Below are 60,948 nucleotides of genomic sequence, written 5' to 3' on the forward strand. Positions count from 1 at the left end.
TTATGACCAATGTATAGTTGTTCAAAACTGTTTTATTCCTATCCATATTGTTTTATTTCTTTTAGGCATGCTCATTTTTCATTTCCTAAAAAGTATAAATAGAGCACCAACATATAGATAAAATTTTTGAAGTAAACAATTACTAGTTTTATATATTTTTGGTTTATTAATTATGATTTAGATATCAAACTAGATTTTTATTATTTTTAGAAAAATAGAAAAACACATTTGAAACATGTTGGAGAACCAAATTTATCCAATCTTAATTGTTGGAGGGTGTCCACTATTTGGCTTCATAGTTTAAGGTTGAAAATCAAACTGACGTGCAACTTAGAGGTTGAAGAATGCATTTTAGCCTATATGAACTAATAGATCGGTAACATATGGTGGCTCTTAATTTGTTACAAGCTTTATGATGTAAAATATCTTTTCATAATACAAAAAAATTTTATAAGTGAAAACATCGAGTTTAAGACCACTAAATGATTTGCATTTGAAATCAAAGGAAGTAGCTTATTACATCCTCAAATAAAACATACAACCTCTCAATGCTTTCTATTGTAGCGACATTTGACAAATTGTAAGTGTAATCCAACAAATCGTCAGTGTAATCCGACATATCGCAAGCTACTTACTATCCACCATTTACGAGGTGAAACAAAAATGGAAGTGCTTCCTTCCTTCCTGGATTTGACTTGGCGCCATGTCGAGTAGGCTCTACGGGCATGTTTGGATCCCTCCTCTAAACTTTAGACCTATAAACTTTAGAGCTATAGTTTTCAAATAAGTAGTCCAAAATTAGATCTAAACTTTAACCCATGTCATATGAATCTGTTCGTTTGTCTGAAAAGTCATGGCTGAAAGTACTGTCCGCTGATTTATTGGTAGAAAAAATATGGTTTATAAGAAAAGCGAACATGTTCTAAAGCTTTAGATCTCAAAACTAAGCTAAAGTGCTCTAAAGTTTCTAGAGCTCTAAAATTTAGAGGAGGGGATCTAGAACATCTTCAAGAGACTCTTTACATCTTTTCAGATATAGATTTTGAAAAAAAAACCTCCAGGTACTAATTCATTTTGATGAGCCATGGTTGTACACTATGTCAAAAAAGCACTTCACATATGAGCGTTCAGCTGCATCACAGACGCGTCAGCGCACGACGACAATATGACGTCTGTAATAAGGCTATTACAAACGTACAAAACAATCATCTACAGACACGCATAGCTACATGCAACTGTGATTTAACAGGCACACGTCTGTAGACACGACTGAAAGCCCTAGTTTGGTTTTGGATAATTGATGAAACCCTAATACTAACCTCTATACTAAGTGTGTGTAGACTTAATGAGGTTGGTATATGCCAAGTGATGGAGCAAGAGATGATGATGGTGATGACCACAAGATGATCAAGTGCTCAACTTGGAAAAGAAGAAAGAGAAAAACAAAACTCTATGGAGATCAAGGCAAAGGTATTGCTTAGGGTTTTGGTTTTGGTGATCAAGACACCATAGAGGGTGTGATCACATTTAGGATAAATAGTTGTACTATAAAGAGGGGAATTCTTTGGCTAAGCGGTTATCAAGTGCCACTAGGTGTCATTGTTCTTGTGCATGCATTTAGAACCTAGTGAGCTAACTTAACTCCTTCGAAGAAAATGATTATGAAAATGCTAACACACGTGCACATGTTGGTTTACACATTATGGTGTTGGCACACTTTGAGAAGGAGGTGGAGTTTGAAGGGTAGAGAGAGGATGGGTTCCTCTCTCCCTCCCGCCGAGCTTGCGAGGCGGGATTCGGCGCTTTTTGAGAAATTGAAGTGCATATCTTCTATTGCGCAGGTGGGAAATTTGGAGAAGTCGCGGGAGTGTTTCTCACTCCGGACGCTGGCCCAGAGGCACCGGACGCTGTGTCTATGCGTCCGGTGTGCAGGCAGCCTGGCTCGGTTAGGGTAAGGCACCGGACGCCAGACACCGAACGCATGTTGGAGCGTCCGGTGGTGTGAGTCCGGTGCCCGGAGCGTTTTGTAGAGCGCTCTGAGTTTAAGTCTGGTGAGCACTGGACGGTCCGTGCTTAGCATCCGGTGACCCTTCGAATCTGCAGACCTCCCTGAGTTTAGGACCGGTGTGCACCGGTGCTTGCTTAGCGTCCGGTGCTTTGCAGGTTACCGTTAGACTCTGACGCGTGAGATTCAAAAGGCGACACATGGCCATTTTTGGAGCACCGGACGCAGGGGTTGAGCGTCCGGTGCCTCCTGAGTAGCATCCGGTGACCCCGAGTTTTGCCCAGTGAAAGAGTCAACGACTCTATTTGTTTGAGGGGTCTATAAATACGTGTTGGCCGGCTTAGGGCTCACACTCTTGGCATTCTAACATACTTGACATCCTTGTGAGCCTAAGCAAACACCTCCCACTCATCTCTTTCATAGATTATTCATCTTTGTGAGATTGGAAGTGATTCCAAGTGCATTTGCTTGAGTGATTGCATCTAGTGGCACTTGGGGATTGTTCTAGCTGCGGTTTTCTTATTGCTCTTGGTGGTTGCCGCCACCTAGATGGCTTGGAGCAGCGGAGGAGCATTAGCACGAGTTGGTGATTGTTCGTGGCCATCTCCCATGATTGTGAGGGGTCTTGTACCTTCCCCGGCGGAGAGCCGAAAGGTAACTCTAGTAAAGTGCTCGTGTCATTGAGTTACCTCACTTGTGGGTCGGTTCTTGTGGTGTCCTAGTGAGGACGAGGTTCGTGCTACACCTCTTAGCCACCGAACCACCAAGTGTTGGTCGACACAACGGGGACGTAGCGTGCCGGCAAGCACGTGAACCTTGGGAGAAAATCGTGTATCTCCATTGTGATTGTACTTTGGATTTCTCCCGGTGATTGGACTTCATATTATTGATTGGTTCATCCCCTCTACGCGATAGTATAAAGATCAAACCTTCTCTCTTACTTTCTTGCAAACTAGAGTAGCTTACATACTTGTATAGAAACTTTAGGTAGCTCTCTAGTGTAAGTAGAGACATAGCTCTTGTGTGTCTAGTGATCATATCAACTAGAATTGTTGGATAGGTGGCTTGCAAACACCCCTTTAGAGCTAGAGCAAAAAGCTTCGCTTTGTTATTTACTAACTCTTGCTCTAGTGAATTTGTAGATTTTTTAAATAGGCTATTCACCCCCCTCTAGCCATATTAGGACCTTTCAACGACACTACTATAGACCCATGCAGTGTGAGAGCCTTCTTTTTTGGCCTTTTCTTTTGCAGGTGCCTCCAACTCGTGCCAAGTCACCAAAGTTGACATGGAGAAAGAGCTGCAGCGACACCCCTCATACGCCAGAAGAAGGAAATGGCAGTGCAGTGTGCTGCCCGTTGCATCGTCACATCATTGAGAACTCCAAAGATGTTAGCAGCGAGGCACAATGTTCTCCAAAGAGCTCTTCAAAGACTAGATCAGCTAATACTAAATCCAAGGTCACCAAATCCAGGGAAGACCTAAAGAGCTTCCATTAAGAAAGTGTGACAGCCAAGTGCCGCGAACTTCGCTGTACAAACCTAACTCATGAGGCATTCACCCCATGTCATTTCCATTTTAATTTATACCTCACGTCACCAAAAAGATGGCCTCATGCCTCGACAATAGTGTGTTTGTTGCTGGATTATTTTTGCATTGTCCTTGTAAGAACCTGACTATGAGAGAATACACGTTGTTCCGTCTTGTAAATGTGTTGAAGGTTTTGTATTGGGTAATCGGGTCGGTCCTGTGAGAACCAAGTGGGCAGCCAAATGAGCTGTCTAAGTGACATACTGTTATTGTGTGGTGGCATTCACAGATCCTATGTATTATATCTGAGTTATAATTTATTGTGGGCATTGACAAAGTGATTCTGACTATTGTCACAAAATTTGGTTAGGTCACGTTTCAATCAGGTATCCTTATGAATTGGAAACCGGGCTTTGTTTTTATTTTTTTATCCAAAACTTGAAACAGGAGTATGATTACTTCCAAAAAAGTACATAGGGGCATCACTCGTTCTGCAAACATGACTAATTTGTTGAATTAGCTATACTTTCTAGCACTATTCAGTTCCATGACTACTAGTAAGTCCATCAAAAATCCACCACCATGATAGTTTCTCCCATCTTTCTTATGTTGTGAGCTATTCGTGCAAATGGCTTACCACACATGCACACTACTGATGACATGAGCAGCCATCACATGTGCTCACTTTGGATTTGGGACTACTGATTGCTAGTGTTATATGCCAAAAACGATGGAGTGGTGATGCGTCTGAAATGCTCCATGTAAATTGCACCATGGAGGAAATAGGAAAACCACAACGAAAAAGTGATCTGTCGTGCACTACTGGGAGAAAAACTTTAGTAATTGCAGATATATTTAGTTTACAATAGCTTGATGACAGTAAAAGTGATCTTACTCTAGGTTCCAAGAAAACTAAAGCAAGTCTAAAGGAGCAAGTAAAATGAATGAAGGGAATTGTTACTATCAACTCAGAGACAGCAAGCCACTGTGAGTAAAAGGCTAACAAGTGAGTTAGGCACTTGCCATTATGCCATCATGCATGCTTAGGTGGGAGGTATCAGGTATGGTCATACATCCAACCCCCTAGGTTCAAGTCCTCTCTTAGACTGAATTTAGGTGCCTATTTATTTTCTTAATAAAAAATCACTTAGTTTCTCCTAGGTTGGATCTTGTTTTTTGGTTGTCCAGCCTTTGCCTCCAATTAGGATGTGGTTTGTTGCTTCATTTGGCACGCATACTAAACTCATAGGGATTATATGGGTTTTTTCTGGTAGGGTGTGAAAAAGATAAGAGAAAGATGGCTTGGTTGGCATGAGACAAGGTAATTCTAAAAAAATCTTGGTGTGGCTTTGGTTTCAAAGATTTGAGGCTCTTCAACTAGCCTGCTTATGCAACAAGCCTGAAGACTCATCGCCATCATAAAGAACCTTTGTGCTAGGATTTTAAAGGCCACATATTACCCAAGAGGTCACTTATTCGACAAGGCAAGGGTGGATTCAAGGCATGTTGGGTGGGCTGTAGCCCCCACTCTGGTGGGCCACAAATACAAGGAACAAGTCAGCCTAGAAGCCCCATCGAAGCCTAACTCAAAGTCTACTTTTGTTATTTAGCCCCCCCCCCCTCCCCTAGGCCAATTCTAGATATGCTCCTACGACACAACATTCTGCACCAACCCTATTCCAAAGTTGGCAATTGAAAGCCCTAGTTTGGTTTTGGATAATTGATGAAACCCTAGTACTAACCTCCATAATAAGTGTGTGTAGACTTAATGAGGTTGGTACATGCCAAGTGATGGAGAAAGTGATGATCATGGTGATGATGGTGATGACCACAAGATGATCGAGTGCTCAACTTGGAAAAGAAGAAAGAGAAAAACAAAACTCTATGGAGATCAAGGCGAAGGTATTGCTTAGGGTTTTGGTTTTGGTGATCAAGACACCATAGAGGGTGTGATCACATTTAGGATAGATAGTTGTACTATAAAGAGGGGAATTCTTTGGCTAAGCGGTTATCAAGTGCCACTAGGTGTCATTGTTCATGTGCATGCATTTAGAACCTAGTGAGCTAACTTAACTCCTTCGAAGAAAATGTTTGTGAAAATGCTAACACACGTGCACACTTGTTGGTACACACGTTGTGGTGTTGGTACACTTTGAGAAGGAGGTGGAGTTTGAAGAGTAGAGAGAGGATGGGTTCCTCTCTCCCTCCCACCGAGCTTGCGAGGCGGGATTCGGCGCTTTTCGAGAAAATGAAGTGCATATTTTCCTTTGCGCCGGTGGGAAATTTGGAGAAGTCGCGGGAGTGTTTCTTGTTGAGGAACACTCACCGGACGCTGGCTCAGAGGCACCGGACGCTGTGTCTGAGCGTCCGGTGTGCAGGCTGCCTGGCTCAGCTAGGGTTAGGCACCGGACGCCAGGCACCGGACGCAAGCTGGAGCGTCCGGTGGTCTAAGTCCGGTGTCCGCGCGTTTTGCAAACCTCTCTGGGTGTGAGTCCGGTGAGCACCGGACGCTCAGGGTGCGTCCGGTGGCTTGCGTCCGGTGACCCTACGAGTTTGCCGAGCTCTCTGCGCATGGGTCCGGTGTGCACCGGACGCGTCCGTTGCTAACCTGCTCAGCGTCCGGTGCGCTGCAGGTTACCATTAGACTCTGACACGTGGTTGACGTTGGAGCACCGGACGCTGGTGTTGAGCGTCCGGTGCCCCTTTAAGAGCGTCCGGTGACCCCGTATTTTGCCCAGTGAAAGAGCCAACGGCTCTATTTGCTTGAGGGGTCTATAAATAGTTGTTGGCCGGCTTAGGGCTCACTCTCTTGGTATTCTAACATACTTGACTTCCTTGTGAGCCTAAGCATACACCTCCCATTCATCTTCTTCATAGATTACACATCTTTGTGAGATTGGGAGTGATTCCCAGTGTATTTGCTTGAGTGATTGCATCTAGTGGCGCTTGGGGATCGTTCTAGCTGCGGTTTTCTTGTTACTCTTGGTGGTTGCCGCCACCTAGATGGCTTGGAGCAGCGGAGGAGGATTGGCACGAGTTGGTGATTGTTCGTGGCCATCTCCCGGTGATTGTGAGGGGTCTTGTACCTTCCCCGGCGGAGAGCCAAAAGGTAACTCTAGTGGATTGCTCGTGTCATTGAGTTACCTCACTTGTGGGTAGGTTCTTGTGGTGTCCTAGTGAGGACGAGGTTCGTGCTACACCTCTTAGCCACCGAACCACCAAGTGTTGGTCGACACAACGGGGACGTAGCGTGCCGGCAAGCACGTGAACCTCAGGAGAAAAATTGTGTGTCTCCATTGTCATTGTTCATTGGATTTCTCCCGGTGTTTGGACTTTATATTATTGATTGGTTCATCCCCTCTACGCGGCGGTATAAAGTTCAAACCATCTCTTTTACATTCCCGCAAACTAGAGTAGCTTACTTACTTGTATAGAAACTTTAGGTAGCTTTCTAGTGTAAGTAGTGACATAGCTCTTGTGTGCCTAGTGATTATATCAACTAGAATTGTTGGATAGGTGGCTTGCAAACACCCCATTAGAGCTAGAGCAAAAAAGCTTCGCTTTGTTATTCACTAACCTCTTGCTCTCGTGAGTTTGTAGAATTTTTAAATAGGCTATTCACCCCCCCTCTAGCCATATTAGGACCTTTCAAGTGGTATCGGAGCCGTGGTCACCGTTTGTGAAGGCTTAACAACCTCGGTGCTTAAATTATGGCTCAAATAGTGTTCAATCATGTTGGGAGCAAACCACCGTTCTTTGATGGCACAAGTTCTTTTGACTATTGGAAGAGAAAGATGAAAATGTATCTCGGATCAATAAATGATAGAGTGTGGGAAGTCACCGAAAATGACTTTGTGATTCTTGATCCGGTTAACCCCACCGATAATGAGAGAGCAAACAAGCAATGCAATACTATGGCTCTCAACACAATATACAATGGCATTGATTCAAAAGTATTTGAACAAGTCAAAGATCTTGAGAAGGCAAGTGAAGTGTGGACAAGACTAGAAGAAACATATGAGGGCACTACAACGGTAAAAAGTGCCAAGTTATACATGCTCAAGGACAAGCTTTCAAACTTCAAGATGAAGGATGATGAGTCAATTCCGGAGATGTTCTATAGGCTCCAAGTCATCATCAATGATCTCAAGGGCCTTGGTGAGAAAGTGAAGGATGAGGATTTCATTCACAAGTTCTTAATGTGCTTGCCTAAGAGGTTCAAGACATTGAGAACAATCATCTTTAGAGGTGGATTGACAGGTGTATCTCCCAATGAGGTACTTGGAGATGTCATGACCGAAGATCAATACAATGACAATGATGATGATGAGGTCATGAAGAAGGATGATGATGACAAAAAGAAGAAGAGTGTAGCATTCAAAGCTAGCTCTTCATCCAAGAGCAAGAATAAGGGCAAGGCTAAGAAGGAAGAATCAAGTGATGAGGAGTGCTCCAATGATGATAGTGATGATGAAGCACTAGCACTCTTTGTTCGCAAATTTGGCAAGATGATGAAGAAGAAGGGCTACCATACAAGGAAGAGAAGGGACAACTCCAAGAACAAGGAATATGTGAGGCTATGCTACAAGTGCAAAAGCCCCGATCATATTGTAGCGGATTGTCCATACAATAGTGATCATGATGAGCATGAGAAGAAGAACAAGAAGGAGAAGAAAGAAAAGAAGGAGAAGAAGATGGTCTTCAAGAAGAAGAAGAAGGGTGGATCCTATGTTGTGACATGGGATAGTGATGCTTCTTCGGATGATGATTCTAGTGATGATGACAAGGCATCCAAGAAGAAGGCGCTTGCAAGCATTGCTATCAACAAGCCATCGCTCTTCGATACTCCTTCATGCTTCATGGCCAAGGGCCACAAGGTACAATATGATGAGAGTGAAAGTGAAAGTGAAAATGAACATGATAGTGATAGTGATGATGAAAATGAATTCACTAATGAACAACTCATAGACATGCTAGAACAAGCCGATTCACTTATTCAATCTAAAAACAAGAAGTGCAAAGAATTGGCCAAGAAGTTAAAAGCTCTTGAGCAATCCTTTGATGAGCTCAATGCTAATCATGAGAGGCTAGTGGAAGCCCATGAGAAGCTTGGCAAGGCTCACACCAAGCTTGAAAAAGCTCACTCCTTGTTGTTAGAAGAGAACAAGGAAAAGGTTGTTGTATCATGTGATGTGGGCACAACATGTGACTTAATTAAAGAATCACCCAACCTACCTATTGTTGTTGCCACTAACTCTTCTTGTAGGTCTTCATCCACCACCACTAACCCTACCTCTACTTCTAGTGTTAGTGTCACTTGTGATACCTCACTAAAGGTTGAGAATGAGACTCTCAAGAGAGAGGTGGATGAGCTCACTCACACCCTAGGCAAGGCCTATGGTGGTGAGGCCTGCTTGCTAAAGTGCTTGGGTAGCCAAAGGTTTTCTCTCAACAAAGAGGGATTAGGCTATACCCCCAAGTCAGTACTTAAATAAGCCACCTAAAGGTCCTTATTTGGGCATAAAGGAAATGACCACTGGCATACTTAGATAAAACCATTTCAGATTTGAACACACCTATATCTACAATAGCTATAAGCTATCAAAAACTAATTTTTGAAAACAAAATCTTTTGTTTTAAATACACATATGACAAGTTTAATGTTGAACTTTGCTCCGATACCAGCTGTAACAGAACCGCCCAATTTACAAGAGATCAACTACGAAAAACTCCCGCCAAAGCAGTTGCTTTAACGTAATCGAACTCTCATAAACCCGGTAGTCCGTGAAATCACGAGGGATTTCAAACCAACCATCTTACAAGCCAAGATCGTAGTGATTCAACATAACAAGTCACATGTTACATCCATTTCACAAGTAGTTTGATATACATCGGAGTTCAAGGTAGTTATTACAACTTGAGTTGAAAAGTAGCGGAAGCAAGTAATTTGAAACTAATATTGCCCCTATTTCAAATACATGCCAGTATCCAGGTCAACTCCAACAAAAGCAACATAGATGAGGTAACTAAGAAGGATCATGCCCATGATCTTACTCCTCTAATATGGTAGGAGTCATCCAACTCTTGCAGTAGCCATGATACATCACAACCTGCAACAAGTGGGAATAAACCCTGAGTACGAGAAGGTACTCAGCTAGACTTACCCGTCATAAACCAGAAATAATATGACACCAAGGAGTATGCAAGGCTTTATTGGTGGAGCTAGCTTGACAACACTTTTTGCATAAAAATCTTAAGTTGCAACTAAGTAATCCTTTCAGGTATTTAGCTCAAGTTAATAATCATTAACCTATCATCTAGATTAGCACCTGTACTAAAGCAATCACTTGATTAAGATACAACAATAGTACCCATATTTGATGTGGCATTTCCAACATCATCATCATACCATAACCATCCAAGTGTTCCATAAACATTACTACGATGACGTGGCTCAAGTCAAGTGCTCACTATCCAGGAGCGATGGCGATTCGAATCGATTTCTAACCAGCTGGCGAGTTTATTCCCCACACAAACCACACTCACTGATCAAGTGAGCTACAGATCACCGTATTGCACTATCCAGGACCAATTCGCGGGTTCGACAGGCACCGCCCGTACCCGAGGACCGTTCCGGCGACCGAGGTATCCAAGGTATACCAAGGTTGCGCGCCGCGCCCTCGTCGTTCTCCTCAACCATCACCAATACAGCGCGTACATCGGGCCGATTCCCGGCCCGGATAGTGCTCAGGCTTCGCGGTCGGAACGACTTATCCTTCCAGCTAAGTGTGGGGCATGCGTTCAACATGACAAGAGGGCCGTCAACGATCGGTCCTTAATCGACACAGGCGGGGATAGATAGGCACCCAAGACCTCCATGTCTTGTTACTTCTCTATCATCGTCCCGCCCTGTCTCCAATTATTCATCCTCATCACTTGGTTATTTCCATGATAGCATATATATAGCCAACCTTTTCAGGTATCCACCTATCTCGCTCAGGTGACAGGACATCACCTGGCTTCTACCGATCTAAGCATAGCTAAGCATTTAGATTCGATCCTGAATCTACATAGGGTCATAGGTATATTTGCTGGACAAGGAGTGATATATGCAGCAAGGGTTTCACCCAACTCCTATACTTAATGCAACAATACATATATAACATATATTCTCAATTGCATTCAAAAGTAGTGGGAGACTTATAATGCTCCGGGGCTTGCCTGGGATCAACACTGAGTCAGTTCAGTTAGTTGCTCCGTCTTGGTGACATCTAAGGTCACAACGCTTGCTTAGTCCTTCCACCTTTGGGAGAGGTCCACCAAACACCATCTTTGAGTTTGATTCGACATCATGACCTTCACGTGATTCATCTAGCGCACCTAGATGAGATGCAAGATGCAAGTGCATGAATATAAAGAATAATAACACAACATGCATCACATAAAAGTATGCAAGACATAGGCATCTAAAGTTATTTAGCTAACATCACATGACCAATTATATAGAGCAAACATATCAATAATGACACAAGTTTTACAACGTTACAAGTGTATTACTTAATCACCATTAAAGACATAAATCACAGTTTGCACACAACAAGTAATGCAATCAAGCATTCATGCATTTTCAGCAATTTTGGACATACATGCAACAACTCAGTAAATAAATCATAACTGGAGTTACACAACTCCAAAAACTATGCAATAGGACATTCTGGAAAGAATATAAAATTATCTACAATTCATATTTAATCATCTCAGTATGATTAACAAGTTAACCAAGTCAAACATGCATAACCATAGAATCTGGTCCCGGAATTTCCAGAGAACAAGCATTTCAAAGGATGAACTTCATACTACTGTAACTCATAAACCACTTAGCCAAATGATATGAAACTTTACCACAATATATACTAGTAAATTATCTACATCTTTTCTATATACAAGTTTCACAGCAAACATCATTTATATCATGGAATTAATTGCACAATCAAAACTGCTCATGCTGCCCAAACAGTAGGGGTACAATTACAAACAGAAAACTGGTAGGCAATTCAAAGAAGCATAACTGGAGTTGTAGACCTCCAGCCAACATGATTCTTATATTTTTGGAAAGCTTATAAAGTTACCTACAACTTTCTTATTATCATCTAAATATGAATCTAGAGTTAACAAGGTCAATTAATCCCATAAAGACATCTCTGTCTAAAACATAGACAGAATCTGTCATGCCACATTAAACAGCTATAACTTGAAGTTCATATATCCATAATTTATGATTGTGTACTTTCTAGAAAGCTTACGAAATTGTGAACAACTTTGTTATAAACATCTAGAGCTAAATATACCACTAACAAGGTCTTACATTACAAACAATGCAATTCTGTCTGGGTTTAGACAGAAACTGGAACAGTACTTTAAACCACTATAACTCAACATGTGCTCAACCAAAAATTGTGCTATTTATCTTTTTGGAAAGCTCATGAAAAGTACTAAAACTTATATATTTTTATTAAGGCATGATTCACAACTGAACTGAGCCAAACAATACAAACATGCAGATCCACTCAGAATAGGAGCAAAGCAACACAGGGAATTTGATATTTTTATAACTGTTAATCTGTCATTCCTAAATTCATGTAAATTTTACGAGACATCAAATATTATATGTAAAGCATGCCACAATATTTTCACATTTATTTGAGCATTAATACAGTGGTTATGAAAAAGACAAATATAACAAGCAATTAAAACCAATCTGCACAGATCTATTTTTACCGTTAAAACATCAAACACAAACATGTCATATTATAGATCTACTGCATAGAGAATTTCACAAGGATTCCAAAAAGTCCATATTTGCTATTTTACGACTTTTCTACGAATTTCTATGCATTTACAAAGTTCATCCATGAAATCTGTAAAAACAAAGGAAAAAGGAAAACAGATCTTTCACCGGGGACCCTGGACTTTCCACGAATCACGCAACAGACCACAAACACTATTCATATGAGTCTTGGCTTCGCATCTGGAACCCTGGGTTGTTTCTTATTCCAAACCGAGATCCTTCTTCGTACCACAGAACGCAGAGACATGGGCGAGCTTCGGGATTTGAGAGAGGGGGAGTGGCCGGCGGCAGCAGGGAGGCAGCCAGCGGCCTGGCCTCGGCTAGCCATGGCCATGCCCGGCCCTGGCCTTGGCCGGCTGCAACCAGCAGCAGCAGCAGGAGCTCGAGCTCCGGCTCTGCCATGCCGGTGGCCAGCGCTAGAGGCTGAGAGAGGGCGCGAGGGGGAGCCAGGGGGAGGAGATGGGTGCGTGGACTGCAAAGAAGAGCAAGGGGGAAGCGTCTGGCGTCCACATTGCGAGCAGGGAGGCAGAGGCGCGCGGCAGCAGCACTCAGCAATGGTGGAGCGCGCTCTGGTGCATGGAGGACGCGTCGGCATTTCGTCGAGCACGTGGCGGGCAGCGAAGTGGCCGGCGTGGGAGGCGATTTTGGGCCTTTTCCGGGCTGAATTGGACTTTGGGCCAAAAACGAAGTTTGCTCACCTCGGCCTGCTCTCCAATTTTGATTAAGGTGCCATGGTCATTAGAGTTGCAGATTAGAAGATAATTTGATGCCAACCTTTGAGTGTCAATGAATTGATAATGGTTAGCAAAACTCAAAATTGATGACCGAAACGAAGTCAAACTGGTGTCATCTTTTGGTATGCTCTTGTCCACAAAATATACTCCAACTTTTATTTTGAGACCCAAGCAAGTTGTTCATAAGAATTAGGAGAACGCGGGATGCCAACATGACGAACTGAAATTCCAGACTTAGAAATCCGAAATGCTGGAATTTACAGCAGATTCGAACTTGTGCCTATTATTTAACAGGATTAGAAGATGATTCAGACTTGGGCACTTTAACAAAGTTTGTAGCATAAAAACTATACTACAACTTTTATTAAAGAACCTTGTACTGTTTCTGTCTGGTTAGTAAGATACAAAGCTCCCAACTAGGATACCCGAAACTGAGCACCTTGAGGACTTAGCCAAATTTCTGGGGTTCCAAAACAGCACTGCATTGAATCTTGTGAGCTTAATTTGACTAGGATAGGTACCAAACTAGCTCTTGATCCTTAAATAAAGTTTGTTCTACAGAAGCAATACTACAACTTTCATTTAGGGTCAAACCTCATAACTGCAACAGAGGTCAATCTTTCACTTTGGTCAATGTAGTAACCCGATAAAGCTCCAAATAGGATTTTAGGCCAATTGAAGCATTTTCTTGACATAAGCTCAACATGAACCCTTCACGACTTTTGTTGTATAATTCATCTGGTATCATATGAGCAAGTTTTCAAGGTTTGGTTGGTGACCCATGATTCCATTTCCTTAATAGAGTCATTCCAACAAGGATATAACTTATCATTTCATGTGACTTCTTGATTCCAAACTTCACCAAACATTTCCAGAGACCAACATAGATTGGGACAGATATGAGACACATGGAAAATGTTCCACTAGCATCATCCAAGCATACCTTTTAAAAAGGCATATATGCAAGCAAGGTTGCATCCACCAAGCCCAAGTTGGGGTTTACTTTCATAGATTGACTTTGACCTCTTTATTACCATTGAACTTGTCATGTTTGAGCTCAAACCTAGTACTTAGCAAGTGACAAACACCTGGGGTGTTACAGTGTGCATGCTAAGTTTGTTGGTACACCAATTGTGGGTCCAAAGAAGAAGGCCATTTGGGTACCAAAAAACTTAGTCACTAACCTCCAAGGACCCAAGCAAGTATGGGTACCTAAGAAACATTGATTTGTTTTGTAGGTAAACTATAAAGCCGGAGGAAGGCATTGGGTGCTTGATAGTGGGTGTACACAACACATGACCGGTGATTCAAGAATGTTCAATTCAATCAATTCAAATGATGACAATGGTGTTGATAGTATCACATTTGGTGACAATGGCAAAGGCAAGGTCAAAGGGCTTGGTAAAATTGCTATATCCAATGACTTGAGCATTTCCAATGTGCTACTAGTAGAGAGCTTGAACTTCAACTTACTATCCGTGGCTCAACTTTGTGATCTTGGTTTCAAATGCATATTTGGAGTTGATGATGTAGAGATCATAAGTGTAGATGGCTCAAACTTGATATTCAAAGGCTTTAGATATGAGAATCTATACTTGGTTGATTTCAACGCTAGTGAAGCTCAATTATCAACATGCTTGCTCACTAAATCTAGCATGGGTTGGTTATGGCATAGAAGGCTTGGTCATGTTGGAATGAAACAATTAAACAAGTTAGTCAAGCATGATCTTGTTAGAGGCTTGAAAGATGTCACATTTGAGAAAGACAAGCTTTGTAGTGCATGTCAAGCCGGAAAACAAGTTGGCAACACTCATCCAAAGAAGAGCATCATGAGTACATGCAAGGCATTTGAGTTGTTGCACATGGATTTATTTGGACCAACCACATACACAAGCATTGGTGGAAACAAATATGGATTTGTGATAGTGGATGATTTCACAAGATATACATGGGTATTCTTTCTTAGTGACAAGAGTGATGCTTTTGCAACCTTCAAATCATTTGTCAAAAGAATACACAATGAGTTTGAAACAACCATCAAGAAAGTGAGAAGTGACAATGGAAGTGAATTCAAGAATACAAGAGTTGATGAGCTTTGTGATGAATTTGGCATTATGCATCAATTCTCGGCCAAGTACACTCCACAATCAAATGGTCTTGTTGAGAGGAAGAATAGAACCTTGATTGACATGGCAAGATCAATGTTGAGTGAGTACAATGTGAGTCATTCTTTTTGGGCCGAAGCAATCAACACGGCTTGCTACTATAGCAACCTACTCTATTGTCACCCAATGATGGAGAAGACACCATATGAACTCTTGAATGGAAGAAAGCCCAACATTATATACTTTCGGGTTTTTGGTTGCAAATGCTATATATTGAAGAAAGGCACTAGATTGAGTAAATTTGAAAAGAAATGTGATGAAGGATTCTAGTGTGGAATTTGGCTAATGGTACTCTTGAGGAGGTGCATGATGTTGAGTTTGATGAAACCAATGGCTCTCAAGAGGAAGAAGAGAATCTAGATGATGTGAGAGGCACTCAATTGGCTGATGCAATGAAGAATATGGACATTGGTGATTTAAGGCCTAGAGAGGTGATTGATGTTGAAGATGATAAAGATCAAGTGCTTCCTACCTCTAATGTGCAAGCTAGTGGTTCTCATGATCAAAATCAAGCTAGTACAAGTGGTACACAAGTGCAAGATCAACAAGCTAGTACATCATCTCATGATCAACCAAGTGCAAGCAATCAAGTGCAAATACTCCAACCAACAAATATTGCAAGAGATCATCCATTGGATCATATCATAGGTGACATTCAAAGAGGAGTGCAAACTAGATCAAGATTAGCATCATTTTGTGAGCATTTCTCCTTTGTGTCTCACATTGAGCCAAAGAAGATTGATGAAGCATTGAGAGATGTTGATTGGGTCAATGCTATGCATGAAGAGCTTAACAATTTCAAGAGAAATCAAGTATGGGAATTAGTTGAGAGGCCTAGTGATCATAATGTCATTGGTACTAGATGGGTCTTTCGCAACAAACAAGATCAAGATGGGATAGTTGTAAGGAACAAAGCAAGATTGGTAGCACAAGGCTATACTCAAGTTGAAGGTCTTGACTTTGGTGAAACATATGCCCCGGTTGCAAGATTGGAAGCAATTAGGATCTTGTTGGCCTATGCTTGTGCTCATAACATCAAGCTATACCAAATGGATGTCAAGAGTGCATTTCTCAATGGCTATATCAATGAAGAAGTCTATGTTGAGCAACCTCCCGGTTTTGAAGATGACAAGAAACCCAACCATGTTTACAAGCTTAGAAAGGCATTGTATGGTTTGAAGCAAGCACCAAGAGCATGGTATGAGAGATTGAGAGACTTCTTACTCTCTAAAGGTTTCAAGATGGGTAAGGTTGACACCACTCTCTTCACCAAGAAGATTGGCAAGGACTTGTTTGTGTTGCAAATATATGTTGATGATATCATATTTGGATCAACCAATCAAGAATTTTGTGAAGAGTTTGGCAACATGATGGCTAATGAATTTGAGATGTCAATGATTGGAGAGCTTAGTTACTTCCTTGGTCTTCAAATTAAGCAATTGAAGAATGGCACATTTGTGAGTCAAGGCAAGTACATAAAAGACATGCTCAAGATGTTTGGTATGGATGATGCAAAATCAATTAGCACTCCAATAGGAACAAATGGAAGCCTAGATAGTGACACAAGTGGAAATATGGTGGATCAAAAGTTATATCGGTCTATGATTGGAAGCCTACTCTATGTGACCGCATCAAGACCGGATGTCATGTTTAGTGTATGTATGTGTGCAAGATTCCAAGCCTCACCAAGAGAAAGTCATTTGAAAGCAACAAAGAGAATATTGAGGTACTTGAAGCATACACAAAATGTGGCAGAACCTCCTGAATTAAGTGGCCCACATGCACACATCATTGTCCCAAAGACTTCTGATCGACGTGCACGAGTTCCAAATGACTCAAGAAGTCTGTTGGGTGTCCTCGGGAAACCCGAATCATCCACTTAACTTTCTTTTCAGGAATTCCCTCATCAAGCATCACAGTATTACAACATTCCATAGATAAGATAAATCAGAGTAAAAGCGGAAAGGTTACATAACATAGATGGAAACTTAAGTTCATAGTTTACAAACCATAAGTTTTTGATACATAAAAGCTTCGGAACTTTATATTACATAAACCATAGATCACACAACATGTTTTTACTTGCCCAAGGTCACACATCAGAAACCTCATCGTCACTTTCCTCCACAAGAATAAAGTAACCATGACCATCAAAAGGATTATCAACAGACTCACCTGCAACATGGGTTAAGAAACCCTGAGTACAAAAGTACTCCACAAGACTTAACCGACTATAAAAGAGGTGAACACTCAGGTATGCAGGCTTTAGGAATTCAAGGTAAAGCTTTATCAAGATCAAGTATTTCTTTTGCATAAAAGCTTACTAAGAGTGAAGCCTACTTTCAAGTTTTAACTCAAGATTATCACTTATAGCTAGCCAAGATGATTATCCAACTTTCATAAGCAAAACACCTCTTCCTTATACCAAAGATTCACTTATTACTACGATGATGGGGTGAGGATTGAGGCTCCATATCCGAGGAAACACGGCGATTCGAATCGATTAAACCCAGCTGGGGATTCAGTACCACACGACATATGTAGAACTTAATCTTGCATATGTCAACCTTTTCTATAGATCCTCCCATACAAGAACGGGTCCAGCGTCACCCGAGAGTACAGTACACCACCATCCTACAGCCAATCTAGATGTTTCCCGGTCATCTCAGATCCGTAAGGTGGGTACACGCTGCTCTCGCCATCTTTCCACTCCCAGTACGCGGTTAGCCGTTCTCAAGTATCGGAATAGCTATAGGTAAGGCTTACCAGCGCATGTGGGCTGTACTCAAAGGTCTCAATCACAACAGGCCAATCAACGGTACGGTCCTTAATCGACTCAGTTGGAGACACTACTTTAAGACTCCATTCTTAAAGCAAGTCCACCGACCGGTCTCAAATTGAACATTATTAACTATAAGAGTATTCCACAACAACCCTTCAAACTCTTTCATTTGAAAACTTATCTAATAAGCAGGGCTAAGCATACTAAGCATTTTCATAAAGCAAGTACCAAGGTTAATATGGAAATCATCAAGGTAGATAATGCAGCAAATAGGATTCACTCAACTCCTATTCACCTAATGCATCATATTAACTCAAGTGATATAAATAACTTTATGAAAATACAAGGGTAGGGTTTAATGTCCGGGGCTTGCCTTGATCGGAGGGGACGTTCGGAAACTCAACTACTCTCGAAGGATCCACAAACTCGGAAGAAACCCACTGGGGATCAGATTCTTCCGGAGCGTATTCTATACGTAAAAGTGCATATGCATGATTATGATATATTCAAGATATGATAAAGACAAATTACATGATCTTGGATAGAAACAACAAACTATGATTATCTCGAGTACAATTTACCTTCACGGTATAGAAACAACTAACTTAGCTACCCAAAAACATGGATTATTTCTAAACAAGTTTTATCATCTTTATTAAGCAATAAAATGAATCTATCATATCATAAAAATTATTTATATGAAAATAAACCATAACCAGGGAGCATATCATGCTAAGTAACCATGGTTGTCAAACAATCCAAAATATCACCCAAATCCTAAAGGGATTAATTACTTCTATTTGTTTTATAATTATTTTTAAATAGCTTTATTAAGAGACAGAGCATACTTTATCAAACAGAGCTGAAATTAACCATAAAGCTAAATAACAGTAACACAAGCTCACATATTAAATTTCATGATTTTTGGATATACCTATAATTTACTAAAAATCATGGAATGTTTATTCATTAATAAACAAAGACAATTTAAAGATATATGCAAACTATCATAAAACAAAATTTAACATTTTTCCTCCACTCTTTACATCATCTGGAACCTACACAATTATTTCCATGATTTTTGAATCATTATACAATTTATAGCATAATTTCAAACATATATATTATAAATTGCATAAAAGAAAAAGAAAACAGCACTGCACAGTGGACGGCCCAGAAACTGGGCCGCAGGCCGGCCTGCCTGGACACGGCCCAAGTTGGCCCGCGCGCTGTTCTCCCGCGCGAACTGCGCGTGCTCCTCCTCACGCGGCCACTGACGGGCGGGTCCCGCCCGTCAGAGGCGTCTTCCACCTCTCGCCGGTCGCTCCGATGAGCTCCGGTTCCGCGCCGGTAAGCTCCTGGCTCCCGCGGTGGGGTGGGTTAGCATCTCCGGTCCCTTGCGCATCTACCAAGGTATACAAAGCGCAAGCTACTCTCTCCTACTCCCCTTGCCTGCGTCCATGGCGGACGACACGGCTAACGGTGCGAACACCGGCCACTGCAAACGGATAGAAAGTAAACTAAAGGGCGCACGAGCTTAAGGGGCTCACCAAGACTTCAAAGGAGCAAGGAGAAGCAGTGGAGAGCGTCGGAGTGATGCTGGCCACGGTGGAGCTCGATCACGGCGGCGCTCGGTCGGATTTGGAGAAGAAAGCGAATTTCCGGCGCTGGAGTGAGTTATGCAGCGAGCTTGGGGGTGCGTTGGGTTCGCAAGAAGGTGGCGAACATCGTGGATGGCTCAATTTGATGAGAGGAGGATCGAGCACGGTCAATTTTAAGGAGAAAGTTTCGGGCTCCTTCGGCCGTGATCGGTGAAAAAGATCGGCGTCGTCCACGTTGGTGCTCAAGTGGAGGGAAGAGCGAGCCCCGAGCGCCCACGTCGCCCTGCGACTCTGGCAGCCAAGCAGCTGCGTGCCCTCACGCTCGCAGGCGGCGCTTCACGGGCGGCGGCCGCGGTGGACAGGTCACCGAGGTCCACATCGGCCACTGTTGCCGACTCTATCCTTCCCCCCCTTTTTTTGTCTTTTGTGAAAACCAGCCAAAGTTTGGACTAAAGTCAAAAGTTCACCAAAATAAAAGTTGTACAAAATTTTGTGAGCTACAAAACATCTTTAAAGACCAAAGACAGATTTGAAATGGAAAGGGATGAATTTGAGCCAAACAGTTTGAAATTCAAGTTTAATTCCAAATTTTCGAATTGGGGCAAAACAGAATTTCAGAAATTACTTTTGATTTTACACAATAACTTGAAAAACTCCTAACATGAAAGTTGTTCCACTTTTCAAGCTCTACAACTTTCATGTTGACAAATTTTCAAAATTCCAAACAGATTTTGAATTGGAGATTTAAGTTTGAAAAGGGGACACTTTCCGGAAATCTGTATTTTCAAAATTACTTTGAATTTTGTACTGAAACTTCAAAAACTCAAAACACCAAAGTTGTACATCTTGACAAGATCTACAACTTTGCTTTTGAACTCAACTTCAAATTTTGCTTAGTTTTTAAATTACACAAAAGGGGACAAATCTAGGGTTTTGAAAACTAGGGTTCCCCCCCCTTAAGTCTTTCGGAAAAACTTTCACCCAGGGTTTTTAAACTCCAAAACAAGCATCCATACATAAAATAAACACACTTTACTTCCTAAACACATTCATCCAAATTTTAAACTTATTTTAAGTTAATGCATCAAGGTTTACTTAACAACCTATTATGCAATGCTCATGATGACATGTCATGTTTTAGTTCGCTTAACACGAGAGTGTTACAGCTCTTTCCCCCTTAAAGAAATCTCGTCCCGAGATTTACCTTAAAGTCTAACTAATGGAAAAGGAAGTTTGTCAAGCACTTCCAAAACCAACCTTTACAAAAACAGGGGTAGATTATAACACTATAGATTACAAGGATAAGACAGAAGAAAAGAACTCAGGAAAACTTTCTAGGAGAAACTCTTCGGACTCCCACGTGGCTTCATCTTCAGTATGTTGATTCCATTGCACCTTGTAGTATTTGATAGTTCTTCTACGAGTGACTCGATCTTTTTGATCCAAAACCTTGATAGGATACTCTGAATATGTCAGATCAGGCTTTAACTCAATTTCTTCAACATGAATGATATGATCAGGCACTCGAAGACATTTCTTCAATTGAGAGACATGGAACACATTGTGTACTGATAACAACTGTGGTGGTAAATCTAGACGATATGCCACCTTTCCACATCTTTCAAGGATTTGATATGGACCTATATATCGAGGTGCCAACTTTCCTTTTACTCCAAAACGAGTTACTCCTTTCATAGGTGACACTTTGAGGTATACATAATCACCTGCCTCAAAGGTAAGAGATCGACGTCTCTTATCAGCATAACTCTTTTGCCTGGACTGTGCTATCTTCATGTTCTCTCGAATGAGCCTGACTTTTTCTTCGGTTTCTTTGACTAAGTCAACCCCGAAGAGACTATGTTCTCCAGGTTCTGACCAATTCAAGGGTGTTCTGCACCTTCTGCCATATAGAGCTTCAAATGGTGCCATCTTAATGCTCTCTTGATAACTATTATTATAAGAGAATTCTGCTAAAGGCAAACATTCGTCCCATTTCTCTGAATAACTGAGCACACAAGATCTTAACATATCTTCTAGGATTTGGTTGACTCTTTCAGTCTGGCCCCCAGTCTGTGGATGATAAGCTGTACTATGTAGAAGTTTGGTACCCAAGGACTTATGTAGGTGTTTCCAGAAAGCATTTACAAACTGTGTCCCTCTATCAGATACGATAGTCTTTGGAATACCATGTAAACTTACAATTCTGTTAAAGTATATCTTAGCATAGATGGAAGCTCGATACTTCTTTCTTACGGGAATGAAATGAGCTGATTTGGTCAGACGATCAACAATGACCCATATGGAATCAAACCCTTTCAATGTTATGGGTAAACCTACTATGAAATCCATACTGATGTCATCCCACTTCCAAGATGGAATTGGCAATGGTTGCAATTCTCCAGCAGACCTAAGATGAACTGCCTTCACTTTTTGACAAGTATCACATCTAGCCACATAACTAGCAATTTCAAGCTTCATCTTAGTCCACCAGAATCTTTGTTTCAAATCATGATACATCTTATTACTGCCTGGATGGATTGACAACCTTGTTGCATGAGCTTCATCAAGAATTTGTTTTCTAAGTTCAGGAACTTTTGGAACCACTAAACGATCCTTGAACCAAATTACCCCAGCCTCATCTATCCTGAACTTGGAATTTGGTTCAGACTGAACCTTTCTTTTCAAAAAGATTATACCCTTATTTTCTTGCTGGGCTGTAATAATCTGATCTTTGATGGATGACTGAACTGTAATATTTGGCAAACTCCCTTGTGGAATTATTTCAAGACTTAACTTCTCAAATTCATAACACAAGGTAAGTTCTATAGGCTTGACTTCCAGACAATTGCAATGACTCTTTCGACTGAGTGCATCTGCCACTACATTGGCTTTGCCTGGGTGATAGTGTACTTCAATATCATAATCTTTTATCAGTTCTAACCATCTTCTCTGGCGCATATTCAACTCTGACTGAGTAAAGATGTATTTCAAACTCTTATGGTCAGTATATATGTGACAAGTATTACCCAGCAGATAGTGTCGCCAAATCTTCAGAGCATGGACTACAGCTGCCAACTCTAGATCATGAGTTGGATAATGCTCTTCATGACGCTTAAGTTGTCGTGAAGCATATGCAATGACTCTGCCTTCTTGCATTAGTACACACCCAATGCCTTTGCCTGAAGCATCACAATACACATCAAAAGATTTTTCAATATCAGGTTGAGCTAGTACTGGTGCAGTGGTCAACAACTTTTTCAAGGTCCGAAAAGCTTCTTCACACTCGGATGACCACACAAACTTGGTATCATTCTTTAGCAGTGTTGTCATTGGTTTAGAGATCTTGGAGAAGTCAGGGATAAACCTGCGATAATACCCCGCTAATCCTAAGAAACTCCGAACTTGATGTACTGAAATTGGTGATTTCCAGTCCAGAACTTCCTGAACTTTGCTTGGATCTACTGCAACACCTTCAGCTGACAGGACATGACCCAAAAATTGAACTTCATCTATCCAGAATTCACACTTGCTAAACTTAGCATATAATTGATGTTCTCTCAGGCGAGTTAACACTATTCTGAGATGCTCTTCATGCTCTTCTTTAGTTTTGGAATAGATGAGAATGTCATCAATGAATACCACCACGAACTTATCCAACTCTGGCATGAACACTGAATTCATCAGATACATAAAATGTGCTGGGGCATTTGTCAGACCAAAAGACATGACCAGATATTCATACAGACCATATCGGGTAGTGAATGCTGTTTTCGGAACATCTTTTGGCTTGATCTTAATTTGATGATACCCAGATCTCAAGTCTATTTTTGAAAATACCTTAGCACCAGTTAGTTGATCAAAGAGAAGATCAATACGGGGTAAAGGATACTTATTCTTGATCGTTACTTCATTCAAAGGACGATAGTCCACACATAGCCTCAAGGTATTGTCCTTTTTCTTCACAAAGATTGCCGGACAACCCCATGGTGATGAACTAGGTCGAATGAAACCTTTATCCATCAATTCTTGCAACTGAGTTTTCAATTCTGCTAATTCTTTTGGTGGCATTCTATAAGCTCTTCTAGATATTGGTGCTGTCCCTGGCTTGAGCTCTATTTCAAACTCCACATCACGATCAGGTGGCAGACCAGGTAAATCTTCTGGAAACACATCAGGAAACTCACAGACCACTGGAATATCCTTGATTTCCTTAACAGAGATAGCACACACTTGCTCAACTGCTCTCTTAAGGGTAGGAAGATGGATAAGAAGTTGAGACTTGCTATTAGGTAAGTTGACCTTGATGGTTCTATTTAAGGTGTCTATAACTGCACCTCTCTGGCTCATCCAGTTCATACCCAAGATCACATCTATACTTGGATCTTTTAACACTATCATGGATGTTGGAAATATATATCCACCCAAGTCTATTGGTACCTGATGTACCATTTCCTTAGTGCATAGTCGACCCCCAGGTGACTGTATAAAGAACTCATCTTTGGTTGCACCAATAGGTATATTATGCTTTTCCGCAAATGCTCTATTCATGAAAGTATGTGATGCTCCAGAATCAAAAAGTGTAAGTGCTGGGTGTTGGGCAACAGGGAACATACCAAGCATCACTGGTTCTCCCTCAGGTATAGCTTCAACTTGAGTATGGAAAACCCTTCCTGTTTTCTGAATACCCTTACCCTTCTGCTGATTCTGGGCATGACTCTTGTTCTGATTTGCTTGCTGATTTCCAATTGGTCTTGGTGCATTGACATTTGGAATATTTTGCCTTGGATATGGACATTCACGAGAAAAATGTCCACTCTTCCCACAATTGTAACAAGGGTTGTTTGCAGCTTGTGGCATTGGCGGACGAATGGCAGGAACATTTGGCTGACGTTGAACATTGAATGGCATTGGCGGCCTTGCAAAATTCCTCTGCATATTCTGCTGCTGAGGTGGCTGATAAGAAGGACGATAAGATGGTCGGAACTGTTGAGCTGGATGATATACAAGCCTCTGACGCTTCTTGTTGCCGCCAGATGATCCAGACCCTGAGACAAACCCCTTCTTCTTCTTAGCCTCCTTATGTTTGCGGTTCTTTTCTTCACTGGAAATAGCAATGTTCACTGCCTCATGATAAGATATATTGCCACATGATGCCATCATCAGTTGAAGCTTTGTATTCAAGCCTCTCATGAAACAATCCTTCTTCTTTTCATCAGTGTTGACTTGCTCAATTGCATATTGGGACAGATGATTAAACTTTCCAATATACTGTATAACTGAGTCATCCCCCTGACGGAGAGCTAAGAACTCTTCGAGCTTCATTTTCATAACTCCCTTGGGAATGTAATGAGCCCTGAAGGCTTCTTTGAATTCTCCCCAAGTGATCCGGTGGCGGGCTGGTTGAACAGCCAGTAAGTTTTCCCACCAAACTCCTGCTGCTCCTCTCAGCTGCTGAGCGGCGAAAGCTGGCTTCTGGGTTTCAGTACAGTTGATGAGACTGAACTTTTGCTCCATAGTACGAAGCCAATCCTCAGCTTCAAGAGGTTCATCAGCCTTTGTGAAAACTGGGGGACGAGTATCTGTGAAGTCAACATATGTGGTTTCCTCTCGGTTATGGCGACCACGGCCACGCTGACCAACATTCTGGTTTTGTGCTAACAGAGTTGTTGCATTGACCAATGCTGCAATTGCATCAGCCAAAGAGGGTGGAACTGGTGGTGCATTAGGAAAATCATCCCCACCCTGGGAAGAACTAGCTCCATGGTTGTTAGCAGACATCTGTTTAAAAACACATCACACTTCGATTAACATACTTACTTAAACATCATACATCATGGCTTACATAGCACAAACAGTTCATCTTATTTATCATACAAGTCCGCTCCCGGGCAGGACTTCCGAAACCACTATCTTACACACTTTCCATACTAGAGGTTTTCTGACTAACTAAGTTACAAAGTCAGAAGATCACACTCGGTCATACTTCTTGCCTTCTCAACACCTAGTCGTCATCCATCTCCGACTCACTGGTGGTAACACCCTCATCTGGAGTGGGAGTTCCTGGCTCCTCTGCTTCATCCTCAGAAGTATCACTATCCACTTGGATGACAACTGGTCCTTCCTCTGCTGCTTCAGGAGCCTCGGGTGGATTGAGGGCATCCTGCAGCTGGTGCACTTCCTCATGGAGGGTGTTGGCATAGGCCTCAAGAGTGACCACATACCCTGCCATATGGTACAGCTGAACCTCCATATTGATGTTGTCAGTGAGCATCAGGCGCAGATCATTCTTCATAAGCCTGTAGGTCCTTGGCGAAGGAGGACCTCCGCTGGTGTCACTCCCGTTTCCATCACTGGAGTTGTCAGAGCTGCTGTCGCTGCTATCGGAGGGTGGCGGATCCCTTGATGCCAACTGGTGCCTAGGGACACGACCTCCGGTGGACTTGCGAGCGGTTAGGCGGGTACGAGCCATCTGCCAAAATATTTTTATTTTGAATATTAGAACTATATATGTTCCAAGGTTAAAGGATAGAGTTTTACAAATAGATGGACATATTACCCCTAGTTATTAACAACTTTAAGGAGGAAAGTTAATTACATGTTATCATTAATGATGCATGAAGCGTACTTACGAACAAAGCATACATCAACCAAGTAAATGTCTTTAAATTAGTCACTTGATATAAAAGTGCATAATCGTTCTTTTCATAAATAGGGCAATATTATAACCTTATAAGCATCGTTCCTGGTATATAAATATCACCATAATTATACTAAGAACATATCCATTTAGATAGAAGGATAAGTCTAAAGAATGAACTGAGACAAGTTAGAAGCATAAGACAAGCTTAGAAGCAATCTGGACTCAAACTAATTTGAAATTTGGTTTGACTCAAAAGCTTTTGAAGTTTTCCAAATTGAATACTGTTATACTTTCTAAGGGAAACCTGGCTCTGATACCAGCTGTGGCAGAACCTCCTGAATTAAGTGGCCCACATGCACACATCATTGTCCCAAAGACTTCTGATCGACGTGCACGAGTTCCAAATGACTCAAGAAGTCTGTCGGGTGTCCTCGGGAAACCCGAATCATCCACTTAACTTTCTTTTCAGGAATTCCCTCATCAAGCATCACAGTATTACAACATTCCATAGATAAGATAAATCAGAGTAAAAGCGGAAAGGTTACATAACATAGATGGAAACTTAAGTTCATAGTTTACAAACCATAAGTTTTTGATACATAAAAGCTTCGGAACTTTATATTACATAAACCATAGATCACACAACATGTTTTTACTTGCCCAAGGTCACACATCAGAAACCTCATCGTCACTTTCCTCCACAAGAATAAAGTAACCATGACCATCAAAAGGATTATCAACAGACTCACCTGCAACATGGGTTAAGAAACCCTGAGTACAAAAGTACTCCACAAGACTTAACCGACTATAAAAGAGGTGAACACTCAGGTATGCAGGCTTTAGGAATTCAAGGTAAAGCTTTATCAAGATCAAGTATTTCTTTTGCATAAAAGCTTACTAAGAGTGAAGCCTACTTTCAAGTTTTAACTCAAGATTATCACTTATAGCTAGCCAAGATGATTATCCAACTTTCATAAGCAAAACACCTCTTCCTTATACCAAAGATTCACTTATTACTACGATGATGGGGTGAGGATTGAGGCTCCATATCCGAGGAAACACGGCGATTCGAATCGATTAAACCCAGCTGGGGATTCAGTACCACACGACATATGTAGAACTTAATCTTGCATATGTCAACCTTTTCTATAGATCCTCCCATACAAGAACGGGTCCAGCGTCACCCGAGAGTACAGTACACCACCATCCTACAGCCAATCTAGATGTTTCCCGGTCATCTCAGATCCGTAAGGTGGGTACACGCTGCTCTCGCCATCTTTCCACTCCCAGTACGCGGTTAGCCGTTCTCAAGTATCGGAATAGCTATAGGTAAGGCTTACCAGCGCATGTGGGCTGTACTCAAAGGTCTCAATCACAACAGGCCAATCAACGGTACGGTCCTTAATCGACTCAGTTGGAGACACTACTTTAAGACTCCATTCTTAAAGCAAGTCCACCGACCGGTCTCAAATTGAACATTATTAACTATAAGAGTATTCCACAACAACCCTTCAAACTCTTTCATTTGAAAACTTATCTAATAAGCAGGGCTAAGCATACTAAGCATTTTCATAAAGCAAGTACCAAGGTTAATATGGAAATCATCAAGGTAGATAATGCAGCAAATAGGATTCACTCAACTCCTATTCACCTAATGCATCATATTAACTCAAGTGATATAAATAACTTTATGAAAATACAAGGGTAGGGTTTAATGTCCGGGGCTTGCCTTGATCCGAGGGGACGTTCGGAAACTCAACTACTCTCGAAGGATCCACAAACTCGGAAGAAACCCACTGGGGATCAGATTCTTCCGGAGCGTATTCTATACGTAAAAGTGCATATGCATGATTATGATATATTCAAGATATGATAAAGACAAATTACATGATCTTGGATAGAAACAACAAACTATGATTATCTCGAGTACAATTTACCTTCACGGTATAGAAACAACTAACTTAGCTACCCAAAAACATGGATTATTTCTAAACAAGTTTTATCATCTTTATTAAGCAATAAAATGAATCTATCATATCATAAAAATTATTTATATGAAAATAAACCATAACCAGGGAGCATATCATGCTAAGTAACCATGGTTGTCAAACAATCCAAAATATCACCCAAATCCTAAAGGGATTAATTACTTCTATTTGTTTTATAATTATTTTTAAATAGCTTTATTAAGAGACAGAGCATACTTTATCAAACAGAGCTGAAATTAACCATAAAGCTAAATAACAGTAACACAAGCTCACATATTAAATTTCATGATTTTTGGATATACCTATAATTTACTAAAAATCATGGAATGTTTATTCATTAATAAACAAAGACAATTTAAAGATATATGCAAACTATCATAAAACAAAATTTAACATTTTTCCTCCACTCTTTACATCATCTGGAACCTACACAATTATTTCCATGATTTTTGAATCATTATACAATTTATAGCATAATTTCAAACATATATATTATAAATTGCATAAAAGAAAAAGAAAACAGCACTGCACAGTGGACGGCCCGGAAACTGGGCCGCAGGCCGGCCTGCCTGGACACGGCCCAAGTTGGCCCGCGCGCTGTTCTCCCGCGCGAACTGCGCGTGCTCCTCCTCACGCGGCCACTGACGGGCGGGTCCCGCCCGTCAGAGGCGTCTTCCACCTCTCGCCGGTCGCTCCGATGAGCTCCGGTTCCGCGCCGGTAAGCTCCTGGCTCCCGCGGTGGGGTGGGTTAGCATCTCCGGTCCCTTGCGCATCTACCAAGGTATACAAAGCGCAAGCTACTCTCTCCTACTCCCCTTGCCTGCGTCCATGGCGGACGACACGGCTAACGGTGCGAACACCGGCCACTGCAAACGGATAGAAAGTAAACTAAAGGGCGCACGAGCTTAAGGGGCTCACCAAGACTTCAAAGGAGCAAGGAGAAGCAGTGGAGAGCGTCGGAGTGATGCTGGCCACGGTGGAGCTCGATCACGGCGGCGCTCGGTCGGATTTGGAGAAGAAAGCGAATTTCCGGCGCTGGAGTGAGTTATGCAGCGAGCTTGGGGGTGCGTTGGGTTCGCAAGAAGGTGGCGAACATCGTGGATGGCTCAATTTGATGAGAGGAGGATCGAGCACGGTCAATTTTAAGGAGAAAGTTTCGGGCTCCTTCGGCCGTGATCGGTGAAAAAGATCGGCGTCGTCCACGTTGGTGCTCAAGTGGAGGGAAGAGCGAGCCCCGAGCGCCCACGTCGCCCTGCGACTCTGGCAGCCAAGCAGCTGCGTGCCCTCACGCTCGCAGGCGGCGCTTCACGGGCGGCGGCCGCGGTGGACAGGTCACCGAGGTCCACATCGGCCACTGTTGCCGACTCTATCCTTCCCCCCCTTTTTTTGTCTTTTGTGAAAACCAGCCAAAGTTTGGACTAAAGTCAAAAGTTCACCAAAATAAAAGTTGTACAAAATTTTGTGAGCTACAAAACATCTTTAAAGACCAAAGACAGATTTGAAATGGAAAGGGATGAATTTGAGCCAAACAGTTTGAAATTCAAGTTTAATTCCAAATTTTCGAATTGGGGCAAAACAGAATTTCAGAAATTACTTTTGATTTTACACAATAACTTGAAAAACTCCTAACATGAAAGTTGTTCCACTTTTCAAGCTCTACAACTTTCATGTTGACAAATTTTCAAAATTCCAAACAGATTTTGAATTGGAGATTTAAGTTTGAAAAGGGGACACTTTCCGGAAATCTGTATTTTCAAAATTACTTTGAATTTTGTACTGAAACTTCAAAAACTCAAAACACCAAAGTTGTACATCTTGACAAGATCTACAACTTTGCTTTTGAACTCAACTTCAAATTTTGCTTAGTTTTTAAATTACACAAAAGGGGACAAATCTAGGGTTTTGAAAACTAGGGTTCCCCCCCCTTAAGTCTTTCGGAAAAACTTTCACCCAGGGTTTTTAAACTCCAAAACAAGCATCCATACATAAAATAAACACACTTTACTTCCTAAACACATTCATCCAAATTTTAAACTTATTTTAAGTTAATGCATCAAGGTTTACTTAACAACCTATTATGCAATGCTCATGATGACATGTCATGTTTTAGTTCGCTTAACACGAGAGTGTTACACAAAATGTTGGTTTGTGGTATCCCAAAGGTGCAAAGTTTGAACTTGTTGGATATTCCGATTCGGACTATGCGGGATGCAAAGTTGAAAGAAGAAGCACATCGGGCACATGTCAACTATTGGGAAGATCACTTGTCTCATGGTCATCCAAGAAGCAAAATAGTGTTGCACTATCAACCGCCGAAGCGGAGTACATTGCGGCCGGTAGTTGTTGTGCACAAATCCTATGGATGAAGGCAACACTGAAGGACTTTGGAATCAATTTCAAAGAAGTGCCATTGCTATGTGACAATGAAAGTGCCGTGAAGCTCACCAACAATCCAGTTCAACACTCAAGAACAAAGCACATAGATGTCCGCCATCACTTCATAAGAGATCACCAACAAAAAGGGGACATTTGCATTGAGAGTATAGGCACCGATGATCAACTTGCCGATATATTCACCAAGCCACTTGATGAGAAGAGGTTTTGCAAGCTAAGGAATGAATTGAACATACTTGACTTTTCAAATATGTGTTGATGCACCCCCATTATATGACATGCCTCTCCTTCAAGCAAAGCAAGGTAAAATTGTTTGACATGTCATCCATCTTTGCTAAGGACTTGTTTAGTGCGTCTAGTCATTCCTTACATGTCTTAGGCTCATTCATGAAAATCAAATGAACTTGATGCTTGTATGGTACCACTATTGCTTCTATGCTTGACTTAATCTAGTGGTAGCATATGACATGTTTGTGGGCTTACAATCCTAGTGTTTGATCTAGAATATGAGCTATAAGTGTTTAACTCAACATGGTACAAGATAACCCTCATTTGGAGGTGTGAAGAAGCTTGTCCTTGGATCAAACCGAGTTAAATATCTTAGGCAAGTAATCTAGATTGGACCAATTTGGTAAAATGATCTCACTTCACATGGTTTCACACTAACCTTTCTAAAATTTGAGCTCACCTTTTGTGGTCTTTGATGACAAAGGGGGAGAGAATTTCCCAAAGATTTAAGATATGGGAGTAACATGATAAAAGAAGGGGATCAATTAAAATTTTGAAGCACACAAGTAGGGGGAGCAAGCTCATAAACCTGTATGTTGCATTTGAATGTGCATCACATATGTTTGCTTGCATTAGCATTAGCTTTAGAAGCTTTCTCTCCGATATCTTGCTTGTGTGGTGTATGCTAGTTGTAGGGTTGATTGATGAAATGAAGAACCAGCATGCATAGGTAGTGTAACTAGACTATAGTTTGTTTCATAAGTGGTACTAGAACCTTGTTTATAATGTTGATCTCACGAGGTGTTCTAGTTTTGTGAATGGCTAGTTACTAATGGTGCTAAGGATGGTGTATATTGGCAACTCCGATTGGTATCATGCTTCAAAGGTCCATTCTTTACACCTTAGCATCATTTGGTAGAAATTGACTCCTATATTTCCTATTCAAGCATATGTGCAAGCTCTCTAATCCAAACTCTTAGCACATATGTAGGGGGAGCAATTGCTACCAAATTTGGGTTTGTGAAACTTGTCCATAACCTTTGCACATGGTAAAATGCTTGGGCAAGTAACATGAATCCAAGAAAATTTTATTGAAAATCTTTGTAAAAAGGGTTGTCATCAATTACCAAAAAGGGGGAGATTGAAAGCCCTAGTTTGGTTTTGGATAATTGATGAAACCCTAGTACTAACCTCCATAATAAGTGTGTGTAGACTTAATGAGGTTGGTACATGCCAAGTGATGGAGCAAGTGATGATCATGGTGATGATGGTGATGACCACAAGATGATCGAGTGCTCAACTTGGAAAAGAAGAAAGAGAAAAACAAAACTCTATGGAGATCAAGGCGAAGGTATTGCTTAGGGTTTTGGTTTTGGTGATCAAGACACCATAGAGGGTGTGATCACATTTAGGATAGATAGCTGTACTATAAAGAGGGGAATTTTTTGGCTAAGCGGTTATCAAGTGCCACTAGGTGTCATTGTTCATGTGCATGCATTTAGAACCTAGTGAGCTAACTTAACTCCTTCGAAGAAAATGTTTGTGAAAATGCTAACACACGTGCACACTTGTTGGTACACACGTTGTGGTGTTGGTACACTTTGAGAAGGTGGAGTTTGAAGAGTAGAGAGAGGATGGGTTCCTCTCTCCCTCCCACCGAGCTTGCGAGGCGGGATTCGGCGCTTTTCGAGAAAATGAAGTGCATATTTTCCTTTGCGCCGGTGGGAAATTTGGAGAAGTCGCGGGAGTGTTTCTCGCTGAGGAACACTCACCGGACGCTGTGTCTGAGCGTCCGGTGTGCAGGCTGCCTGGCTCAGCTAGGGTTAGGCACCGGACGCCAGGCACCGGACGCAAGCTGGAGCGTCCGGTGGTCTAAGTCCGGTGTCCGCGCGTTTTGCAAACCTCTCTGGGTGTGAATCCGGTGAGCACCGGACGCTCAGGGTGCGTCCGGTGGCTTGCGTCCGGTGACCCTACGAGTTTGCCGAGCTCTCTGCGCATGGGTCCGGTGTGCACCGGAACCTGCTCAGCGTCCGGTGCGCTGCAGGTTACCGTTAGACTCTGACACGTGGTTGACGTTGGAGCACCGGACGCTGGTGTTGAGCGTCCGGTGACCCCGTATTTCGCCCAGTGAAAGAGCCAACGGCTCTATTTGCTTGAGGGGTCTATAAATAGTTGTTGGCCGGCTTAGGGCTCACTCTCTTGGTATTCTAACATACTTGACTTCCTTGTGAGCCTAAGCATACACCTCCCATTCATCTCCTTCATAGATTACACATCTTTGTGAGATTGGGAGTGATTCCAAGTGCATTTGCTTGAGTGATTGCATCTAGTGGCGCTTGGGAATCGTTCTAGCTGCGGTTTTCTTGTTACTCTTGGTGGTTGCCGCCACCTAGACGGCTTGGAGCAGCGGAGGAGGATTGGCACGAGTTGGTGATTGTTCGTGGCCATCTCCTGGTGATTGTGAGGGGTCTTGTACCTTCCCCGGCGGAGAGCCAAAAGGTAACTCTAGTGGATTGCTCGTGTCATTGAGTTACCTCACTTGTGGGTAGGTTCTTGTGGTGTCCTAGTGAGGACGAGGTTCATGCTACACCTCTTAGCCACCGAACCACCAAGTGTTGGTCGACACAACGGGGACGTAGCGTGCCGGCAAGCACGTGAACCTCGGGAGAAAAATTGTGTGTCTCCATTGTCATTGTTCATTGGATTTCTCCCGGTGTTTGGACTTCATATTATTGATTGGTTCATCCCCTCTACGCGGCGGTATAAAGTTCAAACCATCTCTTTTACATTCCCGCAAACTAGAGTAGCTTACTTACTTGTATAGAAACTTTAGGTAGCTTTCTAGTGTAAGTAGTGACATAGCTCTTGTGTGCCTAGTGATTATATCAACTAGAATTGTTGGATAGGTGGCTTGCAAACACCCCATTAGAGCTAGAGCAAAAAAGCTTCGCTTTGTTATTCACTAACCTCTTGCTCTCGTGAGTTTGTAGAATTTTTAAATAGGCTATTCACCCCCCCTCTAGCCATATTAGGACCTTTCAGCAATCCATAAAGCTTTTCTTGGATTTACTAAAGGAAGGTATTATTTGGCTAGTCGGTGAATTCAAATTCGCATTTGGAGTGACCCTTGGATCCCAAGGGCAGATACATATAGAGTAACTATGTTGCAAGGAAGGAACCGTCTCTGATGGATAGCTGATTTGTTTGTTGGGTAAAGGGGCAAAATGCATAACTAATCCCTCGTCTTCTGATGAACCATGAGGAGAATATCTACCATCATATGAGCAATCACATGCATAATAAACATAGTGAGTTACGTGGAAAACCTCCTTAAGGCGAGGAGTAATAAAAATCATAGGACCAATTGGTTCACTCCAAGCTTTCACTATGATCAACAATGATTACAAAGAGTCTTCTCTAGAGCATCTAGTAACACCAGTGGCAACACATTCACCAAGTCACAAACTTAGAAACAACTACGACCATAACCTTCTAATAAGAGGAATAACAACAGTCAAAAGAGAAGTCACATATTTTGGCAATCAATTCATATCTCATAAACTACAGCTCCAATGTGCACGAATTTTGGTAGGCATGTAGATCCATGAGTACCCTGACCACTGACCAAATTTAAACTCAATTGGATACCGTTTGACCACCCAAACAAATTATCTACCAAACTACTCTTTATGAAACAATAGTGATCCGAATTGACAAAACCCATTGAAGTACTTTAAGCGAGGAGGAGCTCACCAAGTTTGGTGTCAATTCAACCATATTTGAGCCTCTAATCATTGACTTATAGATGATCGTTCAGAGCCAACAAATCTAGACAGATTTGCTTTTCCTTCTTCTTCTCTTCTGTCACGTTGTGGATTGTGTTCCACATTCTCCTTTCTCATAGCAGCAACTCTTACAAAGAATGGAAGCTAGGGTTTTTCTTTTTATCCATCCCACGAAGCAATCCAAACTGTTGATTTAGTGACTAGATCAACGGTCCACAAGCTCTCTCTATATAAAAAAACAATGCCATTGTCAATGTTCTAAAAACGTATTTGTAGTTTAAAAAACACTTTTGAGATTCTCAAAGATGGAAACACATTCTAAAGTGATTTTGAGCGCATTTATATTTATAATTCTTCATTCATGAACATTTTCAAATAATTCCATCCATGGCTCCCTGCTCTGACAGAAAAAAAAAAAACACCCGGCACTCCAGAAGGCAGGGGCCACCCGTCAGCGTGAGGCACACCCGCGGCACCCGGTACGGCGCCGAAGGCCACAGCCCACCCACGTCTTCCGCGCCACGCCACCACCGCCGCGACTCCACGAGACTGAGGGTTTAGTAGAAGAGAAGAAGAGAGCAATTAACGCTCCTCGGCTGTCGTCTCGTCTCCCCTCGAAACAGCAAAAACCCACCACCCTCTCCTCTCGCAGCGCCGGCGGAAACCCCAAACCCTCGCGGCTGGAGCCTCGCAGGTGAGCCGCGGCGCCGTTCCTCCTCCTCCTCTCCCTCCTTTTCCCCAACCTGCATTTCGTCGGGAGGGGGGGTTTCGATTTCGTTTTTCTCCGGGCGGAACCCAACTTCACGGCCCCCCCTTGTTTTCCCCTCTTCTCGTTCGTTGGGCGTGATTTTTTTTCCCTTTCTAAGATAAGAATCGCTTGTTCTGGGAGATGAATGGCTCCCTTATCTTCTTCTCCGAGCAATCAAACCTAGATTTTCCTCCGCGAGCTGGTAGAAATTGTTTTTTGGATGCCCATGCCCAGCGTTAGGTCCGCCACTGCGCTCCAATTTTCGGTTCCGTAAGGGTTCCGCCATTATAGGTTTTGTAGAAATGTGTGTATTTAGATTAATCTCTTAGCTGCGAAGGAACACTCTTACTTCGTTGCTGCTGGTTTGGGCGTTGTGCTGATCATGCTTGTTTCACCTGGAATCAGTTGTAACTCCTGTTAGGTTGTGTTACCTTTGCCTTCAAGTTGTCTGCATCTGTCACGGTAATCTCAATTTGCACAGTGATGAATTTCGCATTGCATATTCATTTGCTTTTTGTAGTTAACTGCTTATACGAATATTTAATCAGCACTATTTCTTAATTATGTTGTTACATTACACTCTCCTGCTGGGTGCCTCCATGGGTCTTATGCATGACTGCTCTGCTCCTGTCAGTATAAGAAATGGTTTTTGTAGATAGCAGCCCTAGTTTTTAGTTTGGTTCAGTATGGGTATTACTCACTTCATACACAGATGCTGTTTCCTTTTGGTTGATGGCTTCCTTAAGAGCTCAATTTCCTACCTTTTTTCATCTTGCATCTGGGAACTGTGCTTGTCAATGCGCTAGACAGTTTCATGCAACAGAGTTCCCCATTTGCTTGGTACAACCATGTCTTAATGTCGTTGTTTTTTAGTTTTGTCTTACACCTGAAATTAATATTGAAGGAAATGGACATTATTGTTATATCAACTAATAAATTATGTGACTTTGTTGCTCCACATGTGTGCACATTAATTGTCATATCTAAGTGTCATTACCGTTAATTATTCTCGCAATTCATTCCTCAGGTAGTGTTACTCTCTTGCTTTCAACTTCTAACTGTTCTAACAGTTCAGTCCTTCAGGTAGTTACAAGTTACTCCCTTGCTTCATTGTATTCTTGGTTGTATTCTCCTTATTCAGTGGTTTTTGCCAGATAAGCATACCCTGGCAATGGGTGCTGCTGGCAATTGCAGCGACCCATACCGTTCACATGTTGGAGAAAGAGATGACACAAGTAGTGACATAAAATTAGGTCCAGATTTTACTGCAGCTCAAAAGCAAGCAAATCCTGTCAGTGGTGATTTATCTTTGATTCGTGTGAAACTGGAGCAGTCATTGTCAAGTGTACAAGCATTCATTGCTGAGCATGTGAGTCCTAAGGATATTGATTTGGATTGGAGCAAGGAAGTGATTGTTGGGTTGGATGGCTTCAGATATGTAGGCTGCAATGACCTAAGAGATGTTGTACTGAATAGCTTGCACATGTTCTTCAAGACTGCAGTTGATATCTTATCCTGTCAAGGGCACACTGAGGATGCTGTTGTAAATGCTGTCAGGGACTCTGCACTCTGTTATCAGTTTGATGGACCTATCACTAAGATCGTTGAGCATTCACGCACATTGCTACAGAGTGGCAACCGTTTGGTTGATCGTTCCTACAGTGAGAATGTTGACACAGTTCTGCACATGTTGGGTTTGTATTTTCTTTGCAATGCATCAAGTTTGCTTAAGAAATACTGTCCATTTTTCACCTTGGGAGATGCATTGTGGTGCATTCTGCTGTGTGACATGGATATATCTATAGCTCGTGCAGCTTTTGCTCCCATGAGTGGTTATGGGAATGGACAATCAGAAGGCTATGCTCATAGTCAAAGTGACTTATGTGAAGGTCGTGAGAGTGTAAATGAGTTATCAGAAGAATATAGTTGCAGGGACACAGAATCGCCTGCACTATTCGAGCCACCTCAACCTGAAGCCATAGAAATGACGTGGAGCAATTTTCTGACAAATTATATAGTTTCACTTTCATTTCAGAAGTTTGGAGGGAAAAACCAAGATGCTCCTTCGGCCCAATGTGAAAATTCTCCTTCAGTGCCTAGGGCTGTTAACAAAAAGGAAACTAAAGGCAAGCGTAGTAAGACAAATTCCATGAAATCTCAGAAAGACTCAGGGAAGGATTTGGTAGTTTTCAAGAACATCCCACAAGTCAAGGGTATTATAAGTAAAACATCATTCAGAATGCTAAAAGAGAATAAAACATTAACAGCATTCCTTGCATCTGCGCATAGCACTTTGGCAGGCACTTCAGAGGTAGCCAGTGAAAAGGACTCACAAACATCCATGTTAGTTCCAACTAAACCTCGTTCTGGACCTTGCTCGGTCAAAACAGGATATTCTCCAGCAGTGGTTTCAATTGGATCACTTTCTTATCCTCCTAGCTGTTCCTCCAACTCATCATCTAGTGCAATGGGCAAGACAGAGCCTAGACAGCGAATGGAACCTGATGTTGTACACTTCTCTCTCCCAAATACTCCTGCAGAGGGCTTTGAATTTCATTTCTCACGTGAAGGCTTGCAGACCACTTGGGTTCCAAAAGATAGAAAAGAGGAGCTGGCTCTAAAACTAGTCCATCGCTTGGGTGAGTTAAAGCTGGAGGTGCAAATTTGGACAGATTGGGCTAATGAGAGGGTGATGCAGTCAACAAATAGGCTGATAAATGAAAGGACTGTACTTTTCTCTCTTAAAAAGGATAAGACAGACTTTGAAGAGTCTGATGTGTTGACAAGAAAGAGGCTTGAGGAGACACAAAGGGCAATAGACAGTACTTCTTGTGAGCTTGATCGTGTTAATTCCCTTGTCCAGGAGCTTACAGGTAAGATTTCGCTATGTCGGCGTGAGAAGAAAGCTGTCCAGCTACAGGGAGAGCAAGCTGATGCAAGTTTGGCTAGCATTAAAAGCAAGAAAACTGAGTCCATGAACAGACTGAAGTCCATGGAGACAGAGAAGATCCTTTTGCAGGAGGAGATTGCTGCTGAAAGGAGTAAACTATCCAAGCTTCTGCAAAGTCTTGAGCAAGCTAGAAGAGATGAAGACATATTAACGGTATTCCAATTTGACCAATTTTGTGTCTTCAAATTTTCAGTTATGTACATGTTATTTTGTTGGCTTTCTTATAGTCCCCTTGTTTGTTTATATGACTGTACATGGTCTCCAAACAATTTTCACACACAGCTACTTTGCACCTGACAATAGCAGTCAAATTTTGTAGATTTTTATGTTATGAAAAATGTAAATCCAAGCAGTTTATTTGTAATTAGTGCTTAATGGTCAAAGTGTTAGATTTTTTTTTACTGCATGCTTTCTAAAACGACCAAGATTTTGAACTGATGGGATAATTTTATTAACAATCCAACTGAATTTTCACTCACAGAATCCTATTTAGTTTGATTGCTGTCTATTTTTTCAAAATATGTTGTGTTGAATGAGTATGTATGTTTTTTGTTTGGTGATATCGTTTTCTGTCAGAAAATTAATATTGACAGGAAACTACAATTATGTTTTTCTAACTTTGGGAACTTGTCTTACCAAACTCTATAGAAATGTGCATTTCCTCATTTAGGACCTCAGGATTGCCAGGTTCTATCTGTTTTGCTTTAGGATACAAAATTAATGATACACTCATACACATACTATGGTCTTTGCTACCATGGTGCTTGAGATGTCACGTGCATCAACAACTACATAAATACATAATGTTCGTTCATTGATTATCTGGATCCTCTGGGCCTCACGTGACATCTCAAGCACCATGTCACGTGCATCAACAACTACATAAATACATAATGTTCGTTCATTGATTATCTGGATCCTCGGGGCCTCACTTAGCTCTGCTCTCAGCATTATTACTTCTTGTGTCATCAGGCTGGTCACACTTTCTGATTTCAACTGCCTAACCCATGTTATGTGGACAACGATTGGATGATTACCAGCACTAACGCTTAGATGGAAAATCTTAAAATTTGACATAATGACATTACTTTGCTTGTACATAGTCTACCATAAGTTAATGCTGTTGCCAAGCTTTTTATTCATTTCTCTTAATTTGCTTATGCACCTGCCCAAAGACTGCTTTGTGACCTTTCGCCGTAAACACTGCAGAAAAGGTGCCAGGAAGGAGAGAAGATGAAAGATGCACTTATGAAGCAGGTTAACTTTGAAAGAACTGAGCTTGAGAGGATTGAGACATTAGGAAGAGCAAAGTCTAGCCATCTGTTGCTGAAAGCGCGCAACGACCAGGAATGGCTGCAGACCAGTATCAAGAATCTGACACAGCAGATAGGTGAAATGTCTAGCAGAAGCAAGTCTCCAAGCATCACAAACTTCATGGGCTGTCCAGGTTTTGTGATCGATTCTGTACAGAGGGAGCAAGAATGCGCCATGTGCTTGGAAGAGGAGGTTTCGGTGGTTTTCCTCCCATGCGGGCATCAGGTTGTTTGTGCAGGCTGCAACCAACGCCATCGAGATGGTGGCATGACCGAATGCCCATCCTGCAGATCTCCCATAAAGCGTAGGATCTGTGCTCGCTTTGCCGACAGTTAAGGTGAATGTAAATCCTGGAAGAATCATAGGAAACTTTTTGTCTTTGTTTAGAACAACCATTCTCCAAAACCGAATTAGAGTCAAAGAGCAGTGTAGGCGCGGCTAGAGCTCGGTTGCTTGTGGGGAAAATTACCGTTGGAAACGATGCTGGTTCTGCAATGCTAGTTTTAAGTAGGATTGAAATGCTACATTGTCAACCATTACCACCATATATATGTTAGCTTGGTTGGGAAAAAAAAAATCATATATTCTATATGTAAGTATGACGTGGAATGTCTGAGGAAGCACATTGGTTATAGGGGAGTTATCAGGTGCGGAAAACCCAATATGCGTGTGTGCTATGTGTGGTGGTTTGCTGTTTCTGTTCCCACATCATATGCTAGTCTGATGGTCTTGTGGGTGAGGTTCGCCAATTGACCTTTGCATTCTTTACTGGCGGTTCGATGAAATTTTCCAGGGATTGCTGTGCTCATGTGATCCTCCGTGGTAAAGATGGCGATCTATCAATTGATGATGATCACAAATATATTTGAATCAGTTGTTACCATGCATGAAGTTGAGGTACTATTCTGTTTCAAAAAAGCAGTAGGTCTGAACTCTGAAGTTGAGAGAGTTAAAACTTAACTAATGTTTTAGTTGTGTCCTGCCCATCAATTCAGATAGGTGGCTAAGTTACAAATGTTTAGTTCAGAGTGGAAGTAGATGACTGAGCGACGTAGTACATCTTGTGTTCAACATATGCACCGCTAAAAGTTTCCTTGCTTGCTTGCGGCATCAAATTGGTTGTACAGTAGAAAGTACCAAAGAAGATTGGTTGAAGGAGCAGATTGTTTGTGATAGCAAATTAATTGGTTGCAAATCCAGTATTTGAGGCTTCTTGTGCCATCCTACTCATCGGCGTGTTGGGTCCATCTTCGTGGTGGGGTGTTACGATTTTGTGGAGACAAACTGATAGCTAATTCCAGTTTGTGTTAAAAACTGATACGTTTTTGTGGTCTTCTGAATTTAATAAAGCCACAAAATGTCCGAGTTTAGATTGTGCGGGATTCACAGTTTGTGTTTGGATACACATATGTCTAGGCATGTCACTTCTTGTTTTTCGTCAATCTCTTAGGGTTGTCAAACAAACGTCTTACTTGGCCAATGGCCACAAGGCGCAAATTCATCCAAAGTCAAGGTCAGGTCATCGAACCAAAAGACCATTTCCTTAGTTTTGATTTATCTAAGCATACATCATACTCCCAGTTACTAATTTGATGTCCATTCAGAAGATATATTATCATATCAAATGTTTTGGCATCTTATCTTATTTATTATAACACATCAGCATTCATGAACACTCCTGTAACATCACATCTAAAATATTAGTAATTTTTTTAGTAACGATGTAACTCACGTTCAAATATGAATTGTCACGCTATTTATCTATCCTTTACCCTTATTCTTGTGCTTTATGGCAGTGACTCATTTCACTGTTTATGGTGAACAAGCCCTATGCCCATAAACAGTTCCATGCTATGCACATGAGACAGGCCATACACATATGAACAGTGCCCGATCCTTATATAGCACCCACATAAGCACTGACGCGCCATGCACATAAATAATAAATGTCATGCACAGCACATGAACATGACCTATTCGAAAAGTGCCACGCCATGCATGCACATAAATAGTACGTCATGCACATGAACACTACCTAGCCGGGTCCTGTTTAGTTCCAATTTTTTTCTTTTCGTCTTATCATATTGAACCTTTAGACGTATGCATTGATCATTAAATATAGATTAAAAAATAATTAACTGCACAATTCCTATATAATTTATGAGATGAATCTTTTGAACGTAATTAGTCCATGATTAGACATTAATTGCTAAATAAAACAAATGTTACAGTAGCCAAATCTAAAAAAAAAATCCGCGAACCTTAATAAGACCTAACTCATGTTGTATGATACATCCTGCATGCTCAGTGTAATATTATTTTTTTATATATCTTTGTTCAATAGACATCCAATCAAATAAGAACTCCCTCCTAATAGACCTTTAGGTACTCAGGAGAATGTATTTAGTTTAAGATTGCCAAATATTTATTCTTATATCCAAGAACATTTGTTTTATCAACATACTTCTTGCCAGTTAGTTTAGCTAATTCAAAAATTCTTATATATATATAATTATTCCACTATTTTTAATCAACCCACCCTAGCCCATACAACTGTGTGAATTGTTTTTGTTCATGTTGCCACATAGAACGTACATGCAAACAAACTCTTTGCTTGTCTTAGAAATCGTATTTTTTCTATCAGCTAACAGTATTTTTCTCTCACGATAAATTAGCTATGACTTTTCAGACCAGCCAACAGTCTTTTATACAATAACTTATAATTTACTATTAGAACAGATGAAGTATATATTTTTGTCTACCTTGATTGATGATTAGTCGATTACCCTGTCATAATGCAACGAAATCACAGGATCGAGAAATAGACGGCTCAGATTCACCGAGCCGCCGCTTCGGTTCCATTCTAAAACCCTAGAAATCAACCTCCACCTCCCCGTTCCACTTCCCGCCGTCCTCTCCTCGCCCGCCACCGTTCCCCAGCCCTCCTCCCCAGTCCCCACTTCCACCACCTTCCCCGCCGCCATGGGCCGCAATCTTGACGCCGAGCAAGCGGAAGCACCCAGGAGCAGCAAGAAGGAGAAGAAGAGCAAGAAGGACAAGAAGCGGAAGCTGGCAGCCGAGGCCGAGGAGGCGGCGGCGGCGGCCGTGACGGCGACAGAGGAGACCGTGAAGAGCATCAAGAAGAAGAAGCTGGTTGAGAATGGAGCCGGCGCAGGAGGAGGAGGGGAGGCGGAGAACGGCGCTGAGAAGACCGTGGCGGTGACCGGGAAGGGCTCCGAGGACCCCAAGTACGCGCCGCTGCGGTCGTTCTCCGCTGCCGAGCTGCCGTCCCAGGTGCTCGATTGCTGCAGCGCATTCGCGCGGCCGTCGCCCATTCAGGCACACGCCTGGCCGTTCCTCCTCGATGGCCGCGACTTCATCGGCATCGCCGCCACCGGATCAGGTACAGCAAAATTATTTGGTTTCTGCTTTCCGTTTGGTCATTCCTTTGCCTGCCCGTGTTCAAATTTGTGCTAATCTTGTTATGGCGTCCTTTGGGTACTGCCAGGGAAGACAATTGCCTTTGGTGTGCCGGCGCTGATGCACATCAGGAAGAAGGTAGGGGGGAAAGCAGTGAAGAAGGCTGTGCCACGGTGCCTCGTGCTATCACCAACGAGGGAGCTCGCTCAGCAGGTAAGCCAGTGAATGCTGTTCTTTTAATTACAATACTCGAGCATGTCATGCAAATCTTGGTAAGTGCAGGTTGATTGCTGTGGTGTTAAATAAGTTACTTTAGATCTTTAGCTTCAATTTTCTAGCAGAGGATTGTACACTAAAGATAGCACGAGTGACTTACATTACATATGCTTCTACTATGTGGCACCCAATAAGTTGTATCACTGCTCGTGCTGCTAACTTATTGAATGATGATCTTCGAATCTTTTCTTATTTGACAATCTTTTCTGTAATAATCATTACTTACAATCATTCTCAGTTAGTTTTTGAGCTTATGCTGCCGTTTGAAATTTGTAGCCTGATTTTTCCAAGAAGATTCTGGCATCAATAGCCATTTTTTTTCTTGGGAAAGAGGGCATAATAATTCTTTTACCCTTTTCTACAAAAATGCACATGCCATATCCTGTTTGGTGTGTGGGATAATGGAAAAACTATTCATATTAATCTGTAAGCTTGATCGTGATTCGTGAACACCAACAATATGGTTGAATTTGAACATACAAGAATGATTTACACATTTCTGTATCGTGCCAGATTGCAGATGTACTTAGTGAGGCTGGTGCACCATGTGGGATAAAATCAGTCTGCCTTTATGGTGGAACTAAAAAGGAACCCCAAATATCTGCCCTTAAATCTGGAGTGGTAAGATAACACCGATTTTTTTTCTCAGCCATATCATTGCATATAAAGACATTATGGTAGCACTTTTTTTTTCATGGATTCCACTTAATGGAAACTCGAAATGCTTCTTTACTATATAGTTCATGCAACTATTCCTTGGCATGTTGTCTAAACCTCTATTCATTTTTTGGGGTTTTGTGCTTGCAGGATATAGTCATAGGAACTCCTGGTCGTATGAAAGACCTTATTGAAATGGGTGTTTGCCGTCTTAATGAGGTTTCGTTCGTGGTAATTCCGTCGTGCCTTCCTTTCTGCTTTTCTTGCTGTCCATGAAGTGTGGTGTGCATGGTATATATATTCTCTCTAGTCACAATACAGAGCTCTGGACAGCAACAGGGTCACCAAGTCGCAACTTTGATTACTAATTCACCATCCCTTGATTCTTTTGTATTTAATATTCTAAATTCGAGCAAGTCAGACCTTTTCATGTTTGGCATGATATGCTAAAACTATGTAGATTGTCTGTATGAAAGGTACACCACTTGTTTTGTAGTTAAAAGTAGTTCCATAGTTTGGTGTGTGTTGGGCGTGTCTGGGAGTGGGCATTTTGCCTCTATAGCGTATAGGTTTTATCTTAATGAATGACACTCAACTCTTATTGAGAAAAAAAAACTAGGCATTAATACTGAATCAATGAAAAGGATGTTTGGAGTGACATCTTGGACACAGAGATCGTGGGAAGTAAAGACCATTTTGAGAATCCTTTCTAAGACAAATCTACAAGTTTTGTTTTCATGTCTAATCTAAACATATAACTATAATAAAATATAGGTGAATTAAAAAAGTTGATTGCATGCCCCTTGAAACACCCTTATGTAATACTCGTTTCCCTTGTTTTGTATTTTCTTCCTGCTCTTATCTCTTCCTTCTCGTTGCCCCCTTTGTGTACTACAGGGTGTGTATGCTTTTTTCTTAATATAATGATAGGAGATTGTACTGTTGGTTTGAAATGCCCTCATGTAGTAGTTGCTTATACTACTTGTACTTGGCTAATGTTCATGTGCTATTTGTTTTTGAAACTTCAATTTAAGTAATTTTTGAAAGTTCACACCAAACATGCATATATCATCTCTGCACACAAATAGTACTTGTTAGAATTAGGTTTTCCTCAATTCCAGCCAACCCTAAACAGGGTGGGAATATAGTTCCATACATGGGCCTCATGGGCCTGTATTACTCATACTCTAACACCCCCCGCAGTCTGAACTACCGGCGCAACGGAGTTTGCAGACTGGACATGAAAAGAAGTACAACACACGAGCCCCCCACAGACGCAACTAGCCACTGGTGATGTTGAGGCTGGAGCGGAACTCGGCGAAGGTCGAGGACGGGAGACCCTTGGTGAAGATGTCGGCGAACTGGGAGGTGTTCGGGACGTGTAGGACCCGAACATCGCCGATGGCGACCCGATTCCGGACGAAGTGTAGATCGATCTCCACATGCTTGGTCCTCTGGTGCTGGACCGGGTTGGTGGAGAGGTACACCTCACTGACGTTGTCGCAGTAGACCAGCGCGCTTCGGGAGAGAGGGCTACGGAGCTCGGCGAGGAGCTGCCGGAGCCAGGAAGCCTCAGCCACGCCGTTAGCAACAACGCAGTACTTCGCCTCGGCACTGGAACGGGAGACGACTAGCTGGCGCTTGGACGCTTGGACGACCAGGACACCAGGTTGCCGACTAGGAAGACGGCGTAGCCGGAGGTGGAGCGGTGAGTGTTTGGACACCCGGCCCAGTCGGCGTTAGTGTAGACGACGAGCTCGGTGGAGGACGTCCGCCAGTGAAGGAGGCCGAAGTCGACAGTGCCGCGGAGGTACCGAAGGATCCGCTTGAGAGCAGTGAGGTGTGGCTCCCGGGGTCATGCATTTGTAGACATATCTGCTGAACTGCATAGGTGATGTGTGGCTGGGTGAAGGTGAGGTACTGAAGTGCACCGACAAGACTCCGATATGCAGTGGGATCTGTCACTGGGTTACCCCCGGCCTCTGAGAGCTTGCCCTGTGTGTCAACTGGAGTGGAGCAGGGCTTGTAGTCAGTCATCCTAGCTCTCTCAAGGATATCAAGAGTGTACTGTCGTTGGTGAAGGAGTAACCCGGCAAGATGAGGCTCAACAGTGACCCTGAGAAAGTGATGGAGTGCACCCAAATCCTTCATAGCAAACTCCTGCTGAAGAGAGGCGCTGATTCGGCGAAGGAGGGACCCATTGGAGGCTGTGAGGACAATGTCATCAACATAGAGCAGCAGGTATGCAGTCTCAGCGCCGTGGTGATAGATGAACCGAGAAGTATCTGACTTGGCCTCCACAAACCCCAGGGTTAATAGGAAAGCAGCAAACCGATGGTTCCACGCCCGGGGGGCTGCTTGAGGCCGTAGAGAGACTTGTTGAGCCGACACACCATGTCGGGACGAGAAGAGTCAACAAACCCCGCCGGCTGGCTGCAGCCTGCAGTAGACTGTCTCAGTGAGAACGCCATGCAGGAAGGCATTCTTGACGTCCAGCTGATGCACGGGCTACCCGCGAGTGAGCCAGCGAGAGCACCATGCGGACGGTAGCTGGCTTGACCACTGGGCTGAAAGTCTCATCGTAGTCGACACCGGGGCGCTGAGTAAAGCCCTGGAGAACCCAGCGAGCCTTGTACCGCTCAAGAGTGCCGTCAGCCTGGCGCTTGTGAGTCCAGATCCACTTGCCGGTGACGATGTTGGAGCCCGGCGGATGAGGCACCAGATCCCACGTCTGGTTGGCGAGGAGCGCCGCGTACTTCTCTTCCATCGCGCGACGCCAGTGAGGGCTAGCAAGGCCTCGCGGACGGAAGAGGGTACCGGGGAGACCTGCGAGTCCCCGGGCATCGCGGCAAGAGCCCGAGGCTGCAGGGTACCAGCCGCGTGTCGTGTCACCATAGGGTGAACATGACGCGGGTGTCGGTGAAGAAGTGGTGGGTGGTACACCGGCGTCGCGACCCGGGTAGCTGGGGGCCTCGACGACGGTGTTGGTGTCGCTTGCGGAGAAGACGCTGCCGGTGGCGTAGGTGACCTCGGCGAAGAGGGGGCCATCGGTGCCGACGGAGGCAGTAGCGCCAGCCGGGCACGTCGCTGGTAGACGCGCACTGGCTGGGCGAAGTGTGCTGGTGGGGCCGGAGTCGCTTGTCCGGGACTCGCGTCATGGGCACGTTGCTGGTAGACGAGCACCGGCTGGGCGAAGGGTGCCGGTGGGGCTGGAGTCGGAGTTGCCGACCCGGGACCCGTGTCGTGCGCAGGGGTCGGTCCGGAAGGTGACCCCTCGAGGCCCGGGCAGGGTACAGGCCCCGGGGTGTCACGGGCGACCTGCGAGCTAGGGCCCGGCCCCGGCCCCGGCCCCGGCCAGGGGAGGTCCTAGGCTCTGATACCATGTTAGAATTAGGTTTTTCTTAATTCCAGCCAACCCTAAACAGGGTGGGAATATAGTTCCATACATGGGCCTCATGGGCCAAGCTTTATGGGCCTGTATTACTCACACTCTAACAGTACTCACCAATGATTACATACTGTTCATTTGTGTTATTGGCTTATTGCAAAGTGACAGTAGCTTTCCTGAAAGATTAGAAGCACAAGATGTGCATATCCAGAAAAGCAAGTGTACCATTTGGCTTTAGATGGCTTATGAATTTGCATGATCTGTTTGCTTGTTGTATCAAATATTTTTAGTGTGGAACATTGCTGTTAACAGTGCCATACAATTTTCAATTGGAGGTTGTGGCTCCATTTGTTTATATGGTTCGCGAGATGACTAAAAAAATTCTATATGATATGGGGAACCGTCCACTGAGAATGGTACATGGCACTTTGATTTGCCTTTTACCTAGGTATGGCATCCTAATTCCTATCAGCTATATGTGAAGCTTGGTACACACTCTTGAGATAATTTGATGCTTCATTTTAAATCTCAAGGAAATTACCTGATAGACTTTGATAAGCAGTAACAATTAGTTGAATATGGCACTTCCCACAGCCACTGAATCCAATCTCCCTTACGTTATAGCTCCTTTTGTTTTTTCTGTGTAGCTGGTACACACTCATAGTGTCGTTTGGTGCTTTGTTTTAAATCAAAGGAAATTACCTGGTAGAATTAATACTAATAATAGTAACAAATTAGTTGAATGTGGCATTTCCCACAGCCATTCATCCCAATCTTCCTTACCTTATCCCTAGGTCCAGAACCTGTTGTCAAGATAAAAAGATAGTGGTAAAATGGATTAGCATATTTTCTGGCATCAGTCACCTCAAATGTTTCTTGGGACTACTGCTGTGCTTACACTTTCATGCTTGTGCTTTAATAATTAATTATTGTGTTCCCTGTTGTTGATGGACTTATTATGGTGTGATATATATTTTTCTTTTTTGCGTAGGTTCTAGATGAAGCAGATAGGATGCTGGATATGGGTTTTGAACCTGAAGTCAGGGCAATTTTGAGCCAAACATCATCTGGTTTGTATCCATTGCATTCTCTTCCCTCTACCAATGTGCATGTCAGTGTGTTCACACCTGTTTAGGGGGGTGGGGGTGGGGGGGGGGGTGCTTGTCCCAAATGGAAAAATCGATAACTTCCTTCCTGTGCAGGCAGAAGCAACAATATATATATATTTTACCAGAATAGAATGAAAATCAACATTCAGATTAGGATTCTTTGTACTGTGATTGTGAGGTTTTTGGTGGATTTTAAAGCTGGCAAGGCCCTTGGTGTCGCTTTTTTTCCTTACTACAAAGTATAAATCTTACTGTTGATGCTATGTAATGTGATCTGCGCAACTTGGCTGGTGTCATAGTCATTTGAACAACACCTTCTAATTTAACTTATTTGTGTTATCATATGAATATATCCTTTTTCTGCTTTTCTCTGCTGCATCCTTGACCTCAGCACTTCAGTTCTCTATATGATGATGCATATAGTGTTATTTCTCATGCAGTACGTCAGATGGTTATGTTCAGTGCAACTTGGCCTCTTGCTGTCCACAAATTAGCCCAGGAGTTTATGGATCCAAATCCAATAAAGGTTGTGCTGTTTTTGTCTGTTTTTTTTTCTCTTTCAAACAAGTACCTGGGCTGACAGTCTTCTCAACATCTCACTGCAGGTTGTTATTGGATCAGAAGATCTTGCTGCTAACCATGACGTGATGCAAATTGTTGAAGTATTGGATGATAGAACACGAGATTCAAGATTACTTGCCTTGCTTGACAAATATCATCAAGCACAAAGGTAGATATCAGTTAGATTCACTTTCTGCTGTATTTAAGATTCATTTCCTTAAGGCACTGATTCCCACTGGCACACTGGAAGCTAAGCATTGGGGGTAATAGACTAATGCTCAAGCAAATATATATGAAACTTGATTATATGGTTTTTTGATCGCATGAAATTTGGTTATAAATGGTGAAATTGGCGGTCTGCTCGAAACTCATCAATATAAGTAGGCTAGGTTCCAAGATTTGTTTTGTTCGAAAAAAAAGAACAAAATGAATTTTTTTTTTTTACGAAAGTGCCTCAGTAGGATTAGAACTAATTACAAGTGTAAATTACGAAAATATCATGGCAATTTATAGTTGCAGAAAACATCCAGGTAGCTTTGGCCTTTGGATGTGGCACGGATACGGATACGCGTATCGGTATCGGAAGGATACGGATACGTGTATCGGTATCGGAAGGATACGGATACGCGGATACGGCAATTTCTCAAAAAACACGATACGTGGATACGTTTTACTATTTTTAATAAAATAAATAATAATGCAAATTGAAATTGTGGAAGTGTAAAATTTGAGTAATCACTAATATTAGTTAGTACATACAATCATATATGATACATCACCAGATCACCTTGTAGGTTTCTTAGTTTTCATAAGAGATTCAAGTTCAGCTATACTGGATGAATGCGCAATTACCAAGTCTATCTAAAACAGGAAGTCAGGAACAAGATTGTCTGTTATGGTTGTGGGCTAGTGGATCCTATTCCTATGCTAGGACTACCTTTAGCACTAGCAAGCAACAAGTGCAGAAGCAGAGTACATCAAGAATGAAAAGGGGTGTACTCATGGAGGCCGACGGAAGCTAGCTTTGCTGTTGAGTGCTGAATCATCCTCTTCCCTGCATCTCTCCCCTGCATCGCGGGAGCTAGCCGCGTCCATAGCGGACTGGTGGGTGTTCCTAGCGCAGTGCTCTCTGCCGCGACGACCTGGAGGACGAGAGGTCGATTGATGGCATACAGGGGACGGAGGCTCGTCGCCAGCGAGCACTGGCGCATCTCCTGCGCGGGAGGCAGCGCGTGCACAGGATGCGACGCGAGGGGGTGGGGGCTCGTCGCCAATGACCGGCGAGTTGCAGCGCATCTCTTGCACGGGAGGCGGCGCGCGAGAGCAGGGGCTCTTGCATGTGGATGACTGGACATCTTGTAGGGTTACAGGACAGGAGAGGCAGCACGCATGGGGATTGGCCAAGACGCCGAGCGGTCAGTGTGTTGGGCCGTATCAAACTGACGTATCGAATGAGCCTAACGTATCGAAGAAGAGTATCCGAATTATAGTTGATTTATTTTTTTACGGATACTTCGCTGATACGTATCCAACGAGTGTCCGATACGTATCGGTATCGGATACGTATCCGATACGGGATACGTCCCTACCTTGGCGTATCGGGGTAACGTAGGCACAAGTGTCTCAGCACAACTGCAGGTTTTATGTACCTTAAGTTCTCCAGAAGCCTACTTGATCTGATATGCTGGTCCTACTTGAACCATGCCAATGGTTCACTTGAGAGTGGCTTGCATTGGAATCAACATGTCAGGATCGGGGAAAGTTGTGGTTTTGTGAAACTGAACATTAAACATGAAGTTACATACTTACATAGTTACATGTGACAAGCATTGATACCAGTGATTTTCTGTGCCTATAAAACAAGTTTTCTCACAGGAAACTATAGGTTTTAATGTTATGAAACATGGTGTTGGCTGTATGGTGTTGCTACAGAAGATCACAAATATTTTAATTTGATATCCATATCGACAAACAGTTGTGGTACTGGTACCTTGATCTTTGCCCCTCTGCCTTGCTTCATCTACATTGGCATCCAAAATCTGATGGCCATCATTGCTTCTTCCTCCATATTTGCATCCTAGATCTTGCAAAAACTACTGGTTGATGTGTCTGGCAATCTTTCCTATTCCTATTAACTACCTACCAATGCCAAACATTGCTTTGTACCACTCATAACTAAAGTCTATTTGGATAAACACACTTGGTGATTTGATTATAGCCACTGGATTTCAAGAAAACGCTAGGTGCTAGGCAGGTGTTAGCCTATTAACTAGCACCTAGGAAGATTAAACATAGATTAAATGTGATTTAATCGTTTGTGTGTTTCTATTTTTAATTATTTTTTTTTTGCTGCTGAGAGCGTGTTGATATTAACATTCAGCCAAGGTGCTCAAAGCAGCGGCAGTGGAGTTGGCATATGAAATAGTACAAAGAAAAGGTGCAGAATGCAAAAAGTGAAGGAAGAGGAGGGAGGAAAGTAGAAAAATGCAGAGCAGGTATCAATCGGGTGCTAATCTGCTTATCTTGCTTCTTGCTGGGAGAGAGAGAGGAAAAAAAAAGCGAGCTGCTGCTGGCTGAGGGAGAAGGATGAAGGGGGCTGCTACTCCTGCAGGGAGGAAGAGAAGAGGCGTCGCTGCAGCTCGAAGGATAACTGAGGAGGCACTCCTCTTGCTGCTTGACAGAGGAACAGAGGAGGCGGCTCCTCTTGCCGCAGCAGGCCAGTGCTGATTGGGGGAAGATGGCCGAGGCCTGCAGGAGTCTGCTCCTCGCTGTGGCCCACAGGCGTCCGCTCTTTCTGTTTCTTGTGGAGCGATTTATGCTCCCGCGTCGGGCCCACGCTTTCTCTACGCCCAGCGTGGGGCTGTGGGCTTCTTTCCCTTCCCGTGCTCACTTCTTTCCTGCTTCCCACCGGTGTGCCGCGCGCTTTCCCACCCGCGAGCCACGTGATTTTCACCATCCTAGCTCCGTTTTTCTTCGATTCCACACCGATTAAATGCTGCCGTGCGCATAGACGACACCCTAGGCGCGCCCAGCGACTAATTGAACGCCTACCCCCTAAACGAGACGCTGGGTCAACATTTAGCGCTTAATCGAGATTAAATGACGTTTAATTATGTTTTTTGGAACCTTGATCTTTTCAAGCCCTCATCCTTTCCATGTATCATGTCTAACATATCAGAGCAATGTTATCCAATGCCTTTTCTTTTCCTTATTTGGAGGTTAAATTATAGCATATCTTAGATAGGATCTTTTGTTTTCCATATTACTCTACCAATCTTTGCATTATCTGTGTTCTATCATTGCCCCCTAAAACCCTTTTTTTACACAAAAGAAGTTCTAATGGTGTTCTTTTATCCTTGGAGCCGTATAATTATTAATACTCATCTTAGGAAGTTGTACTTGTGTTTAATGCAACAGCAACAGGGTTTTGGTTTTTGTGCTGTACAAGAAAGAAGCTGCACGAGTGGAAACAATGCTTCAGAGAAGGTAGCAGATTTGTTTTCATTTGTTCAATTTAATCTCTGAACATCATTTCTCTCCATATTTGTAATCTGTATATGTTCTGAAGGGGATGGAAGGCTGTTTCAGTCCATGGAGACAAAGCTCAGCATGACAGAACAAAAGCTTTATCTTTATTTAAAGAAGGGAAATGCCCTTTAATGGTGTGTTTTTTCTATCACTTCTGTATAATACCCCTCCATTCCAAATTATAAGTCGTTACAAGAATCTTGGAGAGTCAAAGCATCTCAAGTTTGACCAAAATTATAGAGAAAATTACAAAGACTTATAACATCAAATAGGTATACTATGAAATATAATTAATGAAAAATCTAATGATACTTAATTAGTATCATAAGTATTATTATCTTATCATATAAATTTGGTCAAACTTGAGACATTGTGACTCTCCAAGATTTTTGGAATATAATTTGGGATGGAGGGAGTATAATTTATTCAGGCCTGATAGTCCAATTGTAGATATGTATGGATTTTGCTTTAGATATGGTTTGCTGTTTACTTTATGAGCTAAACCTGAAGGCATCTGATGCATTTTGTGTTTCTTTTCCCAACCTTGCCCACAGACACACTAGCTTTGCTTGGCAAGATTTGTGCTAGTGGAGGAAACACATGCTTAGTAGAGTACTATGATCTACATGTACCATTGGGATTCATGACTGAATATTGGACTGTGATTCTGTGGTTGAAAGTTTAGAGCAGCTAGTCATGCTACTTTGTATTCTCAGTTTTACTATTTAAAGATTCAATTTAATGAAATCTAGGTGTTTTATTTTGTGATTCAAAACATTGAAGAAACATGCGGTCAAACCATTGTACTTTTCTTTTGTGACGTGGTGAATCTTAGGTCAATGAAAACATTTTTGCAAGAATGCAGATTCTTCAAAATATCTATCACACTCTGAAATCACGTGGAAGATTCGAGGGTTCCTGATTTTTTGTTTTTGGTTTTTGCGTCTATGACTTCCAAGTTTTCATCTTAGGACCATTTCTTTTTTAGAAAAGTATCTTAGGACCATTTATCTTGCATTTAACACCATTCTGTCAAGCTCTCTTATCTGAGTTTCTAGTTTAGTCGACAATAGTTTGTTTCATTTTGCACTCAATTTTTTTTTGGTAATACATGCAGATTGCTACAGATGTCGCTTCACGTGGACTTGATATTCCTGATGTTGAAGTTGTCATTAACTATAGTTATCCTTTGACCACTGAGGATTACGTCCACAGGATAGGAAGGACTGGTCGTGCTGGCAAGAAAGGTGTTGCACATACCTTTTTCACTCAAGCGAACAAGGTACTCGAGTCATTATACCCTTTTTGCACTTGTTGCCTTCAGTTGTTGATGTTATGTTAATTTACAGGCACTTGCTGGTGAACTTGTGAATGTTTTGCGGGAGGCTGATCAGGTTGTTCCTCCAGCCCTTATGAAATTTGGCACACATGTCAAGAAAAAGGTTTGTGTTTTGCTGTTTTTTGTCTGAAATTATCTTCTGTTCATATGTCTAGTCCATATTTGTCCGTGTCTGCGTGTAGGTATGGATGTCTAGCAGCGTCAGTAAGATAAGAGTACAGAAAGAAATACATTTGAAAATGCACATAGTCAGAGAATACACTCTCAAGAAATCATTTTGATGAAATTGTCTTGTCTAGTTTTAAAGACTTTCTGTTGTTGTTTCAAATGTACTGTAAATGTGTGGAAATTGGTGGTCACCTTTGCTAAAATATGCTTAAGATTCTCTTCAAAACAAAGACAAAAACTATTAGTGAGAAGGGATATAAACTATTCTCTCTCTACATTCAAGAACTAACCTGGCTTCTTGACTGACATGAAAAATAGTAGAATACAAATACTAAATAACATAGCCTACTAAACAACATGATACTAAATATAAATACTTTTGAAATGACTGTCTGTAACCCTACTAAATAACATGATACAATCACTTTTGTTCTTTCAATGCATTAGGTTTTGGGAGTGGAATATTGCAATAGCTACACTATTGTTTTTCTCATTTGCCGAACATTGTGAAACTTAATTCTACTATGACCATGGACACGCGTAGAGAATCTCAGGGTTTAGTAAATTGTGATTCTGCAGCCTGCACAGTTCACCTTTTTTTTGCATCTCGCAAACGCATTTGAATTTCACCCTTTTTTGCGTCACTGAGCAAGTGAACATGGCTCAATCTTGGACCTTTTTTTTTTCGAAATTTGTTTATAACTTAAACGCCTTGTTTTCATAGGACTTTTAGCACATTTCAATTTCAATTTTGATAAAACATGCCCTGCCATTTTTGAAATATCAGGGTCTATTTGCTTCCCTATGTAAATGTCAATTACTGGATAAGGCTATTTGTAATGACAGAAAACTAGAAATCATAAAACTTGTGTACAAAAATATGAAGGTCTTGGTTCATGGACATTTTAAGTTTTCAGCATCAAAATTCGCTATTGTATATTAATGAAAAAAAACGTGTATGTGATATCATGCAACATACATAACTCTTTTCTGTCCAAAATGATGTGGCCGGGTGAGTTTCTTCGTATCATGGTATTTAGAGACCACTGTTTTTTGTAACTATAATTCATGTGGTACTAATAATATTAAACGTCCATAGACAACATAGGTCTTTAAACATGTACTCTGGTTGTTCTGTGAGGTCTCTTCAAAATTCATGTGGGTCCATAGACAACATAGGTCTTTAAACATATACTCTGGTTGTTCTGTAAGATCTCTTTGTTCAAAATTCATGTCTCTAGATAGAGCTAGATGCATATAAAATGGAAGTTGGGGTCGTGCTACGGGGAGCCAAGATCTAGTATGTGTGGACAGCAGGGACTGATGCTGCTACCTTGCAGAGTCCGGTCACAGTACAACTTAGGCAACCACAAAGGGATGGGCTACATGCTGTAAGCTGTAATCTGCTGCTGCCCTGTCTTTCTCTCCCTGCTGCAGCAAAGACTTTTGGGTTAGCATGTGCTGTCCATCTCTTGTGCTGTAGCAAGTAAGGCAATAGGCCACTTAAGTACTATAGTTGGTAGAAGTACATCAGCCATGGTAGTGGGCTGATCTAATACTTGAGTGGATGTACTAGGAGTAGGTAGTTGGTGTACTCACCATACCTTCAATGTACCTGGTAGAGGTACATGTAGTTGTATATATACTACCTCATTGCAATGGAAAAAGGCAGTTCAGTTTGCCACATTCAGAGTTTCAGTCCCAGCCAACGCTGAGACAGTGTGTGTGTCAGCTGAGCTCCAGGGTGTTTTCTTCTACCTCTAGCTAGTGGTGCGAGTGAAGGTAGCTTAGCAGCTTACCTGAGCTTGGATTGTAGGGGCCAACACATGCAAAAACAAAGAATTTGTATGTTGGAAACATATTTTCCTTTGTTCGCATCTCGTGGGCATGGAAGCACACTATTAGAAAGAGTAGAGTGGCAATGCAGATTGCAATTTTTTGGTTCTGTAAATGTTTGGGAGCCTAATAATTCCCCCCCCCCCCCCCCCCCCTTTTTTTTTTAAAATCGAGCTGCCTTGCTACTGACACAGTACAAACGAAAAGAACACTTAACGAGATGGTAAGGAGTACTAGGGTGGAATTTGGGAAGAGGAAGTCCCAGGTGGACTTTACAGATACTCCAAAAGGGCTGTAGTTTCAGTCAGTGATACTAATAGTTTTCAGAACTATATGGTTCCTTATATCCAAATGCATCTTAACCTGAATAAATGTTTATTTCTAGAACTCTAGTATCGTCTATTGATTTGAAATTTTAAAAGCTGTTATTATCCTAAAAACCCCTATAGTTTAGTCAGAGAGAATGCTTTTCAGTTCTGAAAATGTTAGTAAAGGCTCGATTTACTACAATTGAACAGAATGAACATTAAAGTAGTTTTTATGAGGGTGATTTATGATAAATGATATTTAATTTATTGGCTACCATTATTTTGCAGGAATCTAAGTTATATGGATCTCATTTCAAGGAAATCACAGCAGATGCTCCTAAATCCACGAAGATCACATTTGGTGATTCTGATGAGGACTGATCTAATGGCAGCAGCTTACTGATCTTTCACCCCTGCTTATGGAAGCTTGATTTTGCGGTTAAAGATGCTATGGCTATAATCAGATCAGGCATTTGGAAGCCAGTTTCTGCCATGGACAACCAATGTGGCAGCGGGCAATCCCAAAATATAGCTCTATTGTTTTAGGTTAGTTTATTATTTGCAGCATTCAGCTTATGTTTTCTGGACCATCCACATTAGCTTGGCTGTATGTAGCATAATAAGCAGCATTCTGCTTATTATGAGCCGCATTCATCATGTGGAGAGTAGTTAAATTCAATGTGTCCTTAGTACAAGCAGCTTGGTTATGGTAATGATGGGCTGGTTATAGGAAAAACAATATTGTTTTCCTTGTTATAGTTAAAAAAAAGATGGTTTTCCAGTCTGCCCTGGATTGGATGTTTGGGTTCTATATATATGTTGTGTTGGGTTTTGATTTGGCTCCATGTGTTCTTTAGTGTACGCGGTGATTGTTAATTGTGCAGCGAGTTAAGACGCATACTTTCAGTTGTGGTTGATGCTTACTCTGCAAGTTGCTTCTGTGTTCAGCAAGGATCATGTCTGTTCACATGTTTAACCATAATTACCATTTCTCACCAAGACGTTTTGGAACACCCGGTTTCAGAATCCTTGCTGATTGTGAATTTGCCACTAGCAGTGGTTGTCAACATCGTATCCTAGTATACTTTATATTTGAGATCACAGCATTTCTTGACCACTCTTAAGTAGTACGTGAGTGTCTGTTCCTGTGCTTGTGCGTCGATATCACGCAGGCAGTGCCATTATTTTTCAGCTGGTGACCACAAACGGGCTGCGGACCAAGTGCTTTCCATCTGACCATGTTATGGACCCCGACAGGGCACCCTTCTTGGCCGCCGCGTCGTCGTCGTCGTCGTCACCATCGTCGAGGCTGTCGACGTTCCCGCTGCGGGAGAAGCTCACCTGGAAGGCCAGCTTCTTCACGCTCCTGGTGAACTCGAGCTTACTGGGCGTGACCTTCACGTCCAGGCCGGTCGGCGCGCTGATGGCGACCGTGTAGGTGGCCGCATCCTGCGCGCCGACGTTGGTGACAGCACGGGTCACCGTCACCGTCCGGCTCCCTTTGCCGAGGAGCCCCGACACGGCGATGGACGGGTAGTTGAGGTCGGAGATGAGGTCCTTGCTGGCGTTGGCCGCGCAGCTGAACCGGCCGGGGAGCGTGGAGCCGGCGATGAGCTTGACCGTGGACGCGTTGTAGCCGTAGTTGCAGAGGAAGCGGAGGTAGTCGTCCTCCCCGGCGTCGTACACCAGCCCGGGGTCCAGCGCGGCCGTCGGGTGCACCTGCCCGGCGCCGAGGTCGTACGGCGTCGCGGCCGACCCGGAGTCCGTCGTCATCGGCGCGCGCTCGTTGTTGAGCGTCGTCGCCGTCGTCATGATCGCCGACCGGATCGCCGCGGGGCTCCACGTCGGGTTCCACGCCTTGACGGTCGCGGCGGCGCCGGCGACGTGCGGGCACGCCATGGATGTCCCCGACACGAGGTTGAACTGCGAGGCCTGCTTCTGCCCCGGCGGCAGCGACGACGGCGGGATCCACGACGCCAGGATGTTCACACCCGGAGCCGCGATGTCCGGCTTCAGGATGTTCCCGGTCTGCCCTGAGGGCCCCCTCGACGAGAAGTAGGCCACCACGGGCGCCGGCTTGTACTCCGTCACGGTGGTCGCCGGCGTGATCGTCGCCACCGGTTGGCTGGCGGAGGCGATGTACTTGTGGATGGCCGCGGCGGCGGCGGACGTGACCTCGGTCACCGGGAAGTCGAGGTAGGCCGTGGCCACCGACCTCTCGCCGTCGTTCACCAGGATGCACCCCGCCGCCCCGTCGCTCTGGAGCTCGTCGGCCTTCTCCAGCTTCGACGTGTCGCTCTGCGAGTGGTGGCACAGCACGATCTTCCCTTGTATCTTGCTGCTGTTCAGCGTGCCGGGCTCACAGTGGCTACATCACGACCATCCATGCATGGCGTCACAAGAAAGTTGTGGAGGATTTTGATCCGTACATGAGATCAGTAATTTTACCTTGCTTTGCTTGCAAAAAAAAAAAAGTAATTTTACCTTGCTGAGTCAGTGTCAGAAACTGAGCTCGACTTCGCCGCTGCACCAGTGATCAATGGATACTTGGGGGATCTGTCCAGGTTGGAGAAGTTGATAGCTACACCCTTGACGGCGCTGTTGTTTCCACCCAGCACGACGTCGGACTCGAAGTCACGGTCGATGGTGGTGGCGGCGACGGTGAGGATCCACGGCGCCGCGTTGACGACGGTGGCGGCGTCCGGGCCGGAGTTCCCCGCCGAGCAAACGACCATGACCCCCTTGGCGACGGCGTGGAAGGCGCCGATGGCGATGGGGTCGGCGTAGAGGTCCGGGAGGAAGTAGGGCGACGCGCCGAGGGAGACGGAGACGACGTCGACGCCGTCGGCGATGGCGTCGTCGAAGCCGGCGAGGATGGCGGAGCCCGCGCAGCCGTACTCGGCGCAGACCCGGTACATGGCGACCCTGGACCCGGCGGAGCCGCCCTTGGCGGTCCCGGAGGCCAGGCCGTAGTACGAGGCGCCGGTCACCGCGCTCCCGGCGGCCGTCGACGACGTGTGCGTGCCGTGCCCCACGTCGTCCCGCGGCGAGCCGCCGTTGCTCGGCGAAGGGCCCCTCACGCTGCTGAGGTCGTAGTATCTTGCTCCGATCAGCTTGCTGCATGGGTGCATGCGACGGTCGGTGTTGATCGATCGGAACCATCGTCGTCAGAAGCACGAAATAATGCATCGACGGGAGGAAGAAGAAGAAGAAGATGGAGAAGAAATGCATGCGGCCGGTCACTTAACTTGTTGCAGTTGGATGAGTTGAAGTCGTCGCCAGTCATGCACACGCCCTTCCACCGGCTGGGAGGGCGGCCAAAGCCGGCGTCGTTGAAGCTGGGTGACTCGGGCCAGATGCCGGAGTCGAGGAGGCCGACGACGGTATCCGTCGCCGGAGACGACGACGACGGGTCGGCGGCGGCGGGTGTGGTAGCCTTACTACTACCCTTCTTATTGCTGCTGCCGCGTCGTCTAGCCGCAGGACCGGCGGCGGAGTCGTCGATCTTGACGGCTGTCGTCGTCGTCTGCTGCAGGAAGTCCCAGGACCTGGTGGTGTGCATCTGGTACACCGGGTCGGCGAACACGGACACGACGCCGGGCTTCCGCCGGAGCGCGGCCGCCTCGTCCTTGGACAGCCGCGCCGCGAACCCAGAGAAGCCGTGCTTGTACTGGTGCACCACCACGCTGTCCGCCCTCCGGCCCCTGGATATGACAGGCATGCGTGCCTTATTACTTTATTAGCGCGTGTGCTGCTGTGACGTGTGACGGTGTGAGGCGTATATAAATGTATGTATATATATATATATATATGTGGAGATTGGATTGGAGAAGGACACCAAAAGGGTGGCCTGATGATGGCGAAACACATGAAAATTTGAATTTTGATAGGTGACAGCGGGAAATAAAACACGTGCGCGCGCGCGCCCCCATATATATATATATATATATATATATATATATATATATATATATATATATATATATATATATATATGTGTGTGTATGTGCTACTAGTAGCTGCAGAGATCAGTGTCGTCGACGACGACCGGACCTGTTGAGCACAGTGCCGAGGAGGCGCAGGTGGCTTTCGAGGAGGAGGTCGGGGGAGGTCCGGGGCGGCACGGCGCCCATGTACACGACGTACACCTGCGGCGACGACCTGCTCCCGTCGTCGCCGCGGCGGCCTGCTGTGCCGGCGGCGGCCAACGAAGCGAACACGGCGAGCAGCAACCACAGCATGGTGTTCGACGGCGACCTCGCCATATATATGCCTACCTCTATATATCGAGACAGTATATATAAGCTGGCTCGACGACGTTCGCGCTGCTCCACATCGTCGACGAGTTACACTGCGTCTCTCTCTCTCTCTCTCTATATATATATAAGCGCAAGCGCTCGCGGTGCGTCTCTATATGCATGCATTGCGTGGCTGTGGTTGCGCGGCCGAGGACCCGAGGTGGTGGAGGACTGGCCGCGGTGCGTGCGTGCGTGGGCTGTGGTAGTAGTGGTGCGGGCACTGCCGGAGGCCGGCGTGCACCGTGAACGCCAGTGTTGCATTGGAGTGGACGACGACTAGTGCACTAGTGATGACCACCTTTTTATCTCTCGACTGGAAGTGGCAGTGGCAGTACTAGCTAGGCCAAA

General features: G+C 43.3%; 3 protein-coding genes across 3 annotated transcripts; 2 read left to right on the top strand and 1 right to left on the bottom strand.

Moving 5' to 3' along the window:
* Positions 35,267 to 40,461, top strand: LOC8057316 (putative E3 ubiquitin-protein ligase RF4). The gene is made up of 3 exons (XM_002459690.2): positions 35,267 to 35,394; positions 36,603 to 38,551; positions 39,608 to 40,461. The coding sequence occupies exons 2-3, from the start codon at positions 36,620 to 36,622 to the stop codon at positions 40,046 to 40,048; spliced, it is 2,373 nt and encodes a 790-aa protein (XP_002459735.2). The 5' UTR covers positions 35,267 to 35,394; positions 36,603 to 36,619; the 3' UTR covers positions 40,049 to 40,461.
* On the top strand, positions 42,567 to 57,113 carry LOC8057317 (DEAD-box ATP-dependent RNA helicase 5). The gene is made up of 12 exons (XM_002459691.2): positions 42,567 to 43,115; positions 43,221 to 43,345; positions 43,922 to 44,029; positions 44,216 to 44,296; positions 48,445 to 48,523; positions 49,003 to 49,088; positions 49,168 to 49,292; positions 52,541 to 52,609; positions 52,692 to 52,785; positions 53,769 to 53,933; positions 54,001 to 54,093; positions 56,591 to 57,113. Exons 1-12 carry the CDS (start codon positions 42,695 to 42,697, stop codon positions 56,681 to 56,683), a joined length of 1,539 nt encoding a protein of 512 aa, XP_002459736.1. The 5' UTR covers positions 42,567 to 42,694; the 3' UTR covers positions 56,684 to 57,113.
* On the bottom strand, positions 57,306 to 60,662 carry LOC8057318 (CO(2)-response secreted protease). The gene is made up of 4 exons (XM_002461822.2): positions 60,356 to 60,662; positions 59,551 to 60,006; positions 58,787 to 59,419; positions 57,306 to 58,670 (listed from the first exon to the last, which is right to left on the bottom strand). The coding sequence occupies exons 1-4, from the start codon at positions 60,565 to 60,567 to the stop codon at positions 57,491 to 57,493; spliced, it is 2,481 nt and encodes an 826-aa protein (XP_002461867.1). The 5' UTR covers positions 60,568 to 60,662; the 3' UTR covers positions 57,306 to 57,490.

This window comes from Sorghum bicolor, chromosome 2, assembly GCF_000003195.3.
Source record: "Sorghum bicolor cultivar BTx623 chromosome 2, Sorghum_bicolor_NCBIv3, whole genome shotgun sequence".
In the NCBI taxonomy this organism is placed as follows: Eukaryota; Viridiplantae; Streptophyta; class Magnoliopsida; order Poales; family Poaceae; genus Sorghum; species Sorghum bicolor.

Excerpts from the sequence above, each read along its gene's own strand:
- LOC8057318 (XM_002461822.2), bottom strand. The coding sequence starts at position 60,567 with ATGGCGAGGTCGCCGTCGAACACCATGCTGTGGTTGCTGCTCGCCGTG. Across the intron at positions 59,420-59,550 it reads AACTCATCCAACTGCAACAA|CAAGCTGATCGGAGCAAGAT; the intron begins GTTAAGTGACCG and ends GCACCCATGCAG. Across the intron at positions 58,671-58,786 it reads TCTGACACTGACTCAGCAAG|CCACTGTGAGCCCGGCACGC; the intron begins GTAAAATTACTT and ends GTCGTGATGTAG.
- LOC8057317 (XM_002459691.2), top strand. The coding sequence starts at position 42,695 with ATGGGCCGCAATCTTGACGCCGAGCAAGCGGAAGCACCCAGGAGCAGC. Across the intron at positions 52,786-53,768 it reads AAGGGAAATGCCCTTTAATG|ATTGCTACAGATGTCGCTTC; the intron begins GTGTGTTTTTTC and ends TAATACATGCAG. Across the intron at positions 54,094-56,590 it reads GCACACATGTCAAGAAAAAG|GAATCTAAGTTATATGGATC; the intron begins GTTTGTGTTTTG and ends ATTATTTTGCAG.
- LOC8057316 (XM_002459690.2), top strand. The coding sequence starts at position 36,620 with ATGGGTGCTGCTGGCAATTGCAGCGACCCATACCGTTCACATGTTGGA. Across the intron at positions 38,552-39,607 it reads GAGATGAAGACATATTAACG|AAAAGGTGCCAGGAAGGAGA; the intron begins GTATTCCAATTT and ends TAAACACTGCAG.